Source organism: Mercenaria mercenaria, chromosome 3 (assembly GCF_021730395.1).
Source record: "Mercenaria mercenaria strain notata chromosome 3, MADL_Memer_1, whole genome shotgun sequence".
Taxonomy (NCBI): domain Eukaryota; kingdom Metazoa; phylum Mollusca; class Bivalvia; order Venerida; family Veneridae; genus Mercenaria; species Mercenaria mercenaria.
Genome location: NC_069363.1, coordinates 42225453 through 42286400, shown reverse-complemented (window position 1 = coordinate 42286400; position 60948 = coordinate 42225453). Strand labels below are relative to the sequence as shown.

General features: G+C 34.1%; 3 protein-coding genes and 4 long non-coding RNA genes across 8 annotated transcripts; 2 read left to right on the top strand and 5 right to left on the bottom strand.

The window, feature by feature from the left end:
- Positions 1-15063: 15063 nt before the first annotated feature.
- LOC128555575 (uncharacterized) lies at positions 15064-42090 on the bottom strand. 2 transcript variants are annotated; one of them, XR_008370179.1, is made up of 3 exons: positions 41916-42090; positions 15690-16008; positions 15064-15412 (listed from the first exon to the last, which is right to left on the bottom strand). It is a non-coding gene; the product is annotated as an uncharacterized LOC128555575 (long non-coding RNA). The 2 variants fall into 2 exon arrangements; XR_008370178.1 differs by lacking the exon at positions 41916-42090 and adding an exon at positions 16317-16563.
- Positions 25374-26362, bottom strand: LOC123523539 (uncharacterized). The gene is made up of 3 exons (XR_006681131.2): positions 26252-26362; positions 25846-26130; positions 25374-25539 (listed from the first exon to the last, which is right to left on the bottom strand). It is a non-coding gene; the product is annotated as an uncharacterized LOC123523539 (long non-coding RNA).
- Positions 27713-31943, top strand: LOC123523540 (uncharacterized). Its single transcript, XM_045301206.2, has 3 exons — positions 27713-27835; positions 28066-28418; positions 31796-31943. The coding sequence occupies exons 2-3, from the start codon at positions 28073-28075 to the stop codon at positions 31807-31809; spliced, it is 360 nt and encodes a 119-aa protein (XP_045157141.2). The 5' UTR covers positions 27713-27835; positions 28066-28072; the 3' UTR covers positions 31810-31943.
- Positions 40409-41395, bottom strand: LOC128555574 (uncharacterized). The gene is made up of 2 exons (XM_053538287.1): positions 41080-41395; positions 40409-40801 (listed from the first exon to the last, which is right to left on the bottom strand). The coding sequence occupies exons 1-2, from the start codon at positions 41384-41386 to the stop codon at positions 40764-40766; spliced, it is 345 nt and encodes a 114-aa protein (XP_053394262.1). The 5' UTR covers positions 41387-41395; the 3' UTR covers positions 40409-40763.
- A 7445-nt stretch (positions 42091-49535) lies between the features above and the next one.
- LOC128556025 (uncharacterized) lies at positions 49536-50479 on the bottom strand. The gene is made up of 3 exons (XR_008370399.1): positions 50416-50479; positions 50009-50293; positions 49536-49702 (listed from the first exon to the last, which is right to left on the bottom strand). It is a non-coding gene; the product is annotated as an uncharacterized LOC128556025 (long non-coding RNA).
- Positions 50480-51926: 1447 nt separating this feature from the next.
- LOC128556024 (uncharacterized) lies at positions 51927-54038 on the top strand. The gene is made up of 3 exons (XM_053539921.1): positions 51927-51990; positions 52185-52537; positions 53891-54038. The coding sequence occupies exons 2-3, from the start codon at positions 52192-52194 to the stop codon at positions 53902-53904; spliced, it is 360 nt and encodes a 119-aa protein (XP_053395896.1). The 5' UTR covers positions 51927-51990; positions 52185-52191; the 3' UTR covers positions 53905-54038.
- Positions 54039-58804: 4766 nt separating this feature from the next.
- LOC123523541 (uncharacterized) lies at positions 58805-60131 on the bottom strand. Its single transcript, XR_006681132.2, has 3 exons — positions 59982-60131; positions 59350-59633; positions 58805-58973 (listed from the first exon to the last, which is right to left on the bottom strand). It is a non-coding gene; the product is annotated as an uncharacterized LOC123523541 (long non-coding RNA).
- Positions 60132-60948: the final 817 nt, after the last annotated feature.

Below are 60948 nucleotides of genomic sequence, written 5' to 3'. Positions count from 1 at the left end.
GGGGGTTCGTTTTGGGGAGGCTGCGCTTTTTGTGCGTGGCATTCCCTGTTTGATATTTTTCTTTGTTTCTAAACAATAGTAGGCAAGTAGCTCCTGTTACACTAAATACACTGTTATTTTGTGATTCCTCAATTACAAGCACACTGAATAATTCAATATTTCTACATGTACAGAAGTATATACAGAAAACAAAGAGATTTGATACGTAGTTGTTTTATTTTTGAGCAATTATAGCTGTGATAATAGCTTTGTATCCCAGGTTCTTTGCCATTTTAGCCCTTCTACATAGTTTTAACGAAAGACCTAAAACTCCATGTGCCTAAAGTGACATTTCTGACCTATTAACCTCATTTCGTCAATTTCGCTTCCTTATTTCCTATCATTAATACATAAAAAATAAGGTTGTTACAGTCCAAAATAAAGTATTTTTTAAACCTTTTTAAAATTACAAATCGAAAAATTCATGTCATATACCATAAATTTTGTATAAACGAAGAAGCAGAACATGTACGATGGATTATTTATTTTGTTACCGTTGAAATTACATTATGGAGAGAGTTTTCAAAAAAGCCTACTACCTTCCTTCTCAATTCTCTATGTTTTTATGTGTAATAATAAATACTGTTTAAACCAAATAGCCGGAATTTTGAGATAAGCGATTTCGGGGTATTCGGTTTTCATTGTATGTTGAACTCAGTATGTAGAAGCGTTTACAATCTTTTATAATACTACGCACTTTGCAAGTTATTTCAGAAAAAGTTACTTCCCTATATATGCCAATTCCATTTGTAATTCAATTTAGCAGACAAAGTTTCTTTTGTGATTGTGCACAGTAGATTCCATATTTTTTGCCCCACGTGGCGGGAATTCCAAAAATAGCGCAAATGACACTAAAAGCATGAAACTTTAGGAAATAATAACTAGACCAAAAGGAACTTTAAAAGTTTAAATGGGCCCTTAATTATCTCTGCTCAATCAAGATGCCAAAATGGCCGCCTAAAAATTAGTCTACAAAAATACATAACCCCTGTTACAGTATGAAATACTTTTGAAGAACGGGGTTAAACCCAAAACAAACAAACAAACAAAATACATGAGATTGAAATAAAGCTAACCCGGGAGGGGGTGGAGGGGGGGGGGGTGCTTGTTGCATTTATATTTATCTAATATTGCTGTAATTCTTTGAGAACCCCCCAATAGTAAATATTTGAACTATTCAGGTAATGTAAAACAAGATGGTGACCATTTCAAAATGGCCATCAGTGCATAACTGAAATAACATATGGGAAAAGAACAGGTGTCAAAATATTAATAATCAACGAGCATTGACTGAAGTATACGTATGTTGTTAACTTACAACAATACATACATTTGTAATTAATTTATTTAACAAATAATCAAGGCCTCCGAGGGTTTACGTCTTATTTACCACGTTCAGAGTTTTTGATGCGTAGGAATTGAACCACAAGGGCGTTAACCCGAGTGGTTAAATACTGAAGCATCTGAATGAGAACCGTGGTAAATTAGAGGTAAATCACAAAGGGATTGATTGTTTCATTGTGACATGCTCATTGACATATTTTTTAAAAAATATTATGTTGGACTTTATTTACCCAATAAGTAATTATCGAACGTCATGTGTCATTTTGACGTCAAATTGTTTCAAATGTTCTCTTACCATCAGCCGAGGTTTATCTCAGAGTATACAGAGCTTGATTTCATTTCCTCTTTTGTTTAACGGAAACCAAACCGAGTCATATTAGAATTGATAATAATGATGTTAAATTTGTAATGATGACGCTGTTTTCAAAATGGCTGACCTAAATAAGTCCAAATCATAAGTAAAATTTTCATTTAATCTTCATTAATCTATTTATCAAAGGTTTGTCAATACATTTCACATTAATTATTGGTAATATCAATATCATAAGCAGTTTACACAAACGGGTAATATTTATATATGCAAAATATGTACATATCACTGATATCTACATATATCTGAATGTATTTTTTTGTGTATATTGAAAGAGGTCAATATATTTTTATATATTTTGATTAGAAGATACCGATTTGTGTCCATGAAATTGTCAAATCTTGAAAATTGTTACTAATGAAGACTTCAACATGTAATTCTACTATTCTGAAACATTTTACCATTTAATCGTTGAATTAACCTAGCAGTTACACGTGCATAGCAAAGTACAAGTTAAATTCACCCTGAAGCAGCTACAGTCTAGAGTCTCATGCTTTTTTTCTGACAGCCACACTTCTGAAGTTTTTGACAAATGCTGAAACTAAATGTAGAATGGTTTTATTTTGTTTTATCTAGACATTCCCGACTCCATTCCACAACATCTGCAGAACTGGTAAGCTGACATTTATTGTGCCCATATATGTCCCCGCCTGATTTGCAGCACGCTTTGAATGTTGATGCAACGCATCTTGAGTTGGTGAAATCCTATCATATGGGCCTTTTTTTCTTGGCAAAAAAAGATCAAGTCTAGCCTGAAATTTAAAATTAACACATGAACTAGATCTGTCATATAAAAGTACTACAACTGCTTAAAATGTCTATATCTTCAAAGGTAATGGCTTTAAGAACGTCCATATCTTCAATGATTATGCCCTGGTCTGTTGGATAACCCTAAAAAAATGTGTTTTTAGCGTCTTAATACACCACCACGTGTTTTCCAAAGCTGACAAATTTTCCTTTACCAGGTATTGCAGGTTATACAACAGACCAAAAGGCCATAATCATTGAAGATAAGGACTATTAAGTAGTGCTGCCATTAAAACTGGACATATATGGGCATAATAAATGTCGCTATATCAGTTCTGCCAGATGTTGTGGAATGAGGTTGGAAAGTCTAATAACAAACAAATAAAACCGTTCTGGTTTCAATGTCAGTTATTTTAGCATCTGGGCAAGAACTTCAGAAGTGTGGCTGTCACAAAAAAGACATAAGACTCTAGATTCGTATCTGCTTCAGGGTGAACTTGCAAATTTTGCTATGCCCCGTGTAACTGCTAGGGTTTAAATTTAATGATTAAAGTAAAATGTTTCAGAATAGCAGAATTACATGTTCAAGTCTTCATTAAATAAAAATGTCAAGATTGTGACAATTTACATGGACACAAATCAGGTATCTTCTAATACAAGATATATATAAATATATTGCACCTCTTCATAATATAACATCAAATAAAATACATTCAGATATATGCAGATACAGATAATAAATTTGCATAACATGTATAAATAAATTTTCCATTTGTGTAAACTGCTTATGATATTGATATTACCAATAAATTTAAGTGAAATTTATTGATAGCCTTTAACAAACAGATTAATGAAGATTAGATGAAAAAATTTTCTTATGATTTGGACTTCATTTGGTCGGTCATTTTGAAAAATGCCATCATCATTACAAATAATATATTTATTACCAAATAATATTAATTACAAAATGTTATATTGTTGTAAGTATAACAACATACGTATACTTTATCAATGCGCGATGATTTTTAATATTTTCACATTTGTTCATTAACCATATTATAAATTTTAAGTTATAGCACTGGCGGCCATTTTGAAAATGGTCAGCACTTTTTTTACATTACCTGAAATAATTTAAATATTTACTTTTGGGAGTTCTCAAAGAATAAGCCATATTTGGCAACTATAAAAACAACAAGGCCCCCCCGTTAGCTTTAATTCAATCTTATGTATTCTTGTACACTAATTTAGGGGCCATTTGAAAAAGGCGGCCATCTTGATTGAGCAAAAGATAATTAAGGGCCCACTTCACTTTCGAAGTTCCTATGGCTAGTTATTATTTTCCCGAAAGTTTCAAGCTTGTATCATCACTTGCACTTTTTTTGAAATTCCCGCCCCACTAAATGGGATTGAACACCTAGCCACACGTTGATAAATATGGAATTAATAATCTAACCCCTCAGCACTTATTTTAGCTTAACCAGTCATGTAACGGCGGGCAGGTAACCTAACCAGTGTTCCTGGATTCTGTACCAGTAAAAACCTGTCCTCTGTAAGTAACTGCCAACTTCACCAGATGAATCAGAGGTGGAGGACTAATGATTTCAGACACAATTTTGTTTATCAAATAGTCACGGAAAACATACGCCCTGCCCGAGGATCGAACTCGCGACCCCGCGATCCGTAGACCGACGCTTTACCTACTGATCTAAGCGGGCGGGATGCAGCTAGTTAAGTGATTATTACTTTTCGATGCACATGCAATGAAAATAAATCAGTCCCAATGTTAAAAAATCCTTCGTGAACTAGCACTTTGAACATAAATTTGGTTATTTTGCATAACATTTTGCAAGAATTTGACGGAGATATCAAAACATTTTATTTTCATTTTTTTTTAAATAAAAATAAGTCGTAATTCTCATTGGAGAGCAGCACGTTTTTCATGAAAAGCAGTTGATTTCCTTATCACTTTGGCCTTGAAAAATATCTCAAGATACTCAATATACCATATATTCAAAACGTCTAGCATTTTCTAAATCCGGTAACAATTATTCATAACAATCATAAAAATCAGGATTACACAATTTCAAATAAATCTTTACCGGGGTCAATGATATGACTGGTCTGAAATTTGTTAGGGATATTGCCAAACGATTACTGAAAGAGTGATGGCATTCCTGATGGAGTCAGAAGACCTGCTGATGAAATCAGATTATTAAATTAAAGAAAGATCATTGCCTTACTATTCGCATCCTGCGGATGATATAGCCTTCCGCCAGAACCATATGCAAAATGTTAATGGAGAGTTATGGGCTTTACAGCTTAAATAATATTATCATAATTAATGAAGCTATGAGAATAAGAACATTAACAACAACAACAGCAGCAACAACAATAATAGTACAAGCATGAAATAATTACCGTAGTTTTATGCAGCCATTGCTTCCAACGAAAACGGCAGAATTCCAAAGCTAATACAAAACTACCGACATTTTGCTTAATTTTTTTAAATAATACAAAGGTATCGGATCACGACGTGAAAATATTTTACAAGAAAACAAGGTATATCACAGTATATTAACATAAACTAAAACGTTATTTACATTTTCACATAATTTTTGGATGACGTCTATTTGATTATGTAGCATGCCGTCCTATTTTCCTGCGTAAAACAATTTTGTATGACGCCAGTTATGTCAACAATCGAGTAAATTTAGGTAAGCGTAGCATAAATTATGACCAGTGGTAGAAAATTTGTCAACAAGACAAGAATCAGTTCTGGCGTGTCGTCTTAATAATTTTCGAGATGCCACGATATTACACGATATGTCGAGATAATCTATCCTGACATGTCCGTCATTTTCACGTCAACTCGGGGGTCAATTAACGCTTCCATAAGTAGGCGAATGTCGTCCGAGAAGCTTTGAAAACGAGTTAGTATTTCATGGCCACGATATAAACACCTCGGGATACAATAACTATAAGAAAGAACGAACCGTACGAAATACTGAAACAATTAGTTATATAATTTCTCTGCCATGTAAGATACTATAATCATAAAATGTATGTGTGCCGGGATTTAGGTGGGGTTGGTATGGGGAGGGGTTGGTGGTGCCGGATGCGCCCCCTGGATTCTCTTTTGAAATAGAAATGACAGACTGTCAGCATTATTGATAGAAGTAGTAAGAATATCTTAGAGTTAAAAGTCTCTCACTAGATATTTACATCTAATAAATCTTTGGGGGGTTCGTTCTGAGGAGGCTGCGCTTTTGGTGCGTGGCATTCCCTGTTTGATATTTTTCTTTCTTTTTTTGTCATTACTTCCTTACTATCATAACAGTATATGTAAGACGTATGTACTGTCAAGGCAGCCATCAATCCACAAGTCTTTAATCAACAAGTTCACGTAGGTAATTGCTCAACCACCAACCGACATCAATTATGGATACTTAATATAGATAATATCTGTTTATTAATATACGTAATTGGCCATATTTTTTTATCTTATTAGGTCAACGTATGGTTTGACCGACGTTATTTTTATATAGAAAAAGTATACGTCATGTGTCACGTTACATGAAGAGAGTCTCACACAATATATTTACAGGTGCTTGTTTAAGGGATGTTAAAACGTGTTCCCTATAATAATGATTTATATATGTAGTATTTTCATCCCTGGAACGTTAGGCTGATTTACAAAATATAATTGAAATTTATAATCGACCACCATTAACTCGCAAATATTTATTTCTTAGGATATACAGTATTTGTAATAATTATTTGTATCGTAAGGTTTTTAAATAGCAAAATTAGAAATTGCATGTTTCAATCATATTACTCCATGTAAGAATTATTTCTCGCTGTATTACAACATTGAAACAGCCCGTAAACATGTCATGTATAATATTGCAGTTTCCGGTGAAATAATTAGAAAATCAGTTATTATACTGGAAAACAAAGTCCTTAATTATACCGTTACTGAGGCATTTTTCTGGACATATTGAAATGAAAATAATAAATCAAATAACCTCTCATTTTGAAAGTTAGTTGAAATAGACTGTCAACTTTCGCATTCAGACTGTAAAATATTACCTTTTCTGCCTAAATAAATATCAAAATTGTTAAAAGAAATAAATTAATTGTTAATTAAATGGTTCCATGATTTTTAATTTAAAGAAAATAAATTAACTGAGAAAGGGAAAGTATTGCACTAGCCGTCTGAAAAATTACTAAAAAGACATTCTAAACATACTGTTATTTTTTAACTAGCTCGTATGATTTGAACGCTATTGATATCTTGAAAACCTTTGGAAAAATATTCTTAATTTTAAAGTGACCGGTAGCCGCTTACAATTGCATTTCTAATGATTCGAAGAAGAAATCAAAGCATTGAGATGTCTGGTGGGGTTGGGCTTTGTTAGATTTATTTTCTTTCTATGTATCCTGTACCTCAATTTCATTAAAGCAGAGAATGCCTAAACTTTGTCTATCAAAAAATGACATGTTACTTGTATAAAATGTACGTTTATAAAACAAAGTTTGCATGCAAATCAAAAACAAAACTTCACCGAGAAATATTAACATTCGCTACCTTTAATATATAAATATCTCACATATAAATTGTGCTATTATTAATATATAACACTCCCATTCGTAACAAAACGAATGCAAAACTGTTAAATACATGTATGGGAAATAAACACAGATGTGCCTAAAATCTAATATGAACCCCACGTTACCCCCCCTGAATCAGGAATTAAAATTATCTAAATTGTCAACTGGAATGCAGTGATGTAACCATGGGCTTGAATACCTTTTCTTCAGTAGATCTTATATAATCTAAATGGTCAGTGTGTAAGGCTAACTTAGGACTGCTTGATCATTGATAAATCATCCGCGACATTCATAAATGGAACTAATTTTTGTAGGGCTTAAACATCTTTTCTGATGTGATTAGGAATAAAAATAAAGATTCTATGATTCTAAGAAGTACACTTATAATAACTCTGGTAGCGGATAACACCTCCCCCGCAATATAGGTTACTATAACTTACGTTTCATTTGATGAATGTAGTGTTTTGCCACAATAGTTTGTAAATTCTTTGTCCTAACTTTTCTTTAAAACTTTTTTATTGACTGTAATGTTTTTATCTGGGGATGAGTGAATGTACTAAGTGATATACTCAAGTATGTGAGACCTTCATGTCATAATTACCTACGATTTTGTTTTTTGGTGTTTTTCTTCCAATAGTGATGACTTTCTGAAATGTTTCCACAGAAAAGAGGAAGATGACTGTGTGTACCACGAAAAGATGGGCAGTAATTGGACAGTTCGTGCTTACACTTCCGTTTTCTGTGGGATATGAATCTGTATAAGTATGCTCAAAGTGTTTCCATGCAACATAGGCAAATCCTTTCCTCTACATCAACGACACGCCAGCCGCTCAAAAAGGTAATGTTATAATTAATTTCATGTTATTTCTTAACATATTTTATTGTGTTGTTTTATTTTCTGCTGGTCCTTTGGGATCATGGATAAGAATTCCGCTTAAGCCGGGGTCGTGAGAAGTGTTTCACATTTCATTAACCTCTGAACAGGCTCAAAGAAACCTAGTCTGCTATTATTTCGCTTAGTTGCATTCTATGCTTCAAGAAGGAAAGGGTTTTCTTGTAGATTTTTTATTGATACTTGCTGTTTTGTGAGTAATGAATCCTTTTGGATTAAGGATTGATGTTATAACTGCATCATTACTAAATATTTATCCACTTTTCATTACTGGTTAAGCAATGACTGATATATTAAATGTAATAAGTAGTCCATGACATGAAAACGTATCTCAGAAAAAGAGTAAGATTATGTTGTCTAATTTATCAACTTTGATCAACTTCTTCTATTATATGATATTTCGTCAATCTTTCTTACATGATATTTATATAACGCATCATTGTGAAAGAAGACAAAAGGAAATTATAGTTATATTTGCTTTGCTTCATTTTTATTGTCAATGCAACAAATGTACAGTTTTTATTATCAGTGGTCTAGTTTTATTGTGTACGTGTTGTCAGTTTTGTTTTGTTTTGTATCAAAGTCAATTGTAGGTTGTTAGGATACATTTGCTAGCATTTTTAATGCAAAACGTCTCAATAACGATGTCTATAATTGACTGGAATCATATTTTTTTCTACAATAAATTATCAGATAAATGCCTTGCCGATTGAACATTCATCCCTTCCTTTTCGTATAATAAAACAAGTATCACATTGCTTTTCGGCGTGACTGTCATACAAATGTATTTATATTATATATTTCTTTTTAATGTCAAACCATTTGGACAGGCTATTTTCCCATGTAAACTTTAGCCATTTTTCTCTGCAATTTTGACTCAGACTCTTTAACAGTACAAAGATATCTTATTTTATTATTAAATTTTCATGCCCCTCTTCCATCTTTATGTATCGCTAGGTATCTTTAGTCCTGGACACCATTAAAATGACGGATAAGCTATATATAACCAAACTGGGGAATAACACTAGGAACATGTAAACGGTAATTGTACCCTAACACTTTTAGCATTAGTGCATCTGAATTTATTCATGTTTTGTTATAACAACTGGCAGCAATTGATTTAAATGTGGGGTTTTGCAGTAAATAATTCTTTCGTTTTTCGAAATTTACTCTTATAAGATTAATTAAAACATTGCCTTTTGCATTTGTAAACATTATCTTTACAGACTTAAAATATGAAGTACCTCAGTGTTTTACTGTTAGCTGTAGCTGGCATCGCTACTGTCGCTGCTCATGGTAAATACTACGGTCGTCTCGGTGGCTACAGGGGGTATGGTTCAGGATTTGGCGGTATAGGCTATGGAAGTTATGGCTATGGTCCGATGTACGGTGGCTACGGGTATGGTTCATTATATGGTGGATATGGAGGAATTGGCTATGGATATGGCAGATACGGTTATCCATCTTATAGAATTGGCTATGGATCTCTTTATGGTGGTCTCGGCTACGGTCTCTCTATGGCGGACACGGTTCCTTGTATGGGGGATTGGGTTATGGTTCACTGTATGGTGGACGCGGTTATGGTTCTCTCTACGGAGGTTATGGGCACAGATATGGTGGATACGGGTACAAGCACGGAAAGTATCCACACTATTATTCCAGTACGTTTTTATGTTCCTAATGAGAACCTTATTGAAATGTAATCCGTGAAATAAACCAACCTTTAAAGATGCTTATTTTAAATGCTATGTTGTAACATGAAATACATAAAACGATGATTTGGAAAATTACTCAGCTTAGTCTATAAACTATCAATCCATGTGAAACTTTACAAAGTCAGTAACCATGACAAACGCTGCTTGTAATTTATGGAATTTTATATAAATCTTAATAATTTCTATGTAGCAAACATTCTTAAATGAAAATATACTTTAAGCAAAATGCTAATGCACAGACTTAACGTACGCTATACGTTGGTAGTGATAGTGCCTTTATTGACAATTCTAAAAGTATGTCAATTCTTTTCAGATAAGAAGTACGGATACGGATATTGAGCTCCGTCGAGTATTGTTCCATCAACAGTATCCAGCTGAACATCCATTTGATCTTTGAAACCTTTTTCCAAATGTGTGACTGTTTCTCAGTATTTATTATAGAGTTGTGTATACAGAATACCTATGTATATCTGTGCTCCTGCTGTTAGACCAAATGGGAATTCAAACTTTCTAGAGACCATTTGAGTTGAATTTTTAATTTCTTTCTCTACCGTACAACAATTTTGTCAACAACAAATCAAATCAAGTATATGACAATACTGAATTGCGAGAGTCCGTATTCTAACTTGCTCATGTATCTACAAACATTATGAATCAGACTATGTTTGTCATGAAAATAAATGTGAAAATGACATTTCTTAAAAAAACCTTTAAATAAACAAAGTATTGTGCTTTTTGTATGTAAAATAAAATGTAAAATAAATCCATTTACTTAGTTTTATTTTCCTTAGGCGACGATAGACTGTAGGGTGACCGTGCGCCCTGCTTGCCAAATGAATGGGTTTTTTTATCATTTACTGGAACATGTGACCAACGAAACAATATCCTAGCCATGAAAATATGTATCTGTTGAATACGTAATTTTGTAATGGTATTTCTTATAACAGTGTCACCAAAAATGCATTCTGTTCGGGCATCATAAGCTCGTGCGTTGTAAAAAAGTCTTACACTTCAATGCACTGGCCAAGTTCATAATGGAAAAACATAACACACCGTACGTTATACTGGTAAGTGATACAGATGCTTGGAAACAACTATTATATATTAATGATGTAAGACACATTAGTTACGTAATAAAGACTGAGGAATAGGGAGAATAACTGTAATCAGACATATTACTTTCCATTTATAATATGTCAGCCAGTCTTAAAAGATGGATTCTACCATATCTTCAAAAAATATAAGAGATTAGATCGTTAAACATTGTTCATTGGCATTAGTATATATATATATATTTATATATATATATATATATATATATATATATATATATATATATATATATATATATATATATATATATATATATATATATATATTATATATATATTGGGTATATGTATTGTTTAAAAAGACCCAGTAAATGGCAAAAAGTCCCAATAAGTGTAAAATGACCCGGCAATTACGGAATGAATCTCATTGGAGACTCAATGTAAACATATATATATATATATTAACAAAATATCGTAAAATTATAAAATGACTTCACACGCTCGCTTAGATTTTCTTAAATTTTAATAGAAAAGTCACAAACTAGTTTCGCCGTGAATGGCTCATCAGTGTGTCTAAATAAATTCAGAGTTCTGAAACCTGTACATTTTATGTTAGATAATCACAGTGAACAGGTGTGTGTGGTGTCAACTAGTGGTTACTGAGAATCTGCTTACGTACAAAAACGTAATAAAATACTCGTCACTATTCATTTAAAACGAATGACTCGGATAACCTGCACTGGTCTCAGAGGTCTGGCAATCAAATGTACTTACACCCAATGTTTTAGAAGTCGTTTTGACATATCTATCAGTATATATAATATCATATGTAACACATTATTACGCATGAGTAAATAATTAGTTACAATGTTAATTATCGGATCATTTATACACAGGTTATACCCAATTTTACCTTTAAGCTTTGATGTTTAGTTCTATGACCTTCAGATTACTTCATCCCTAGATTATATTCACGTTAGATGTGACCTTTTGTGTCGATTCGCCACTAGATTTTATGCCATCCATATAAAAGGCAACTTTTAATTGCTATCCAGGCCGTTACATCAAAATTAGTCAATTGTTACACACTTGGTACATGTGGTTAACCTTAGATCATATTTTTTCGCGAAAAAACTAAGTTTTTCAATGTGGAAACAATGCCAACATATGCAAAAATGCTTCTTCTTTCGTTTTTCTTGATACAATTGCACGAATTTTAATAACACCATTTTAAAGTTTCGTTTTCGCTTCTTGATTGCCATTAGATGCACGCACCTTTTTATCACTTAATAATTTAAACTGGAATTATTTGATCATTTAAATCTAATTATCTGTATCTAAGAATGATGAAAACGGTATGAAATTTTGTGTAAATAGTTTTGTTAAATAGAAGAAATCATCAAAACTTACACGATGCTTTTGTCTTTTTTGCTTGGGAGAGGTCTTATTGGACAGTTCCAAACACACGGCTGTATAGGTTATAAGGCGCGAAAAATAACTCATTAAACATCTATGCACTTCTAAGTTATTCCACTGGACGTGTTATTTCTCGTGTGTTGACATTGTAAAACATAGATACGCGTTCGGCCCCTATTTGATCTATTTGTTTACATAAAAGACATGTTAGAATCGAAATAATATATAGCAGAACTATGTTTAAATATGAGCGTATAACCCCATCGTATTGTTCCGGTATAATTCTGATGTTATTTCTTAATTAGAATATACGTTAAATACTCTACAAGGGGATGGACGTATTTTATCAATTGATGCTTATAAGCGGGAAAATGTTAATTGCATTTAAAATGGCGTATTGTTTGTACTTTTTGACATACCAGAGAACATATTCTTAGTGGTTAGCGTCTTTATTATATACAGAGTTTTAAATGAAAGCACCCAGCTGGCGGCCATATAAATCATCTTTGCTCGGTTTTTATTATTATCTTTGGTTTATCTTTATTTACAAAAATGTTATTGATGGTACAGTGCCAGTTCAAACTGACCAAAGAATCGTAACCGTGAATGAAAATGCTATTTCTTTATAAAACGAAAACTTTACAGGATGTTTATACTTTTGGACGAGTACATAATAATACATTGTTTTTGAAGAATTATTTGTGCTACTGTTAAAACATCCCGTTGCAAAAATATTCTACTACAAGCAATTTTTGTTGTTTTATGCTTTACATATGACATTTTTATTGTGTGATTGTTTTACTGAGGTATCATTTACAAATTAATACTCACTGGAACTTAGGACTTCTGAAAGTATTATATATAAAATACTAAATTTTGTATGGTATTTAACGATACTATTGAAGGCAGTAATATTAATATTATGGGTTTCTTTATCCTTTTCATATATTTTAATTCCTATAATTAAAGATCCAGATGATTACTTATTGTCTCCGGAGGTAGCATGACGTAAAGAAAGAGTTCACGATGTCACTCTGCCATGTGAATATGAAGAATGTCAGTTACATTTGCTTAATGCAATTTACATAAACACCGGTAGTCCGTGTCTGGGCAGGATTAATATTAAAAGGATTATAACTATAAACTTAAATTTCCTTTTTTAAATTGCAGCTTAAGCAAATAAAACTAATGGGAATGATAGATTGCAGTTGGTGTCAGTATAACAATGTATGAGCAATAAGTCATAGGTTAATAGGCTGTTTATTTTAACATATCAGTTCCATTTTCAAGTCAACCATCGTATGTGCATTATTATTTGCATTCTGCAAAGCTTTAACACTTGGTTAATAGTGTTGTTACTATCAGTAGAAATTTGTCTCTCGTAGTTTTGATTAACGTTTTACAAAACTTTTATTTCTTTTCTCGATAAATCATTTTATGCAAATACTGATACACACACGTATATGAATCGATTTCAGCTTTTTCCCCCCACAAAATGATTACTAAAATAGAGATAGAGTTACTACCCTTAGTTGCGACATTTATAGTCAAATGTTAGTTTTTGACAAAACTCTATGGACCCATTCTACAAATTGTTTGATTAAAATGTATATATTGGTCCTATTCTTAAGGAAAAATGTTATTTGATCTTATCATAAAAACATTATAAAAATTTTTTTTGTATATACAAATTAAAAATACACCAGCACAAAGATCTTTTTAAGCACAAAATTTAATTAAAGCTCATCACCTTTTATTATCAAATTAACAGGTGTAAATTGAATTTGTTTTTGGTTGGGTTTAACGTCGCACCGGCACAATTTTAGGACTTCCCAGCTTTGATGGTGGAGGAAGACCCCAGGTGCCCCTCCGTGCATTATTTCATCACGAGCGGGCACCTGGGTAGAACCACCGATCTTCCGTAAGCCAGCTGGATGGCTTCCTCACATGAAGAATTCAACGCCCCGAGTGAGGCTCGAACCCACATCGATGAGGGGCAAGTGATCTGAAGTCAGCGACCTTTACCACTCGGCCACGGAGGCCCCTGTAAATTGAAATAATCATCATAGAAGGCATAAAGTTATGAAACGTGAGGAATGGTATATCTTTTCCCCTCGTCACTTGAAGCCCATGAAACTTTCACATCATATGAAGATACGCTAGTGCTTTCGTATGAATTCATAATCAATATCATAACTTATTCCAATTACACCTTCTTCACCTTAAAAATGTCGATGTATGAATCCGAAAGTTGGATATGCCGAGAAGGTACATGTACGTGTAGTTCTTGACATTTCCTGGCTTCGTGGCAAGCAAACCTCAACTCCTGTTTTGTCGAATTGGGTCGTTTATATCTTTCCTAACGTTCTCATAAATACATATAATAATATTTTTAATTTCTATCATATTGTTATTTGGTTTTTAAGGTTGCTTTCTTTTTATATTTTATCATTTTAATAAACAGTCTTTAAGAGAGTGATTCCATCTGCAAAGGACATACTTGCCTTTTATTTCTTCTTATTGTGTTAAGAGTCACACTGACACAATTTACGTCATATAGCGACTTTGCTAACTTCTGATGATGTAAGATGACCCCAGGTGCCGCTCCTGGTATCATTTCATCATATTGGAGCACATGGGTAGAAACCATAGAACAATCGGCCTTCCATAAACCAACTGGATGGCTTCCTCACATGAGGAATTCTACATCCCTATGGAATCCACAGCGATGAAGGGCAAGTGATTCAAAGTCAGCGACCTTAACCACTAAGCCACGGAGGTCCCCGACTTACATTTGTTGTAGACCTTGAGGTGTATTTTGTTTTCATGTGTTGAAGCCACCCAGGTCGATGGTTTCTACGCAGGTGTCCACTAGTGACTGATAGACAGAGGGGTCTTCCTGTGTAAACCTGTGCGACATTAAACCAAACAAAAACTGTTGGTTTGAAGAACATACATACACGCTTTAGAACGAAGAAGCATTTTACAAAAAGAAATAAAACATCATTGTTTATCAAGTCATTTTTTTATTATTTGTTTCCTGTTTGTCTTAGTATGAAAATTGACAAAGTGAGTGATGTGAGAAACAAAACAAAACAGAACAAAAATTAAACAACAAAAACAAAAAACAATGTTCATCTGAAAACATATTTGGCACATAATATTCTTTAAATGGGGCGTAGAATTCTTCACTGTCCCGGATTTCTTAACATCGCATATGAAGTTGCTGAAAGAGAAAACAGCATTGTGTACAAAATAGTTCTTTAATTGTTTTAAACAATGAAATGGTTGGTAAATGTGTTAACTATTCATGCGCTGTATACCTTGCATTTTGTGTCTCATCAAGCTAAAGAATAAATTATAGTTATTTTTTTGTGATGTAATAAAATGGGTTGAAGATTTTGTACACTTTAGAGGAATTGTATACTATATATTGCCAGAAATGACAATATTTATTTCTTCAAACGCCCAACAGTCTAACTGATAAGATGAATCAAACTTACAATAAATTCGTCTCCTCGGGATGTAGCTTTCACTTGTATCAATATACCGTTGGCTGACTGGTCTATACCTTCTCCCTAGACCTAGTCTGGAGAGCCCACGAGTTCCTACTATCAAACGACCTCTTGCTAAACGTCTAGTTCCAATAAGTGGAAGCCTGGATAGTCCACCCGAGCGCCCAAGTCTTGACCCAGTGAGGAGTCCGATCCCATTATAGCTGTCGTATGGGTCATAACTTGACATGCCGTAAGACTGAGCGTAGATGGAGCATGGACAGGACAACAAGCGCAGTAAATGTTTTCGTAATGACTAATGTCTTGGCTGAAAAATAAATACATGTAAGTGAATTTAATGCCACATGTGAAAAAGGAACAACGAAAAACAGTGCTCTTTAAAAAATGAGTGTGTAACCGAGTGTATTTATTTGCGAGGATATAAATCTGTTGATTTTCACATTTAAAAGATAAAAACGAAAATTAATTGTGCGTTCGTTTAAATCAATTAATAGTCTCCAATAATAATAATGATTTTGCAGTAAATTAATATATTCGCACACAGATTTAAAAAGATTAGCTCTATGTTCTGGTTTGGTCACTACCAGCTGTAAACGTGTCCGACTTGTTACATACTTGCTTATGTTCTTAAATGTCGTAATTTCTACCGTACTGCCCGGCTGAGTAGTTCATTCTCAACAACTACAGATACACACTTGCATGGGATATACTCTAAACCGATCTATAGCAACTTGTTTTGTACTCGGTTAAACTAAAAAGCATTATTTCTTCTAGAAAAAAAAAACAACTGAGAAATTTTAAAAAAAAATATGATTTTACCCTCAGGTTGGTTCAGAAGTGTTCAGATGTTCTAATGCTGTGATCACAAATTCATAAAGATACCAGTATTTGTACAACGACAAAAGATGCAAAACATGTCAACGTATTTATTAGACGTATAGTAACGAAGACAAGGTATACGTCATTAGTTCGACACAGCGTTACGTTGTGCATTTTCATTAATTCACTTCCTATCGACACAATTATTATAAGTTTACTGCTACAAATGAATACTAATTATTAACATTAACATTATATGATAATTATGCTGATCGATTGTTTTGAAATCGTGGGAGTTTGCGATCATGTGAACAAATGAAAACATTGCATAATTTTGATTTCTCACGACTGAATGATTGATTCAAATTTGTCGTTAAGGACGAGCAAAACGATCAGTTAATAGAGATGTATATCGTGACGAATACTGGCACAAACCTCATTCTGTGACAGGAATGCATATCATTCAAAAACGGTCTAGCTGATACCTGTAAATACCCTAAAGGGACTAGACTACACACTTTGGCTAAATGAAAAAATATCGGAGTCGGGAATCGAACTCAGGCCTCAGAACTCAAATCTCTCCAACCTTCTTAACTAATACACTATATAAAGGAATTCGTACATAATCACTTTTAAACAAAAAACTTTATAATTAAGGCAGTTTGCCTCCGGCACCGCATAACAAACGCTTTTCAATTAAAAAAAGCAAAAACAACAACAAAAATAATTAATTATCATACGTTTCCATGACATATAATCTGTCAGTTACTAAGTTTCAAAGCCTTCTGCGGAATTATAACAATATTTTCCTAATATCCAACTAAATTCTTTTTTGTTGCAGTACTATCTTGAGCTCAGTGCCTTTAAACTATGTTGAGAGAATTAAGATGTTGCAATATTAAAATGATGTTTAAATTTAAACAAAACACACATAATGTAACTTCAAGGCAAACCAACGTAAATAAGCCTCTACACTGGAAATCTTAACAGACAGTTGGCTACTTTTGTAAGGTTGTAGAGGACAAAGTACATAATCAACGTACCTTTATTCACAAAAGATCTTAAAACCATAATATAAAGAACAAAAAAAAAAAGATGAAACAAAATGGTTGAAACGTCATAGAATGATTAGTTATTTGAGTACCGCCCTAGAATTATCAGTTATTTTGAATACTGCCCTGGAATCATCGGCAATTTAAGATACCGCTCTAAGGTGGTCAGTTAATTGAATGATCTGTTATTGGAATACAGCTCTAGAGTGTTCAGCTATCTTGGGTTCCGCTCTAGAGTGGGACACTCCCTACCGGAATATGATCAAAATTGTTGTATTTAAACGGGGTTTATAACTCGCAAAACCGCTCATTATATATAATTTTAGATGACAAGGATAAATTTGTTTTTGAGGGATAAAATGGCGGTCAAAAGAGCAGAGCAGAGCAGAGCAGATAGAGAGAGAGAGAGAGAGAGAGAGAGAGAGAGAGAGCACCAAAGTCTTCTATTTAATTGTTCTACGATTATTGGTTTTTCAACCAAATAGATCGAGTTTTTGGCATGACTTGATTTTTATTTCTAAGATATGTGATTTTATATAACCTCATTTGTTATACCAGGTAGGTTGCTAATTTAAATATAACCATGGGTGCCATGATAGATAGCGGTTAGTAGTTATTTCCTCTTTATGCGATAAATGATAACGGTATAAATATGCTAAAAAGTTGCATATTGCATAGACCACACACCTACCACTGAAAAAAGGTAATAGTAATAATCTATTTTATTAATTCGTTCTTTTGTTCTGCAATAATTCAATTACAGTTCTTATTTTCGTTTTCCTTTCTGATAGTGAAATTATTTACCTTGATATTAGGTATGTCTTGTGGGTTATTTTCTATATGAAATTGTATGAGACTAAACTTTCAGTATTTGTTAACATACAGTTAGACAAACTATAATTCAGTCTTATCTTGTTTATCGACGATTTTTATCAATGTGGCTTTTATTACAAGTACACATACGGGGTAAATTAGACAATAGTTGTTGATTGTTTTCAAACTTTTCAGTCAAACGTGTTTTTCAAGGAGAACGATGTTATTATTGTACAAAAGCAGCGTACTAGGTGGACATTAAGCCTGCATTTGCTAGTAATTTTGAAATTCTTTATCTTAGCCCTGTGATATGAAGCTCTTCGGTGTTTTATTTTTGTTACGAAACAAATGGAACCCTACTTTTTATCACATTTAAAAAGATTCTAATGACCTACCACAATGAAATATACAGAAATAATATTAAGAACAGAAGTTTGTACAATGAAAGAGACGTGTAATTGATATGCAAAGCTACATTAAAATGTCTGATACGTTTTTACAGGTTTAATTTACAACCCGACATGAAATATTTGGTACACATTCAATCATATTTCTAATGCATATGTACTTCTACCTACTTAATAAGGAATATACTATTTTTCAGATAAGAAGTACTGATACGACTATTGACCTCTACCGGGTGATATTAATCGCACCACATCGATATAAATGTTTTATTATTAAATCTATATTTATAATCCTTTCCATTGGTCTAGATGTAGTCACATGATCAATGATAAAAAGTCGTATTGACTCGATGGCGGAGCCAGAAACACATTTTGACCGCCAGCTGTGACGTCGTCACGGTTTGACGTCAAAACAATGCGACGTCATACACAATATACCACGAAAAATGACCAAAGGCTGCAGATATTTGTATTCAATGTTTATACTTATGAGTAGGCTGGATTTAATAATAAAACAATTGTTGCCTTTTAAGTTCGGTCGATATAACAGTATATCGTCCAATTCATGGAATGAAACGTTTTAGAGATGCAAACCGCAAACCAGGGGAAAAACGATGACAAGTCTTTTATATTGCACTTGATATTACAAACATACAACACCCACTCAACGACTAAACAAAATACCAGAACAAAACTTTTTTTTTCAGGTAAACCATAGAAGTCTCAGTTATATTCCTGATCAGATGCACGAAAGTGGTGTACTGGCATCATTTCATCGTATACTTCTACTGTGAAGACAGTTAAATAAACAACTGTAAAATATAGAACTTGATGAGCAACTGTCAATCCTTATTTTCCGGATATATCATGGCTCTGATTCGTACTTTTAACTAAATTAACCGAATAAGGACTATTTAAGCAACTTAAATAATAATATTTTATGTGGCTCGACTTCGTCTTATCCTGAAAACCTAAGTATAACTGTTTTGACCCTAACGCTAGAATACATCCATAAACAACTTGACCCACAAGTATTGAGAAACAGATACTATACATTTATTGCCTTTTGGTGTGGTCGATATGTGGATTTATCGGCCTGATAAAAACGATATCGACCGAGGGTGCAGCCGATATCGCTTTTATCAGATCGATAAATAGAGAATATTAGGTTACTGTCTGATAAATTTAAATTTATTAGGCGAGTTGAAGAAAATATATTAGGCGAGGCTCTGCTGAGCCTTATATTTTTTCGTAGACGAGCCTAATAAATATTTTTTTCAGACAGTAATCTAGTATTCTATTTATCCTACCTGTTCAGAAAATTGGGAAAAAGTAGTTGGAAAGAGCAACTGCGTGCAGCATATAATATGACGTTTGCTAGTGTAAATCAGTTTGTGGAAAATTGAAAAAATGCAATAACTTTTTTGTTTCTGGATAAAAAATTTTGATTTTACCACTTATTTTCTTAGTTAGAACATTTCTAATACAATGATAACAGTTTCAATGAAAAATTCGGAAAGAAAAAATGTTTTCAAAATTTCTGGCTGAAGTGCTGTAAAAGTGAAAAATGGCAATAACATTTTTATTTCAGGATAAAAACCTTTGATTTGACGGCACCGTGTAAAATATGGAGTGGAGTCATGGAGTGGAGTGGTGGAGTGGAGTCTGGAGTCGATTTAAGAGTCAATTTTGGAGTCAAATTTGGAGTCACTTTTGGAGTCAATTTTGGATTCAAATTTGGGGTGGAGTCTTTTTTGGAGTCAAATTAAGAGTCAATTTTGGAGTTTAATTTGGAGTCAGTTTTGGAGTCAAAATTTAATAAAACCTAGTATGATACTCCTCTAGAAATAACAATGACAGTTACTGATGTTTTCTCAAATGACCCTTATCAGATTGGTAAGAATAACTTGCCATTACATTGGATAGTTAATTACAACAAATCACTCTCTACTTTATGACAGATTTCTACAAAATTCTGCTGGAGAAGGTACTGGTACAGTACCTCAGCATGATATCTCATTCTTATCAGGACTTGACCCCTAGTTCCTTCATGGTTTGTTATTTATGATGTTGGGTCAGATGTTGCCTGAAGATTACTCAGAGAGAATTGATAAACATTTCTAACTTGAAATGTGAAATAATGAGAAAGTATTGTTTTAAGTTTTTAAAATGAATCCGGAAAATAAAAGCAAGAAAAAAAACTTACGTAATTAAATATTTAGTATCTGCTACAAACGGCATAATATAATAGACAATAGTACAATTCACAAAAAAATACATTTGCACTAGTCTGGTTCTTGATTCGTCTGTTCATTCCATACAAAATTTGCTTTCAATTAAAGAACTATATGAATTCTGATCAACTTCATGCCTGTGCAGGCCATTCTCGCAAACAAGAGCTCTACCACCGTTCTCGGGTACCATGTCGAACATCAGATGAATGAGAATAGTGCAGGCTGATCTAGTTCGATCAAACTTTATAAACGATACCTATATTAAATAACGAATGGCGTATTGATAGATTAACAAGGTTAGAATTTATAAATATCAAGATTGCAGGCGAGTAGCCAGGACCTTATTCATAGTACGCAGGGGTGGTTTTGGGGGTTCTGGGGTATCCTCCCCCAAGAATTTTTTAAAATGCGAACAGCAAATGGTGCATTTTGGGTATATCTGAAGTAAATACAGTGAACGTAAACCTTGTTCTTTTTTGTTTGTTTTGTTTTTAATTAATTTCATACAAAATGTATTATTTTAGTAGACAAACACACATTTGAAAGAGACATTTTCTTACAGATATTTTTCAGTACATACAATAGGATCGAGCCAATATGCACCCTAAAGCAGAGCAAATCACCTATCCCTTTTCTATACAAACTGACCGATCATTTGAACAAAGTAAATGGTCCAATCTCTAAAAACATTGGTTTAAAAATGCAGGCTTTTGTTGTGACTTTAAAATAAATCAACAAAGACATATTGAGGGGCGATATCGAAAAAAGTGTTCTTTTAGAATTATTGCTATTACGTTCCCTTTCACGTTAAGCCTTGAAATTATAATATTCAAAGTGTTTCTGGGACTTTAATACCCCTGGTAATCCATTCCTAAATTCACCACAAAAATGATGATAATGATAAATGTAGACCAAACACTTCAGTAACATTAAGCATCAATGAGCTCGAGACTCCACTCACAAAATCCCTAAACATTAAAAAAATTCCTGCTTGAGAGGCCGCATAAAATTATAGACCATTTGTCTTAAAACCCATTTTATCAATCAAGACTGTTTCAATAAGAGACAATTACATATATTTAGTGACTACAGGCCTGAGAGAAATCACCCCATGCCTCCAATCAAAAAATGGCTCCAAAAAAACACCACTCCAAATTTGACTCCAAAACTGACTCCAAAATGGACTCCAAATTTGACTCCAAAAAAGACTCCACTCCAAAATGGACTCCAAATTTGACACCAAAAAAGACTCCACTCCAAATTTGACTCCAAAATTGACTCCAATATTGACTCCAAAATCGACTCCAGACTCCTTTCCACCACTCCACTCCACGACTCCACTCCATATTTTACACGGTGCCTGATTTGACCACTCATTTTCTAAGTTCAGACATTTCCAATACAATGGTGATGATTTAAATGCAGAAGTTTGATAAAATAAGTGATTTCAAAAGTTCAATCCACTTATCCTACCCTCATACAAGATATAGCACAATATCGGCCTGCCTAATAAACTTTGCTTTATCTAGTCAGTGTCAAGATATCACTTTTGCGGGAACTTTTGAAATCACTTATTTTATCAAAATTTTGCATTAAAATCATCACCATTGTATTGGAAATGTCTGAACTTAGAAAATGAGTGTTCAAATAAAAGGTTTTTATCCTGAAACAAAAAAGTTATTGCTATTTTTCAATTTTAGAGCACTTCAGCCGGAAATTTTGAAAATAATTTTTTCCGGATTTTTCACTGAAACTGTTATCATTGTTTTGGAAATGTTCTAACTAAGAAAACTAGTGGTAAAATCAAAAGTTTTTATCCAGAAACAAAAAAGTTATTGCATTTTTTTCAATTTTCCACAAACTGATTTACACTAGCAAACGTCATATTATATGACGTCAATTCTGCACGCTGTTGCTCTTTCCAAAGACTTTTTCCCAATTTTCTGAACAGGTAGGAAAAATAGAATATTAGATTACTGTCTGAAAAAGTTGAAATTTATTCGGCTCGTTTACGAAAAATTATGAGGCTCGGCAGAGCCTCACCTAATATATTTTCTTCAACTCGCCTAATAAATTTAAATCGCAGAAGTAGACAAAAATATTTTTCGTTTTGCGATTAACGCCGTTTTTCAACAGAATTTCAGTTATGCAACGACGGTCAGTAAACCTAACCAGTATGCTTGGATTCTGTACTGGTACGAACCTGTTTTCCACAAGTAACTTGCAGTTTGTCCGCATGAATCAGAGGTAGAGGTCACAATTACTTCAGGAACAATTCCTTATTTTTCAAATCTTCACGGATAACATACGCGTCGCCCGGGAATCAAATTTCAGTAGTTCTGCGCTTTCCCTATTGAACTTTGCTGGTGGGCTTAGGTAGACAAAAACATGGGCTACAATGCCCAGGAAATTGAATCTGGTTTCTGATGAATGAGCGGAAAACAGTTTCTTTTCTAATAAGTAATTACTTTACTTATGGTAGCATGTAACGTTTTAAGATATTACTATCACTGAAATGTTCAATGGTTTCTATGGTGGCATATTTCTGCATACGATAATCATAAAGTTTTCATGAAAAGGTTATGAACTTTCGCGAAAAAAAATACTTTTCGCGAAATATTGAATAAACTTTCGTTAAAGTAGAAGAATATTTTCGTGAAAATATTATCTGGTTAACCAGACAATATGTTAAAATAGTGCCCTGAACTGCATACAGATAACCCAATAGTCCCCTCTACGGAATGAAGTGTGTTATATCCACCTCAATGCCCGACCACCACCCCTAAGAGAGTTTTAAACTTATACATATTTAATTATAACATTCAGATGGGTTACAAAATCAACGTATTTTTTAACTCCCTTTATTATTTCTGTTCATTGCGTATCTGTTTTTGTATGCAGTAGTTGGCACTATCGTGAATTTTTTCCACTTAGAACAAGAGATTCTTTTCGTGAATTTTTTTTAAATTTTCACGAAAACTGTACGAATTTTCGCGAAAACTATCTGCTTAAGTGAATGCAGAAATATGCCACCATAGGTTTCTGTCTCTTATTGTACTATAAACCTATAATCTTCGGAAAGGTAGTTAAGTCATCTCTAAACAGATACAACAAGCAAGAGGAAACAAAGATAAATATCCAGTAGTTGTAGATATGTATTCTTATGGTTTCGCGACATGTGGCATTTTCTTGATGAATATGTATTCCTGATTTTTTTCATGGCATGTATTATTAAATGCAAAACTGGCACTCCTTAGTGAAATTGGACAAAACTAAGCTACATGATATAAAATTGCATCTTTTGTCATGTGTCAATAAATGACAAAAAATGTCCCAAAAAAATATCCCCGAAATTACTTTCAATGTGACTTTTTGGCTAATAGTAGAAAGGAATTATGAACCTTCTCGACCCATTTTATTACGCAAAAAACAACAGCAAAATCTGCTAAATGTACTGAGCTTCTTAGTTTTAAGGAATGGAAAAGGTAACGAAAGAGGTCGAACTTCTTTGTGTCTCACATTACATGAACCAACTGTATTTTGCTGACAATGGCCTACATAGCAATACTATGGGTAATTCGCGGATACTTTTCACAACATTGTAAGCCCTGCATGGGTTATAGTTATCGCTATCGGAAAGGTAAGGATGAATTTAATATCCAGTAAACTTCCTTTGCTCTTTTTTGGAATATTAGTTTTTAGCGCTTTTAATTTTGTGACATTTTGGGCAAAGTCCTTTGCTGATTTTGATATATGCCCAAACTACATATTCACGGACATAAAAACGCATAAAAACATTAAACTGTTATAGACATGTCGTACTTTTCTAACTGCATTTAAACAGAAACAGAAACCAGGTTGAAAATAGGACATAAATTGTGTGACGCAATTTTCTTCTCACATGCATATGGTCGCATTCGAAATGTGGACACTATAAGACTATTCTTCTACATATTTCTGGCAATTTACTTTACGAATTCAGAACGTTCGACTAAAGCTGATGTGAATCATTTTTACATTAACGCTATTTAAACCCAGTACCAGAGGGATTTGTTTTGTTTTTGGTAACCTTCTTTGCCGGAGTAACACGCGGCGAGAATTTTGGCCTGTATCCTAACTAATTTATTAGACAGCAGTGTTTCTTCCCTTGGTGTGTGAGCGGGCCACAAAGGTACGAGTTTTAGGACATGATTAATCGCTCCCTATTATTTGGAGTTGTATATGTTTATTAAAATGATGTGAACTTATGCATTTTTACACGAGATCATTCGTATCCTTTTGTCTTGAAAATCTAAATGACGGCTTATAACTGTTGCAGGGAGCACCATTAATATCAAACAATCAGAAAACAATTGACTTTTTTTATTATTTTCTAGTACATCTGTTAACAAAATTGTAACAAGATATTTCAATAATTAAGTAACATGTATTAAAGAATTTGGCACATCGTTGTCTATTGAAATATAGAAGAAATCCCTCTGCATTGGATTTGGTAACGTCTAATAGGTAGTAGCTGAAAATACATACGAAATACATATATAAATTTGCGACTTCACCTTTGCTTCATTCATATACAATACAATACAATCTTACGGATTACGTTTCTGTCTTCAATGCTTTGAACGTGTTGTATTTCTATAACACGGAAAGAATGTTATTTAAATATGGTAAAATAATATACATGTCTACATTTATTGTTTAATACGTTTTAAGTTATCTATTTTGTTATTAAGATGTTTCAACATCAATATATGTTTGAAATAAAATCACATTGAATTTTTCAACAATGTACGTGTTTAGACAGAAAGCGTACACTTACGATAGATCGGCCTCCTCCTAGAGTAACTTGCACCTGTATTTATGTATTGTGATCTGCTTGGTCTATACACGGTTCCATGTCCAAGTCTGGAGAGTCTTCGAGTTTCACCTAGCAAGCGTCCAGTTGTCAATCGCCCAGATCTGATACGTGGTAGCCTTGATCCAGTAAGGAGTCCGAGCCCATTATAGTTGTCATATGGGTCATAACTTGACCTGTAAGACTGGGCATACACACAGCATACAACTGCCAGGATGGCGGTAAAGGCAATAAGCGATTTCATCTTGGCTGAAAAATTGTACACAGTTTTAAAATATATCATAAAAATATAAAAAGTATTTCAAAGGTACACGAACAAATGAGAAAGAAAGAGAATAGTTGCAGTTAAGTTGCTCCATATAAAACATACCTCAAGACTGATCTTCTACTGACGAGCGTCGTTCTGTTGGTCGGCTGCAAGGATTCCATCTGAATACCTATATATAGTCTCAAAGAAAGTTAAATCGTGTGTACATCAATCAATATATTAACATGAATGACGTACAACAACGTAGCCACTACATGCGGGAGATTTACAAAACAATAAATAATAATTAATTCACTTCCTTTCGCCTGAGGGATCACAATTGGGTTTAAATATTCTGTATGTCAAATGTTAATACCGACTGGTAGGTTTGCAATGTTTGATTACAAAATGAAGTGATTTGATAGAGTGAACAAGTACAATGTCATCAACCTTTCATTTTACTGATAAAGTTAAACATTCTCTGACCGTAAAAACATGGTACTGAAGCAAGACAAGTTTGTAAGATCTGGTTAGAGTCTTTAATGTCTCTCTGAATAAATTGTCCAGTACCATTGTAGTTTTGAACATCTCTTGGATCTGATGGAATCATTGTAAGCGGAGAAATATCTTGTCAGCGGGTCTACCCAGTTGGAAGCAATAAAGTCCGAATGGGCGTCTTGGATATTTTGCAACCGTTCAAGAGAGAAAATCACCATTTGACTGGTGTCAGTGTGATTTATGTTCTCCCATTTCCCCCAAAACTATACGTACAGACACATATACAAAGTGGGTTGGAAACCAGGGTTATACCTGAACAATCGTAACATGCAAACTTTGTCGTCCTTAACACGAACATTTACGAAAACACGCATTTTCGGTAGTAAATTCACTTCACCTACATCACCATACAATATAGATGTTTTTGAGAACAGTTACAAAGTTTCAATACGGATCTAGGGAATGCAAGAAAGGTTCGAATATCTTCAAAGTTAAGAAAGTTGTAGGTACAAGCCTATGAGCTAGTAGAACAACAGAGTGTAAATGTAACTTCTTTATTAATGTTCATTGGCTCTTTTGACCGCTTTTATACGTTACACACCGAAAACTTTTCAGTTAGTTTATACTAATTTATTTTAGCTCGATTTTGATGAAAGCTTTAAGCGTATATGAACAACTTTCGAGTCCGCTTCCTGGAAAGTCCAGTACTGGTGTTATATTACAAGTCATGGCCGTGACCCTAGTAGGGCTTGAACCCACGACCACGGCTGAGCAGCCAACACCTTAACCACTAGATCACCGCTCCCCAATTCAGTTGCCATAGTAAGTAAAATACAACTGGATTTTCTGTCATATACAAATTGATCAGCTGTACAAAATAAATTAATATTCGTTTGAGCCAAACATGTTCCTTTTTGTATCGAAAAAATGCTTAAATATTTGTAAGTAATTAATAACATGTCAATCTTTAAATGTATCTTAATATGAACAAGGAAGAATATCTCAACAATTTAGGATGAAGTACGTCATTATGCTAATTTACAAAAATGCGTTCGTGCTTAATTAAAATCATTTACTGCGGTATATTTTGACATCAACAATGATTTGGTGAATTAGTGACATTTCTGGTAGGTATATAAGTTATACTGAAAACACTTGCACTACTCACTGGTATACCGACGTCCATTCAGTTCCAAGCTGTATCTTTAGGTAAGCGTTAACAAAAACAAAAATAATACGCAAATTTTATATTTCTTTTTCCTATTGGAAATTATTCAGTTTTTATCTGAATATAGAAAATATACTTTATATTTCATTTCTACACTTAAGCTATAAATTGCATTGTGATGAAAACATTTTTATATTTTTAAACTCACATGACGGACATCACTATTATTTACATATATTATGAGTTATGCAAGCTTTCACGTTTTTTTCAGGATCAAAATGAAAACATTCATCGTAATTATCGCCGTATCCATGGTATGCTGCGTGTACGCCCAGACATACGGAATTTCCAGTTATGTCCCCTATGACAACTACGATGGGATCGGAAACCTCGCTGGTTCAAGACGGATCATTGGATCTGGACGCTTAACCAGGGGTTCTTTGTTGGGAGGAACTCGTAGAATTTCCAGACTTCCACTTATTGACTCAAGACGTTTAGCAAGAGGACGTTCGACAGGAGGGACACTTGGACTGGCCAGACTTGGTCGTGGTAGGGTGCACCGACCAATAGGCACACGATATATAGATACACAAGACAGTTATATTCCTAGGAGACCAACTTATCGTGAGTTACTCATTTTTTTACAGTTGTTGAATACTTTATTGATATATTTTACTGTTGTAAAAGTACAGTCTATCCTTATTTAAAGGTCACCTCTATATATATGACACTGCTTAGATCGGTCACCTTCAATCCGATCATCGACCTATGTAATATGACCGTATATATAGCGTGACAATGTCTTGCGCGGTCAGCTTTAAGTAAAATAGTCAGCAAAATGCACTATTACGACCACTAAAATCTTTTATGAGATAAAGTAACAATGTGCTATTTTCTCTACTGCACTGCTGTAAACAAGGTCCCAGGTAGTTTTAATGTCGAAACTTGGATCAAGACGTGAGATAAAAATTACATTTTTTGTTTGCGTTAATCTTTTGTATGCAACATGCCTAAATTGTAGAAATAAAATTGCAATATTTGAGCATTTATGACAATAATAGAAGGATGTCAAAATTAGAAATTAAAGTTTTCATCGTCATTTACGAGACAATAACCATTTCTGGAAGCAATCACGTACTTTGGACGAAAAGCAGCTCCGAATTATGTTTACTTATATATTGTAATATCAGAAAACATTTTTTACAAAGCTTCTGTGTGTGACGTAATACAAGAACTTTTATGATATTACAAACAATATGCCTTATGTACAGATAATAAGCAATGTCTATGTCCTACATCGAAAACCTTGATATTGTGGTCACGTACATTGTATTTATCATAGTCACTTTCAGCCAGTCTCTTCAATTGCCGCTATAAACAGGTTAGAGTGTATTAGTTAATGGATATAAAAGAGCACATTTTCATATATATATCATGGTCATGTTGAAAACCAAATACATAATATCATAATTATTATGGCCAAGTTTAAAAGATTTGCACATGGAATGTGTGACAGGAAAGGCCGTACCGGCGACAGTAACCGTCAGAACAAATCAACACCCTTTACAATATTTACAAATTTATTTACATAAGATGATTATTAACAATGAATAGATATGAAAAGAAAAAAAAACTGATTATAAGAAAGAAAAAAAAATGTTCAGTATCTCTAGATACAAAAGTTCTTATAGTCCATTCTAATCTGACGTGACACAGGTCTTTAATGTAATTGTGAACTTTAAGTAGCACAAACAAAACATAGCTTCTAAATTCAAAATACAGTCCCTTTAAACCGTGAATACGTTGATTCCGTGTTGGCTCCCTATGGTGGTAGGTGATTGCATCCCTGAGCTGACTTCAGAGGATAACAAAAATCATCGTCTTTGCGGTTTACGGCACAACCATGGGACGAAAGCTCTGCGCTGGGAATATCACATCCAGGCGAGTGAAGACAAGTGAACCTCGGGCATTGTACTTCCGGGTTATGACATCACCAGGTAAAATCGTCTGGCGGAAGAAGCTAAAATATATAACATATGGTAAGCACCATAGCAAAACAAATAAGTCAGGGCATAAAACTGCTCCTTTGGGTACACCATACCTCCGTAGGCTCCCATAAATAATACGTGCTACTTATACAAAACATATGTGCTACTAAGTTCAAACGTCACATGATTAAAATACGTCACTTATTACTTCCATTATTACCAAAATTAATTACTTACTTAAAAGACTAAAGTTAAACTATGAAAAGATATGAAAAGTATATGATGAAACATTATAGATACGGACATGATAAACTGCAGCTATTATTTACAACTACAAATTAACAAAATTCAATATAAATCAAGCGTTATATCATAGTTGGCATCCATATAATATCAAATGCCATACACTACAACGGACATTAATTAGATGTGCTATAGACTGGCACACAATTACAAATTACAATAATATATTACATACATGGTGCTAGACTTGCCATATAGGTTTATTACATAACAATACAATGCAGTAATGGCGTTCCATAATAACGAAATGTTTGACATAAGTTTTTGAAACAAAGTACTTTATAAATATCATGTTACAAATTTCAGTACAAATTTTACATCTTATATAAATGGAACATTTTAGATTCCTCTTTCCAAATAATTTACAAAAGTCTGAAAAATTTAATAAATTATCCTGACATACCGAAACTAGCCAAAATCATATGCCGAAAAGTAAATGTTACAGAATTCTGTAGAATGAACAAAAATTTACCAAATAAAAATCGTAATGCAAAAGTCATACAAAAATCTAACAAATAAATTTCTTACCTCGATCGAGCATAAATTTCTAGCAAGAAAATAATTCAGACATAGATTCGTCTATAAAGTCGTAAGGTGGTGTGCCCAAGGCATATCTAGTCCAGTCTATTTAAAGGATAATGTCCCGCCAAATACTAAATTTCATGGGATTCACGGCTAAGCCGTGGACTCTTACTATTTCTATTTTCACGGGATTCACGATATAGCCGGGGAATCTAACTACTTTGGCGCGAATTTAAATTGACAATTTGAGGCCCATTATAGTGGTTTTGGGGATAAAAACATAAATTACTGAAGTTTATAAAATATCAACTTTCTTATTACTGAACAGAATTTAATGAAATTTACATGGAAATTTAAGTTATGAAATACAGAAAAATATGAGAGGTATTTCATGCGTGAAATCTGACATTTACCTCCATAACTCAAAAATTTACAAAAAGATGATGCAATACCTGCATATACACTACAGATAAAATAAGGCCCGTATGTCAATTTGTGACAGAATGATATTTGAGATATTTTATGTTGTTGAAACTCCAAAATGTTATCCATTGCACATAAAATATAATAATATTATTATTATACGAGTGTCTAATTTATAACTGTTTATTTTCACATGAAAACATATGAAATGAAAATGAGATATTTGTGTCCTAAAACAATAAGATATTGGTTGACATCCATGTTAAGGATACTTCAGGCCTACAAGTGTTTTGGCCAAAGCACAAAAAGTATAGAGTAATATCTTCAAAATCAAGAGGACATCGTTACAACAATTCCAGTCGGAATTCATACGTATTTTGCTGTTCATATCTTTCAAAACATTTATTTTATTTACTGTTAAAGAAACACAAAATTATATAAAAGTAATGAGGATACACATATTTTTCAAGAAGAGACGGAGACCTTTAACTAAGTGAGCTGATATATAGCTGAAACAGGTTTGGCGTATATTTGCGCAGTTTTCAGGTAATTCAATGTGTAACCTTGTTTATAATACTGTAAAGATCAAAGGAAAATCACATCACAATGGATAGAATACTTTGATCATCTTCAAACAATTTTATGAAGATATAGCCAAGAGCATATTTCACACACTACATTTATCATCTTACCGATTGATACTTTTGTTGGCTGTACGTTACATCTCATCTCTTTTGCTTACAATATTTGCTTTTTTCTTTTCAGCAACTACATATTAGATGCCAGCAAATCCACAACACTGAAGATTTCTGTAATTCTCCAGAAATGAAGTGCCAAATATATACAATTTATTTTATTTCATTCATTTGTCAAAATGAAAAAGTAACTGAAAATAAAACTGTTATGCTACACACATCTGCTTTGTGTTTATATATATATAAGCTTTGTATACAAAAATCTCTCCTCAGCTTTAAGAGATACAAGATCTCCAGCAATACGTATGTTGTGATACCCGTAACACAAAACTCCCACACTTCAAGTGAACGTTGTGAAACTGAACAAAACGAATGAAAATGGACGCACTCCCCCACCCCCTTACATCGTAGACATTTAATGTTTGAGAATTCTCATGGCACTACTGAAAAATGGGTTAATAGTATTTCTAGAGAAGAGAACAAAGTTCGTCACCTGCGTTATTTGTTTACGTACAGCCGAAGATTGCTTACTCTTTTATCTTTTTATGTTCTAATGATTTTCAGAATGAAGAATTAAAGTATACTTTCAACATAAGACATAGAATGCAACTAGTCGGAATAATAGCGCTCAGTTTGTCTGTTTATGTTTGATAATGGAATGTTCAACATTCCTTACGCCATGTAGCACCGGCATAAGTGGAACCCTAGTAGGAAGTAACATTGAATTATAACAAAGGACCGGAAATGACAGAAATACTAGACTTACCAGTAAATTTAGGCTTATGGACTGCAGAGAAATGATATAAATAGCAGAGTTATTTCACACAGGGAAATCAGTAGAAATGCAGAATACAGTTTTATTCAAATGAGAAGTCAAGTACGTATAAACCGCCTCCGTGACCGAGTTATTAAATTCGCTGACTTTATATAACTTGTGGACTCGAGCCTCTCTTGGTGCGTATACTTTTTCATGTGAAGAAGCCGTCCGAAGTGCAGACGGAATGCCGATAGTCCTATCCATGTGGCCACAAGTGATGAGCACCTTGGGTTTTTTCATCATAAAAGCTGGAGAAAAATCACCATATAAACAATAAATGTGTCGTTTTGATTTAAATCCAAAAAATATGTATATGTTGGAGTCAGTAGAAACAAATATATGTGTACATCCTTATCAAATATATGGATGCAGAACAACACAGACGTCTCTAAACAGGCAATAATCAATGCGATATATTAACGACAATTCTGTTACCCGTTGATTTATCTGTATATTTAAATAGCATTTTTATAATGATAGATAAAATGTTTACATATATAAAACAGGATGTTTTGAGGAATGTACATACAGGAATCATATTTTCTTTAACAATGTAAAACATGACTGGATCGAAGTGGTGTATAAGAGGACCGCTTCATATCATTTGGGATAATCTTGGAAAACTGAAATAGAAAGTAACTTTTCTTAATTCAGGTGTTAGGTTATTACGATTTATATATTTACATCTATCTGTTGTAAAAGTATAGCAATTGCATAGTTATGATTTTTATAAAGTGAAAGTACTCAATTTTGAATGTGTATTTCCTTATTAGTTTCATATTTATTCTAAGAAAAGTTTCAAACCTTGAATCAAGTCATGCCCTACAAACCTCGTCGGTTCCAGTTTTACCAAATATTTCCGTGTTCAATGACTATAATGAACATTATAGATTTGTTTCCACATATAGGTTGGGCCACTGGCGTACGCTATGAATAAAAATATGAAATGCGCCGAAAGTTATTATCAAGGTGGTGGTGTACGTATACTAATGGTTGTTTATAACATATTTGTTCCATTTTTCAAATAGCTGTCAAATTAAATCTTGATATGAGCCGCACCATGAGAAAACCAACATAGTGCGTTTGCGACCAGCATGGATTCAGACCAGCCTGCGCATCCGCGCAGCCTGCTTAGGATCCATGCTGTTCGCTAACGGTTTCTCTAATTGCAATAGGCTTTGAAAGCGAACAGTATGGGTCCATGCTGGTCGCAAACGCACTATGTTGGTTTTCTCATGGCGCGGCTCATATGCAGATTTCTATCCCAACATTTCACAATAGCATAGACCTGCAATCACATACATGCAAATCGACGCGCGAAGTAAAATCCTCATTTATGGTTTGATAAAGTTGTAGATTTTATGCAATTGTGCGAACATTCTCTAGAAGAGATATTTACAGCAAAGGAATGAAAATCCACGACAGACTTCGTTAAACTTATGTGTGAACAAATGTGTAAAAAATATCTACCGGAAGATCATTTGGCTGCGGAGTCGATTTAATACATGACACGACTAAGAAAAGTTCTTGAAATCGCCCGTTGCACCAGCTTTAAAATTTAATTGATCCGTGATCCCAAAGGACTGCTTAGTTCCATAGGCACGAGTATCGAACCTGGGACAAAAATATGACCAGACTGATAAAAATGATAAAATCCCTGTTTTCATCCTAAATGAGTCCAAAATGTAAAATATGTAGTGAAATATGAGCACCCTTCAATTCATATATACGATCTACTGAAGGCCGGAATCCAGAGATTCGAGCCTGCGAGCAATGAGTTTGCTTCCAATACCATTGTGAAAAAAATGTTCCAGAAAGTTATATAAACTATCTATCACTATTTAACATATGTATTTAGTAACAAAATGGGACCGACCACAAGTCTCTAGCCCTTCCCGTTCATGAAATATATATCGTTTCATATATCAGGAAACGAGCGTTTTACTGCTGCAAGTCCAAGGTAGAAACGGTACGAAAACATCGACTAAAATGTAGTTGTCAGCCGAGCAAGGGTCAGATTTACTAGCCATTAGTAAAACGTATAGCTAAATATGTAAATTAAGGACACATACGACCGTCAACAGCATCTGCTACACACCGTACTTACTTTTTTATGTTTTCGCCGGTCTTTCGATTGCATTCTCCGCCATTGAACAGAATTCCTTCCGTATTTTGGAACGTGATTTCTGACTGGCCAATAGCGACACACCTCCGACAGAATCGCGACGTTTCGCACAAGATTATTCGGATATAATGATATCGCTTTCAATGGCGGAGAATGCAATAAAAACCCAAGGGGAAAGTAAAAAAGTAAATATCGCGTGTAGCAGATGCTACTGACGGTCGTGAGTGGCCTTAATTTACATATTTAGTTATACTTGTTAGTAATGGCTAGTGAATCTGAGCATAGAACAGCGAAGAGAATGCCAAATATGTTTGATTGACTGTGCTTATAGAATGAGATTGAAATAACAACATCTATACGTCACCATCATTGTCAGAAACGGAGCTCTATTATACTTCATCGCCAAGAACTAATCACAGTATTAAAGTCATGTCAGTTAAAAGTTATTATAAACAGCCAACACATTTCTTATAGTATTATATCAGCACAAAACGATCAACCTGTAAAATGAGGAAGTACACAATATATTGATCACTTTTCTTAAAGGATCATGGTATATTCAGGGCCACTATACATAAGGGATCGCTATAGCTACATGTGCAGGATCTCTATACATATAGACTGACTGTATATGCAGGATCACTGTAGAGAGTCACTGTACATACTCGCTCACTGTACATACAGGATTACCATACGTACAGGATCACTATATACTGAACTTACAGGGTCATTGTACATACAAGATAACTGTACGTACAGGATTTCTGTACATACAGGCTCATTGTACATACAGAATCACTATACGTACAAAATCAAAACTTGTTTTAACTTATGCTGAAAATGATTATCTGCTTGACTTACACCATAAATATCCTCACTGAATTTGCACACACCAAATACTTCAATGGAATGAGGTATAGCTGTGCGGACGGAGTAAGTGTTATAATAGTAACGCATTCAAAAAAGGTAAGGGTAGATTTCACGGAAGTACAGAGCTCCCCAGACACAGTCGTAGAGCCTAACTTATTGACTTCGTACAGAAACGTTTGTTGCGATTTTAACACATATTCTTTATATCAATTGCTTATATATATAATGAGTTGATATATATTCAACATTGTTTAATTATAACACTGTCTTTTTTACAAGTTGTTTTCGGTTTATATTGACCTTAATTCTAGCGTAGGAACTGTAACGTTTTAGTGGTAGGTCTATATTTTATAATGTCCATCTTACTTATGTTAAATTCACATATTATATCATATATGTAATCATGTTGTCCGTCAATTACTTAGATAATTCGTTGTCTAGTTCATTATTCCGTCTGAAACCTAAAGTTCAACATAATGGGAAGTTATGCGCAGAAATGAGCTCCGCACTTCCCAGGTGAAGGTTGAAGGTACTCAGCAGGGAGAGCGCAGATCTTAAGAGGTTACAATACAGCGAGGGATAATAATCAATCCAAAATTCAGTTTTATGTTTCCTATAGCGAATAACGTACCGGTGACTTATTCCTTTATTATTTTACTTTTATGAAAATCGTATTGTATCAGTATTGTATCACCAACACATCTTTAGAAAATCCTAGCTGCCTGCACTGTCGATGTTTTCGGAGTAATAGACCAGTATCTTATTACGATGCACGCTAACTTTCACACATTTCCTATCAGGCGTTGACTGTATGTTGCGGTTTACATAAAAATTCAGTAAATAATAAGTTATGAAACTACCGGTCGATGAGGATCAAGACTGTGGATATGCTGCAATTCGTAAAGTTACGGTTTTTATTTTACAAATACAAAGTTTGTTTCGAAATACACATTTTTATTTTTTAAAATGACTGCTTTTACGTACAAAGAAAATATAAACGAGGAATTAAACAACATATATATGTATCAACGTATTTGGCACTGTCTATTGAAAAGAAGATAGAATGTAGGAAGACACCATTGTATCGGATTTCAAACGTTCTAATATGTTGTAGCTGAAATAGGAAAAGAGTATTTGTTACAATCAAAGGAAACGTTGTGTTTCCAAGACTGACCTATACGTTTAAAGTGTCGGATATTTTCTGAAAAATCGGCTTTTCTGAAACATATCGCGAATTGGCAACTGGCTCTCCTGGTGTATTTTGAGACTGTTGAATGCATTTAAAAGAATAAAAACTAACATAAAACAACAACAAAACAAGGGTTAGAATGAATTTTGTATCGTGTTCTACCAAAACAATGACTGACAGTAAAATGTTGAATAACCAACTGCCTACCAGGTAGTTTGTTATTCGCACGCGAATTGGCAACTGGCTCTCCTGAGTGTTTCCAAGACTGATCTATACGTTGAAAGTGTCGGATATTGGTACGAAAGAACAAAATATATGTAAAATTGAATTATTTTATTTATATGTGTCTGAAAAATCCGCTTTTCTGAAACATATCGCGAATTGGCAACTGGCTCTCCTGGTGTATTTTGAGACTGTTGAATGCATTTAAAAGAATAAATACTAACATAAAACAACAACAAAACAAGGGTTAGAATGAATTTTATATCGTGTTCTACCAAAACAATGACTGACAGTAAAATGTTGAATAACCAACTGCCTACCAGTAGGCAGTTGGTTATTCGCACGCGAATTGGCAACTGGGTCTCCTGAGTGTTTCCAAGACTGATCTATACGTTGAAAGTGCCGGATATTGATATGAAAGAACAAAATATATGTAAAATTGAATTATTTTATGTATATGTGTCTGAAAAATCGGTTTTTCTGAAACATATCGCGAATTGGCAACTGGCTCTCCTGGTGCATTTTGAGACTGTTGAATGCATTGAAAGGAATAAATATTAACATTAAAGAACGAAACAAAGACTAGATTGATATTTTTATCATTTTCGACCAAAACTATGACTGTCTGTAGAATGCCGAATAACCAGCTGCCTAGCAGTAGGCAGTTGGTTATTCGCACGCGAATTGGCAACTGGCTCTCCTGAGTGTTTCCAAGACGGACCTATACGTTGAAAGTGTCGGATATTGATATGAAAGTACAAAATATATGTAAAATTGAATTATTTTATTCATATGTATCTGAAAAATCCGCTTTTCTGAAACATATCGCGAATTGGCAACTGACTCTCCTGGTGCATTTTAAGACTCTTGAATGCATTTAAAAGAATAAATACTAACATAAAACAACACCAAAACAAGGGTTAGAATAATTTTTTTATCATGTTCTACCAAAACACATTTTACTTTGTCAGTAAAATGTCGAATAACCAACTGTCTACCAGTAGGCAGTTGGTTATTCGCACGCGAATTGGCAACTGGCTCTCCTTAGTGTTTCCAAGACTGATCTTTATGATGAAAGTGTCAGATATTTATATGAAAAACAATATAAAATATCATATTGAATGATTTTATCCATTTGTGACTGAAAAAAGCTTTTCTGAAACATATCGCGATTTAGCAACTGGCTCTCAAGGTACTTTTAGAGACTGCTGAATGCATTTTAAGAAATGAAGATTAATATTAAAGAACAAAACATGGATTAGAATGATTTTTTATCATTATGTTTTAAAAGGTAATCAGACTTGCTTATACATTTTGAATAACCAACTGGCAACTAGTAAGTAGTTGGTTATTCGAATGTTCAACTACCAACTACCAACTGCCTACCAACTTTACTGTCATCATTTTTATTGTGTGATTGTTTTACTGAGGTATCATTTACAAATTAATACTCACTGGAACTTAGGACTTCTGAAAGTATTATATATAAAATACTAAATTTTGTATGGTATTTAACGATACTATTGAAGGCAGTAGTATTAATATTATGTGTTTCTTTATCCTTTTCATATATTTTAATTCCTATAATTAAAGATCCAGATGATTACTTATTGTCTCCGGAGGTAGCATGACGTAAAGAAAGAGTTCACGATGTCACTCTGCCATGTGAATATGAAGAATGTCAGTTACATTTGCTTAATGCAATTTACATAAACACCGGTAGTCCGTGTCTGGGCAGGATTAATATTAAAAGGATTATAACTATAAACTTAAATTTCCTTTTTTAAATTGCAGCTTAAGCAAATAAAACTAATGGGAATGATAGATTGCAGTTGGTGTCAGTATAACAAACAATGTATGAGCAATAAGTCATAGGTTAATAGGCTGTTTATTTTAACATATCAGTTCCATTTTCAAGTCAACCATCGTATGTGCATTATTATTTGCATTCTGCAAAGCTTTAACACTTGGTTAATAGTGTTGTTACTATCAGTAGAAATTTGTCTCTCGTAGTTTTGATTAACGTTTTACAAAACTTTTATTTCTTTTCTCGATAAATCATTTTATGCAAATACTGATACACACACGTATATGAATCGATTTCAGCTTTTCCCCCCCACAAAATGATTACTAAAATAGAGATAGAGTTACTACCCTTAGTTGCGACATTTATTGTCAAATGTTAGTTTTTGACAAAACTCTATGGACCCATTTTACAAATTGTTTGATTAAAATGTATATATTGGTCCTATTCTTAAGGAAAAATGTTATTTGATCTTATCATAAAAACATTAAAAAAATTTTTTTTGTATATACAAATTAAAAATACACCAGCACAAAGATCTTTTTAAGCACAAAATTTAATTAAAGCTCATCACCTTTTATTATCAAATTAACAGGTGTAAATTGAATTTGTTTTTGGTTGGGTTTAACGTCGCACCGGCACAATTTTAGGACTTCCCAGCTTTGATGGTGGAGGAAGACCCCAGGTGCCCCTCCGTGCATTATTTCATCACGAGCGGGCACCTGGGTAGAACCACCGATCTTCCGTAAGCCAGCTGGATGGCTTCCTCACATGAAGAATTCAACGCCCCGAGTGAGGCTCGAACCCACATCGATGAGGGGCAAGTGATCTGAAGTCAGCGACCTTTACCACTCGGCCACGGAGGCCCCTGTAAATTGAAATAATCATCATAGAAGGCATAAAGTTATGAAACGTGAGGAATGGTATATCTTTTCCCCTCGTCACTTGAAGCCCGTGAAACTTTCACATCATATGAAGATACGCTTATGCTTTCGTATGAATTCATAATCAATATCATAACTTATTCCAATTACACCTTCTTCACCTTAAAAATGTCGATGTATGAATCCGAAAGTTGGATATGCCGAGAAGGTACATGTACGTGTAGTTCTTGACATTTCCTGGCTTCGTGGCAAGCAAACCTCAACTCCTGTTTTGTCGAATTGGGTCGTTTATATCTTTCCTAACGTTCTCATAAATACATATAATAATATTTTTAATTTCTATCATATTGTTATTTGGTTTTTAAGGTTGCTTTCTTTTTATATTTTATCATTTTAATAAACAGTCTTTAAGAGAGTGATTCCATCTGCAAAGGACATACTTGCCTTTTATTTCTTCTTATTGTGTTAAGAGTCACACTGACACAATTTACGTCATACAGCGACTTTGCTAACTTCTGATGATGTAAGATGACCCCAGGTGCCGCTCCTGGTATCATTTCATCATATTGGAGCACATGGGTAGAAACCATAGAACAATCGGCCTTCCATAAACCAACTGGATGGCTTCCTCACATGAGGAATTCTACATCCCTATGGAATCCACAGCGATGAAGGGCAAGTGATTCAAAGTCAGCGACCTTAACCACTAAGCCACGGAGGTCCCCGACTTACATTTGTTGTAGACCTTGAGGTGTATTTTGTTTTCATGTGTTGAAGCCACCCAGGTCGATGGTTCTACGCAGGTGTCCACTAGTGACTGATAGACAGAGGGGTCTTCCTGTGTAAACCTGTGCGACATTAAACCAAACAAAAACTGTTGGTTTGAAGAACATACATACACGCTTTAGAACGAAGAAGCATTTTACAAAAAGAAATAAAACATCATTGTTTATCAAGTCATTTTTTTATTATTTGTTTCCTGTTTGTCTTAGTATGAAAATTGACAAAGTGAGTGATGTGAGAAACAAAACAAAACAGAACAAAAATTAAACAACAAAAACAAAAAACAATGTTCATCTGAAAACATATTTGGCACATAATATTCTTTAAATGGGGCGTAGAATTCTTCACTGTCCCGGATTTCTTAACATCGCATATGAAGTTGCTGAAAGAGAAAACAGCATTGTGTACAAAATAGTTCTTTAATTGTTTTAAACAATGAAATGGTTGGTAAATGTGTTAACTATTCATGCGCTGTATACCTTGCATTTTGTGTCTCATCAAGCTAAAGAATAAACTATAGTTATTTTTTTTGTGATGTAATAAAATGGGTTGAAGATTTTGTACACTTTAGAGGAATTGTATACTATATATTGCCAGAAATGACAATATTTATTTCTTCAAACGCCCAACAGTCTAACTGATAAGATGAATCAAACTTACAATAAATTCGTCTCCTCGGGATGTAGCTTTCACTTGTATCAATATACCGTTGGCTGACTGGTCTATACCTTCTCCCTAGACCTAGTCTGGAGAGCCCACGAGTTCCTACTATCAAACGACCTCTTGCTAAACGTCTAGTTCCAATAAGTGGAAGCCTGGATAGTCCACCCGAGCGCCCAAGTCTTGACCCAGTGAGGAGTCCGATCCCATTATAGCTGCCGTATGGGTCATAACTTGACATGCCGTAAGACTGAGCGTAGATGGGGCATACCATGGACAGGACAACTAGCGCAGTAAATGTTTTCATATTGACTAATGTCTTGGCTGAAAAATAAATACATGTAAGTGAATTTAATGCCACATGTGAAAAAGGAACAACGAAAAACAGTGCTCTTTAAAGAATGAGTGTGTAACCGAGTGTATTTATTTGCGAGGATATAAATCTGTTGATTTTCACATTTAAAAGATAAAAACGAAAATTAATTGTGCGTTCGTTTAAATCAATTAATAGTCTCCAATAATAATAATGATTTTGCAGTAAATTAATATATTCGCACACAGATTTAAAAAGATTAGCTCTATGTTCTGGTTTGGTCACTACCAGCTGTAAACGTGTTCGACTTGTTACATACTTGCAGATGTTCTTAAATGTCGTAATTTCTACCGTACTGCCCGGCTTAGTAGTTCATTCTCAACAACTACAGATACACACTTGCATGGGATATACTCTAAACCGATCTATAGCAACTTGTTTTGTACTCGGTTAAACTAAAAAGCATTATTTCTTCTAGAAAAAAAAAACAACTGAGAAATTTTTTAAAAAAATATGATTTTACAGGTTGGTTCAGAAGTGTTCAGATGTTCTAATGCTGTGATCACAAATTCATAAAGGTACCAGTATTTATACAACGACAAACAATGCAAAACATGTCAACGCATTTATTAGACGTATAGTAACGAAGACAAGGTATACGTCATTAGCTCGACACAGCGTTACGTTGTGCATTTTCATTAATTGAGCCGCGCCATGTGAAAACCAACATAGTGGGTTTGCGACCAGCATGGATCCAGACCAGCCTGCGCATCCGCGCAGTCTGGTCAGGATCCATGCTGTTCGCTAACAGTTTCTCTAATTGCAATAGGCTTTGAAAGCGAACAGCATGGATCCTGACCAGACTGCGCGGATGCGCAGGCTGGTCTGGATCCATGCTGGTCGCACACCCACTATGTTGGTTTTCCCATTGCACGGCTCAATTCACTTCCTATCGACACAACTATTATAAGTTTACTGCTACAAATGAATACTAATTATTAACATTAACATTATATGATAATTATGCTGATCGATTGTTTTGAAATCGTGGGAGTTTGCGATCATGTGAACAAATGAAAACATTGCATAATTTTGATTTCTCACGACTGAATGATTGATTCAAATTTGTCGTTAAGGACGAGCAAAACGATCAGTTAGTAGAGATGAATATCGTGTCGGATACTGGCAAAAATCTCATCCTGTGACAGGAATGCATATCATTCTAAAACGGTCTAGCTGATACCTGTAAATACCCTAAAGGGACTAGACTACACACTTTGGCTAAATGAAAAAATATCGGAGTCGGGAATCGAACTCAGGCCTCAGAAATCAAATCTCTCCAACCTTCTTAACAAATACACTATATAAAGGAATTCGTACATAATCACTTTTAAACATAAAACTTTATAACTAAGGTAGTTTGCCTCCGGCACCGCATCACAAACGCTGTTCAATTAAAAAAACAAAAACAACAACAAAAACAACCAATTATCATACGTTTCCATGACATATAATCTGTCAGTTACTAAGTATCAAAGCCTTCTGCCGAAATATAACAATATTTTCCTAATATCCAAATAAATTCTTTTTTGTTGCAGTACTATCTTGAGCTCAGCGCCTTTAAACTATGTTGAGAGAATTAAAATGTTGCAATATTAAAATGATGTTTAAATTTAAACAAAACACACATGATGTAACTTCAAGGCAAACCAGCGTAAATAAGCCTCTACACCAGAAATCTTAACCGACAGTTGGCTACTTTTGTAAGGTTGTAGAGGACAAAGTACATAATCAACGTACCTTTATTCACAAAAGATCTTAAAACCATAATATAAAGAACAAAAAAAAAAAAAGATGAAACAAAATGGTTGAAACGTCATAGAATGATTAGTTATTTGAGTACCGCCCTAGAATTATCAGTTATTTTGAATACTGCCCTGGAATCATCAGCAATTTAAGATTCCGCTCTAAGGTGGTCAGTTATTTGAATGATCTGTTATTGGAATACAGCTCTAGAGTGTTCAGCTATCTTGGGTTCCGCTCTAGAGTGGGACACTCCCTACCGGAATATGAACAAAATTGTTGTATTTAAACGGAGTTTATGACTCGCAAAACCGCTCATTATATATAATTTTAGGTGACAAGGATAAATTTGTTTTTGAGGGATAAAATGGCGGTCAAAAGAGCAGAGCAGAGAGAGAGAGAGAGAGAGAGAGAGAGAGAGAGAGAGAGAGAGAGCATCAAAGTCTTCTATTTAATTGTTCTACGATTATTGTTTTTTCAACCAATTAGATCGAGTTTTTGGCATGACTTGATTTTTATTTCTAAGATATGTGATTTTATATAACCTCAGTTGTTATACCAGGTAGGTTGCTAATTTAAATATAACCATGGGTGCCATGATAGATAGCAGTTAGTAGTTATTTCCTCTTTATGCGGTAAATGATAACGGTATAAATATGCTAAAAAAGTTGCATATGGCATAGACCACACACCTACCACTGAAAAAAGGTTATAGTAATAATCTATTTTATTAATTCGTTCTTTTGTTCTGCAATAATTCAATTACAGTTCTTATTTTCGTTTTCCTTTCTGACAGCGAAATTATTTACCTTGATATTAGGTATGTCTTGTGGGTTATTTTCTATATGAGATTGTATAAGACTAAACTTTCAGTATTTGTTAACATACAGTTAGACAAACTATAATTGAGTCTTATCTTGTTTATCGACGATTTTTATCAATGCGGCTTTTATAACAAGTACACATACGGGGTAAATTAGACAATAGTTGTTGCTTGTTTTCAAACTTTTTCAGTCAAACGTGTTTTTCAAGGAGAACGATGTTATTATTGTACAAAAGCAGCGTACTAGGTGGACATTAAGCCTGCATTTGCTAATAATTTTGAAATTCTTTATTTTAGCCCTGTGATATGAAGCTCTTCGGTGTTTTATTTTTGTTACGAAACAAATGGAACCCTACTTTTTATCACATTTAAAAAGATTTTAATGATCTACCACAATGAAATATACAGAAATAATATTAAAAACAGAAGTTTGTACAATGAAAGAGACGTGTAATTGATATACAAAGCTACAGTAAAATGTCTGATACGTTTTTACAGGTTTAATTTACAACCTGACATGAAATATTTGGTACACATTCAATCATATTTCTAATGCATTTGTACTTCTACCTACTTAATAAGGAATATACTATTTTTCAGATAAGAAGTACTGATACGACTATTGACCTCTACCGGGTGATATAAATCGCACCACATCGATATAAATGTTTTATTATTAAATCTATATTTATAGTCCTTTCCATTGGTCTAGATGTAGTCACATGATCAATGATAAAAAGTCGTATTGACTAGATGGCGGAGCCAGAAACACATATTGACCGCCAGCTGTGACGTCTTACGGTTTGACGTCAAAACAATGCGACGTCATACACAATTTACCACGAAAAATGACCAAAGGCTGCAGATATTTGTATTCAATGTTTATACTTATGAGTAGGCTGGATTTAATAATAAAACAATTGTTGCCTTTTAAGTTCAGTCGATATAGCAGTATATCGTCCAGTTCATGGAGTGAAACGTTTTAGAGATGCAAACCGCAAACCAGGGGAAAAACGATGACAAATCTTTTATATTGCACTTGATATAACAAACATACAACACCCACTCAACGACTAAACAAAATACCAGAACAAAACTTTTTTTTCAGGTAAACCATAGAAGTCTCAGTTATATTCCTGATCAAATGCACGAAAGTGGTGTACTGGCATCATTTCATCGTATACTTCTACTGTGAAGACAGTTAAATAAACAACTGTAAAATATAGAACTTGATAAGCAACTTTCAATCCTGATTTTCCGGATATATCATGGCTCTGATTCGTACTTTTAACTAAATTAACCGAATAAGGACTATTTAAGCAACTTAAATAATAATATTTTATGTGGCTCGACTTCGTCTAATCCTGAAAACCTAAGTATAACTGTTTTGACCCTAACGCTAGAATACATCCATAAACAACTTGACCCGCAAGTATTGAGAAACAGATACTATACAATTATTGCCTTTTGGTGTGGTCGATATGTGGATTTATCGGCCTGATAAAAGCGATATCGACCGAGGGTGCAGCCGATATCGCTTTTATCAGATCGATAAATAGAGAATATTAGGTTACTGTCTGATAAATTTAAATTTATTAGGCGAGTTGAAGAAAATATATTAGGCGAGGCTCTGCTGAGCCTTATAGTTTTTCGTAGACGAGCCTAATAAATTTTTTTATCCTACCTTCATGCAAAATAAAGGCAAAAATCAAGGGGTCAGATAAATTTTGCTTTATCTGGTCAGTGACTAAATAAAGCTTGGCGGACTACTTTTTGGATTTTTTTTAAAACGACGCCATCTTGTTTTTGAGAATAACTGCTAAAAGACATATTTATGCAATTATTTTCATAAACGCGCTTTTATTAGGTATGTGAGACCATCACAAATGTATAGTGTATGCATACCGTACTTGCAATTACTTAAAAAAGTTTTTATAACGGAAACGCTCGGAGAAACGGAAAGTGACTCATGTATAGCGTTTGTTCAGAATTTTAGCTTTCTACTCGCCAATCTAGGAATATATTGCATCTGTAATGGAGTGTTATTGAATAAAATCATCGAGGAAACGGTTTGCCTATTCGTTTTGTCAAGCGGCGATATGGCGTGTATATAAGTCTCGTCAATCGTTTGCTTGGTGAGGATGGGCAATCCGACATTCAAATGAACTTCGGACAAAACTTCACTTGGCAGCAAATTAAAATTATTCTTTAATGTTCAGCAGAACAGAGAAGTCAGACACAAAGCAGAACAAGGTTAGCCTTTGTTTTTCGGCTCTAATTTTATAATATTTTTATTTTAAAGACCTGTTTGTGTAATGGTGGGGCGTATTAATTTCTGTGCAAGACAGACTCAGATCTAGTTGGTGGTAAATTTTGAATTTTAATTAAAGAATGATTTTAGATCAGAAGGTAGGATAAATAGAACATTAGGTTACTGTCTTATAAATTTAAATTTATTAAGTTCGTCTACGAAAAAATAAAAGTCTCGGCAGAGCCTCGACTTTTATATTTTCTCCAACTCACTTAATAAATTTAAATTTATAAGACAGTAACCCAATATTCTCTATTTTTTTCAGACAGTAATCTAATATTCTATTTATCCTACCTGTTCAGAAAATTGGGAAAAAGTCGTTGGAAAGAGCAACTGCGTGCAGCATATAATATGTCGTTTGCTAGTGTAATTCAGTTTGTGGAAAATTGAAAAAATACAATAACTTTTTTGTTTCTGGATAAAAACTTTTGATTTTACCACTTATTTTCTTAGTTAGAACATTTCTAATACAATGATAACAGTTTCAATGAAAAATTCGGAAAGAAAAAAAATCATCACCATTGTATTGGAAATGTCTGAACTTAGAAAATGAGTGGTCAAATCAAAGGTTTTTATCCTGAAACAAAAAAGTTATTGCTATTTTTCAATTTTAGAGCACTTCAGCCGGAAATTTTGAAAACAATTTTTTTCCGAATTTTTCATTGAAACTGTTATCATTGTATTGGAAATGTTCTAACTAAGAAAATAAGTGTAAAATCAAAAGTTTTTATCCAGAAACAAAAAAGTTATTGCATTTTTTTCAATTTTCCACAAACTGAATTACACTAGCAAATGTCATATTATATGACGTCAATTCTGCACGCTGTTGCTCTTTCCAACGACTTTTTCCCAATTTTCTGAACAGGTAGGATAAATAGAATATTAGATTACTGTCTGAAAAAGTTTAAATTTATTCGGCTCGTCTACGAAAAATTATAAGGCTCGGCAGAGCCTCACCTAATATATTTTCTTCAACTCGCCTAATAAATCTAAATCGCAGAAGTAGACAAAAATATTTTTCGTTTTGCGATTAACGCCGTTTTTCAACAGTATTTCAGTTATGTAACGACGGTCAGTAAACCTTACCAGTATGCTTGGATTCTGTACTGGTACGAACCTGTTCTCCACAAGTAACTAACAGTTTTTCCGCATGAACCAGAGGTAGAGGTCACAATTACTTCAGGAACAATTCCTTATTTTTCAAATCTTCACGGATAACATACGCTTCGCCCGGGATTCAAATTTCAGTAGTTCTGCGCTTTCCCTATTGAACTTTGCTGGTGGGCTTAGGTAGACAAAAACATGGGCTACAATGCCCAGGAAATTGAATCTGGTTTCCGATGAATGAGCGGAAAACAGCTTCTTTTCTAATAAGGAATTACTTTACTTATGGTAGCATGTAACGTTTTAAGAAATTACTATCACTGAAATGTTCAATGGTTTCTATGGTGGCATATTTCTGCATACGAGAATCATAAAGTTTTCATGAACATGTTATGAACTTTCGCGAAAAAATAATACTTTTCGCGAAATATTGAATAAACTTTCGTTAAAGTAGGAGAATATTTTCGTGAAAATATTATCTGGTTAACCAGACAATATGTCAAAATAGTGCCCTGAACTACATAAAGATAACCCAATAGTCCCCTCTACGGAATGAAGTGTGTTATATCCACCTCAATGCCCGACCACCACCCCTAAGAGAGTTTTAAACTTATAGATATTTAATTATAACATTCAGATGGGTTACAAAATCAACTTATTTTTTAACTCTGTTATCGTATGCAGTAGTTGGCACTATCGTGAATTTTTTCCACTTAGAACAAGAGATTCTTTTCGTGAAAAGTTTTTGAATTTTCACGAAAACTGTACGAATTTTCGCGAAAACTATCTGCTTAAGTGAATGCAGAAATATGCCACCATAGGTTTCTGTCTCTTATTGTATTATAAACCTATAATCTTCGGAAAGGTATTTAAGTCATCTCTAAACAGATACAACAAGCAAGAGGAAACAAAGACATGTGGCATTTTCATGATGAATATGTATTCCTGTTTTTTTTTCATGACATGTATTATTAAATGCAAAACTGTGGCACTCCTTAGTGAAATTGGACAAAACTAAGCTACATGATATAAAAATTTTCATCTTTTGTCTTGTGTCAATAAATGACAAAAAAAATGTCCCAAAGAAAAAAATATCCCCGAAATTACTTTCAATGTGACTTTTTGGCTAATAGTAGAAAGGCATTATGAACATTCTCGACCCATTTTATTACGCTAAAAACCCCAACAAAATCTGCTAAATGTACTGAGCTTCTTAGTTTTAAGGAATGCAAAAGGTAACGAAAGAGGTCGGACTTCCTTGTGCCTCACATTACATGAACCAACTGTATTTTGCTGACAATGGCCTACATAGCAATACTATGGGTAATTCGCGGATATTTTTCACAACATTGTAAGCCCTGCATGGGTTATAGTTATCGTTATCGCTATCGGAAAGGTAAGGATGAATTTAATATCCAGTAAACTTCCTTTGCTCTTTTTTGGAATATTAGTTTTTAGCGCTTTTAATTTTGTGACATTTTGGGCAAAGTCCTTTGCTGACTTTGATATATACCCAAACTACATATTCACGGACATAAAAACGCATAAAAACATTAAACTGTTGTAGACATGTCGTACTTTTCTAACTGCATTTAAACAGAAACAGGAACCAGGTTGAAAATAGGACATAAATTGTGTGACGCAATTTTCTTCTCACATGCATATGATTGCATTCGAAATGTTGACAGCTATAAGAGTATTCTTCTACATATTTTGGCAATTAACTTTACGAATTCAGAACGTTCGACTACATCTGATGTGAATCATTTTTACATTAACGCTATTCAAACCTAGTACCAGAGGGATTTGTTTTGTTTTGGTAACATTCTTTGCCGGAGTAACACGCGGCGAAACTTTTGGCCTCTATCCTAACTAATTTATTAGACAGCAGTGTTTCTTCCCTTGGTGTGTGAGCGGGCCACAAAGTTACGAGTTTTAGGACATGATTAATCGCCCCCGATTATTTGGAGTTGTATATGTTTATTAAAATGATGTGAACTTATGCATCTTTACACGAGATCATTCGTATCCTTTTGTCTTGAAAATCTAAATGGCGGCTTATAACTGTTGCAGGGAGCACCATTAATATCAAACAATCAGAAAACAATTTACTTTTTTTTATTATTTTCTAGTACATCTGTTAACAAAATTGTAACAAGATATTTCAATAATTAAGTAACATGTATTAAAGAATTTGGCACATCGTTGTCTATTGAAATATAGAAGAAATCCCTCTGCATTGGATTTGGTAACGTCTAATAGGTAGTAGCTGAAAATACATACGAAATACATATATAAATTTGCGACTTCACCTTTGCTTCATTCATATACAATACAATACAATCTTACTGATTACGTTTCTGTCTTCAATGCTTTGAACGTGTTGTGTTTCTATAACACGGAAAGAATGTTATTTAAATGTGGTAAAATAATATACATGTCTACATTTATTGTTTAATACGTTTTAAGTTATCTATTTTGTTATTAAGATGTTTCAACATCAATATATGTTTGAAATCAAATCACATTGAATTTTTCAATAATGTACGTGTTTAGACAGAAAGCGTACACTTACGATAGATCGGCCTCCTCCTAGAGTAACTTGCACCTGTATTTATGTATCGTGATCTGCTTGGTCTATACACGGTTCCATGTCCAAGTCTGGAGAGTCTTCGAGTTCCACCTAGCAAGCGTCCTGTTGTCAATCGCCCAGATCTGATACGTGGTAGTCTTGATCCAGTAAGGAGTCCGAGCCCATTATAGTTGTCATATGGGTCATAACTTGACCTGTAAGACTGGGCATACACACAGCATACAACTGCCAGGATGGCGGTAAAGGCAAGAAGCGATTTCATCTTGGCTGAAAAATAGTACATAGTCTTAATATATATCATAAAAATATAAAAAAGTATTTCAAAGGTACACGAGCAAATGAGAAAGAAAGAAAACAGTTGCAGTCAAGTTGCTCCATACAAAACATACCTCAAGACTGATCTTCTACTGACGAGCTTCGTTCTGTTGGTCGACTGCAAGGATTCCATCTGAATACCTATATATAGTCTCAAAGAAAGTTAAATCGTGTTTGCATCAATCAATATATTAACATGAATGACGTACAACAACGTAGCCACTACATCTGGGAGATTTACAAAACAATAAATAAATTAATAAGTAATTCACTTCCTTTCGCCCGAGGGATCACAACAATTTTTAAATATTCTGTATGTCAAACGTTAATACAGACTGGTAGGTTCGCAACGTTTGATTACAAAATGAAGTGATTTGATGAAGTGAACAAGTACAATGTCAACTGATAAAGTTAGACATTCTCTGGCCGTAAAATCATGGTACTGAAACAAGACAAGTTTGTAAAATCTGGTTAGAGTCTTTAATGTCTCTTTGAATAAATTGTCCAGTACCATTGTAGTTTTGAGCATCTCTTGGATCTGATGGAATTATTGTAAGCGAAGAAATATCCAGTTAGCGGTTCTACCCAGTTGCAAGCAATAAAGTCCGAATGGGCGACTTGGATATTTTGCAACCATTCAAGAGAGAAAATCACCATTTGACTGGTGTCAGTGTGATCTACGTTCTCCCATTTCCCCCAAAACTATACGTACAGACATATATACAAAGTGGGATGGTAACCAGGGTTATACATGAACAATTGTAACATGTAAACTTTATCGTTCTTAACACGAACATTTTCGAAAATACACATTTTCGCTAGTAAATTCACGTCACCTACGTCACCATACAATATAGATGTTTTTGAGAACAGTTACAAAGTACCAATACAGATCTAGGGAATGTAAGAAAGGGGCGAATGTCTTCAAAGTTAAGATGTCATAGGTACAAGCCTATAAGCTAGTAGAACAACAGAGTGTAAATGTAACTTTTTTTTATTAATGTTCATTGGCTCTTTTGACCGTTTTTATACATTACACACCGAAAACTATTCAGTTAGTTTACACTAATTTATTTGAGCTCGATTGTGATGAAAGCTTTAAGCTTAGATGAACCACTTTCGAGTCCGCTTCCTAGAAAGCCCAGTACTGTGTTAAATTAGAAGTCATGGCCGTGACCCTAGTAGGGCTCGAACCCACGACCCCCTGGTTGAGCGACCAACACCTTAACCACTAGATCACCGCTCCCCAATTCAGTTGCCATAGTAAGTAAAATACAACTGGATTTTCTGTCATATACAAATTGAACAGCGGTACAAAATAAATTAATATTCGTTTGAGCCAAACATGTTCCTGTTTGTATCGAAAAATGCTTAAATATTAGTAAGTTATTAATAACATGTCAATCTTTTAATGTATCTTAATATGAACAAGGAAGAATAGCTCAACGACTTAGGATGAAGTACGTCATTATGCTAATTTACAAAAATACGTTCGTGCTTAATTAAAATCATTTACTGCGGTATATTTTGACATCAACAATGATTTGGTGAATTAGTGACATTTCTGGTAGGTATATAAGTAATGCTGTAAACACTTACACTACTCACTGGTATACCGACGTCCATTCAGTTCCAAACTGTATCTTTAGGTAAGCGTTAACAAAAACAAAAATGATACACACATTTCATATTTCTTTTTCCTATTTGAAATTATTTTGTTTTTATCTGAATATAGAAAATATACTTTATTATTTCATTTCTACACTTAAACTATAAATTGTATTGTGATGAAAACATTTTTATACTTTTAAACTCGGACATCACTATTATTTATATTTTTTAGGATCAAAATGAAAACATTCATCGTAATTATCGCCGTATCCATGGTATGCTGCGTGTACGCCCAGACATACGGAATTTCCAGTTATGACCCGTATGACAACTACGATGGGATCGGACACCTCGCTGGTTCAAGGCGGACCATTGGATCTGGACGCTTAACCAGGGGTTCTTTGTTTGGAGGAACTCGTAGAATTTCCAGACTTCCACATATTGGCTCAAGACGTTTAGCAAGAGGACGTTCGACAGGAGGGACACTTGGACTGGCCAGACTTGGTCGTGGTAGGATGCACCGACCAATAGGCACACGATATATAGATACACAAGATAGTTACATTCCTAGGAGACCAATTTATCGTGAGTTACGCATTGTTGTTGAATACTTTATTGATATATTTTCCTGTTGTAAAAGTACAGTCTATCCTTATTTAAAGGTCACCTCTATATATATGACCCTGCTTTGATCGGTCACCTTCAATCCGATCATCGACCTATGTAATATGACCGTATAGCGTGACAATGTCTTGCGCGGTCAGCTTCCAGCAAAATAGTCAGCAAAATGCACTTTTACGACCACTAAAATCTTTTATGAGATAAAGTAACAATGTACTATTTTCTCTACTGCACTGCTGTAAACAAGGTCCCAGGTAGTTTTATAGTCGAAACATGGATCAAGACGTGAGATAAAATTTAATTTTTTTGTTTGCGTTAATCTTTTGTATGCAACATGCCTAAATTGTAGAAATAAAATTGCAATATTTGAGCATTTATGACAATAATAGAAGGATGTCAAAATTAGAAATTAAAGTTATCATCGTCATTTACGAGACAATAACCATTTCTGGAAGCAATCACGTACTTTGGACTAAAAGCAGCTCCGAATTATGTTTACTTATATATTGTAATATCAGAAAACATTTTTTTTACAAAGCTTCTGCGCGTGACGTAATACAAGAAGTTTTATGATATTACAAACAATATGCCTTATGTACAGATAATAAGCAATGTTTATGTCCTACATCGAAAACCTTGATATTGTGGTCACATATTTATCATGGTCACTTTCAGCCAGTCTCTTCAATTGCCGCTATAAACAGGTTAGGGTGTATTAGTTATTGAATATAAAAGAGCACATTTTCATATATATCATGGACATGTTGAAAACCAAAAACATTTTATCACCATTATTATGGCCAAGTTTAAAACTAAAGGATTTGCACATGGAATGATATTTGAGATATTTTATGTTGTTCAAAATCCAAAATGTTATCCAAAGCACATAAAATATAATAATATTATTATTCTAGTCAGAATTCATACGTATTTCAATACATATATTTTACTGTTAAAGAAAAACAAAATTATATAAAAATAATGAAGATACACATATTTTTCAAGAAGAGACGGAGACCTTTAACTAAGTGAGCTGATATATAGCTGAAACAGGTTTGGCGTATATTTGCGCAGTTTTCAGGTAATTCAGTGTGTAACATTGTTTATACTATTGTAAAGATCAAAGGAAAATTACATCACAATGGGATAAAATACTTTGATCATCTTCAGACAATTTTATGAAGATATAACCAAGAGCGTATTTCACACACACTACATTTATCATCTTTCTGAACAATTAATCAAAATTGATACTTTTGTTGGTTGTACGTTATATCTCATCTCTTTTGCTTACAATATTTGCTTTTTTCTTTTCAGCAACTACATATTAGATGCCAGCAAATCCACAACACTGAAGATTTCTGTAATTCTCCAGAGACGAAGTGCCAAATATATACAATTTATTTTATTTCATTCATTTGTCAAAATGGAAAAGTAATTGAAAATAAAACTGTTTTGCTTCACACATCTGCTTTGTGTTTTTATATATATATATATAAGCTTTGTATACAAAAATCTCTCCCAAGATAGAAGATCTCCAGCAATACGTATGTTGTGAAACCCGTAACACAAAACTCCCACACTCCAAGTGAACGTTGTGAAACTGAACAAAACGATTGAAAACAAACGATTGGAAATGGACCCACTCCCCCACCCCCTTACATCGTAGACATTTGATGTTTGTGCCTTCTCATGGTACTGCTGAAAAATGGGTTAATAGTATTACTAGAGAAGAGAACAAAGTTCATCACCTGCGTTATTTGTTTACGTACAGCCGGAGGATTGCTTACTCTTTTATCTTTTTATGTCCTAATGATTTTCAGAATGAAGAATTAAAGTATACTTTCAACATAAGATATAGAATGCAACCAGTCGGAATAATAGCACTCAGTTTGTCTGTTTATGTTTGATAATGGAATGTTCAACATTCCTTACGCCAGGTAGCACCGGCATAAGTGTAACCCTAGTAGGAAGAAACATTGAATGATAACAAAGGACCGGAAATGACAGAAATACTTAGACTTACCAGTAAATTTAGGCTTATTACCTCCAGAGAAATGATATAAATAGCTAATAGAGTTATTTCACACAGGGAAATAAGTAGAAAGCTTTATCTAAAATGAGAAGTCAAGTACGTATAAGGGGTCTCCGTGACCGAGTTATTAAAGTCGCTGACTTTAATTCACTTGTGGACTCGAGCCTCGCTTTGTGCGTATACTTTTTCATGTGAAGAAGCCATCCGACGTGCAGATGGAAAGCCGATAGTTCTATCCATGTGCCAACACGTGATGAAATAATGCTCGAAGGGGCACCTTTTCATCATCAAAGCTGGAGGAAAATCACCATATGAACAATAAATGTGTCGTTTTGAGTTAGATCCAACATATATGTGTATGTTGGAGTCAGTAGAAACAAATATATGTGTACATCCTTATGAAATATACGGGTACAAAACAACCCGGACGTCTCTTAACAGGCAATAATCAATGCGATATATTAACGACAATTCTGTTACCCGTATAGTTATCTGTATATTTATATAGACCTTTTATAATGATAGATAAAATGTTTACATATATAAAACAGGATGTTTTGAGGAATGTACATACAGGAATCATATTTTCTTTAACAATGTAAAACATGACTGGATCGAAGTGGTGTATAAGAGGACCGCTTCATATCATTTAGGATAATCTTGGAAAACTTAAGTAGAAAATAACTTTTCTTAATTCAGGTGTTACGTTATTACGATTTATATATTAACATCTATCTGTTGTAATAGTACAGCAATTAAATAGTCATGATTTTTATAAAGTGAAAGAACTCAATTTTGAATGTGTATTTCCTTATTTGTTTCATATTTATTCTAAGAAAAGTTTCAAACCTTGAATCAAGTCATGCCCCAAAAACCTCGTCGGTTCCAGTATTACCAAATATTTCCGTGTTCAATGACTATAATGACCATTATAGATTTGTTTCCACATATAGTCTGGGCCACTGGCGTACGCTATGAATAAAGATATGAAATGCGCCGAAAGTTATTGTCAAGGTGGTGGTGTACGTATACTAATGGCTGTTTATAACATTTTTGTTCCATTGTTCAAGTAGCTGTTCAATTAAATCTTGATATGAGCCGCACCATGAGAAAACCAACAAAGTGCGTTTGCGACATGAAATGTGAAATGTTGGGAAAGAAATCTGCATATGAGCCGCGCCATGAGAAAACCAACATAGCGCGTTTGCGACCAGTATGCATCCAGACCAGACTGCGCATTCGCGCAGTCTGGTCAGGATCCATGCTGTTCGCTTACGGTTTCTCTAATTGCAATAGGCTTTGAAAGCGAACAGTATGGATCCTGACAAGACTGCGAGGATGCGCAGGCTGGTCTGGATCCATACTGGTCGCAAAAGCGCTATGTTGGTTTTCTCATGGCGCGGCTCATATGCAGATTTTTATCCAAACATTTCACAATAGCATAGACCTGCAATCATATACATGCAAATCGACAGGCGAAGTAAAATCCTCATTTATGGTTTGATAAAGTTGTAGATTTTATGCAATTGTGCGAACATTCTCTAGAAGGAAATTTACAGCAAAGGAATGAAAATCCACGACAGACTTCGCCGGGATAAACTTATGTGTGAACAATATGTGTAATTAAAATCTACCAGAAGATCATTTGGCTGCGGAGTCGATTTAATACGTGACACGAATAAGAAAAGTTCTTGAAATCGCCCGTTGCACCAGCTTTAACATTTAATTGATCCTTGATCCCTAAGGACTGGATAGTTCCATAGGCACGAGTATCTGAACTGGGACAAAAAATATGACCAGACTGGTAAAAATCCCTGTTTTCATCCTAAATGAGTCCAAAATGAAAAATATGTAGTGAAATATGAGCACCCTTCAATTCATATATACGATCTACTGAAGGCCGGAATCCAGAGATTCGAGCCTGCGAGCAATGAGCTTGCTCCAATGCCATTGTGAAATAAATTTTCCAGAAAGTTATATAAACTATCTATCACTATTTAACGTATGTATTTAGTAACAATATGAGACCGACCACAAGTCTCTAGCCCTTCCCGTTCATGAAATATATACCGTTTCATATATCACGAAACGAGTGCTTTCCTGCTGCAAGTCCCAGGTAGACAACGAAACGGTACGAAAACATCGACTAAAATGTGGTTGTCAGCCGAGCACGGGTCAGATTCACTAGCCATTAGTAAAACGTAAAGATAAATATGTAAATTAAGGACACATATGACCGTCAGTAGTATCTGCTACACACCATACTTACTTTTTTATGTTTCCGCCGGTCTTTCGATTGCATTCTCCGCCATTGAACAGAATTCCTTCCGTATTTAGGAACGTGATTTCTGATTGGCCAATAGCGACACACCTCCGACAGAATCGCGACGTTTCGCACAAGATTATTCGGATATAATCATATCGCTTTCAATGGTGGAGAATGCAATAAAAACCCAAGGGGAAAGTAAAAAAGTAAATATCGTGTGTAGCAGGATAGTGGCCTTAATTTACATATTTAGTTATAATTGTTAGTAATGGCTAGTGAATCTGAGCATAGAACAGCCAAGAAAATACCAAGCTATGTTTGATTGACTGTGTTTATAGAATGAAATTGAAATAACAACACTTTCATGTTACCATCATTGTCAGAAACGGAGCTCTATTATATTACATCGCCAAGAACTAATAACAGTATTAAAGTTATGTCATTAAAAAGTTATTATAAACAGCCAACAAATTTCTTTTCGTAATTATATCAGCACAAAACGATCAACCTATAAAATGAGGAAATACACAATATATTGATCACTTTTCTTAAAGGATCACTATATATTCAGGGCCACTATACATAAGGGATCGCTATAGCTACATGTGCAATTTTTCTATACATATAGACTGACTGTATATGCAGGATCACTGTACATAGAGAGTCACTGTACATACTCGCTCACTGTACATACAGGATTACTATACGTACAGGATCACTATACACTAAGGCTCACTGTACATACAGGATCACTGTGCATACAAGGTAACTGTACATACAGAATCACTATACACAATACAGCCTCACTGTACACACAGTCACACTGTACATACAGGCTCACTGAATTTACAGGGTCATTGTACATACAAGATAACTGTACGTACATGATTTCTGTACATACAGGCTCATTGTACATACAGAATCACTATACCTACAAAATCAAAACTTGTTTTAACTTATGCTGAAAATGATTATCTGCTTGACGCACACCATAAATATCCTCACTGAATTTGCACACACCAATGAGGTGTAGCTGTGCGGACGGAGTAAATGTTATAATAATAATGCATTCAAAAAGGTAAGGGTAGATTTCACGGAAGTACAGAGCTCCCCAGACTCAGTCGTAGAGCCTAACTTATTAACTTCATACAGAAACATTTGTTGCGATTTTAACACATCTTCTTTATATCAGATGCTTATAATGAGTTGATGTATATTCAACATTGTTTAATTATAGTAACACTCTTTTTTTTTCAAGTTGTTTTTGGTTTATGTTTACCTTAATTCTAGCGTAGGAACGGTAGGTCTATATTTTATAATGCCCATCTTGCTTATGTTAAATTCACATTATTATATCATGTATGTAATCGTGTTGTCCGTCAGTTACTTAGCTAATTCGTTATCTAGTTCATTATTTCGTCTGAAACCTAATGTTCAACATAATGGGAAGTTACGCGCAGAAATGAGCTCTCCACCTCCCAGGTCAATGTTGTAGGTACTCAGATCGCTTAGCTCAGCAGGGAGAGCGCAGATCTTAAGAGGGTTTACAATCTCATGAGGGTTTACAATCCGGCGAGGAATAATAATCAAACCAAAATTCAGTCTTATGTTTCATATAGCGAATAAAGTAGCGGGACTTATTCCTTAAATTATTTTACTGTTATGAAAATCGTATTGTATCAATATTAAATCACCAACACATCTTTAGAAGATATTAGTTGCCTGCACTGCCGATGTTTTCGGAATAATAGACCAGTACAGGCTAACTTTCAGACATTTCCTATCAGGCGTTGACTGTATGTTGCGGTTTAAATAAAAAATCAGTAAATAATAAGTCATGAAACTACCGGTCGATGAGGATCAAGACTGTGGGTATGTTGCAATTCGTAAATTTACGGGTTTTAATTTACAAATACAAGTTTGTTTCGAAATACACATTTTTATTTTTCAAATGACTGCTTTTGCGTACAAAGGAAATATAAACAAGGAATTAAACAACATATATATGCATCAACGTATTTGGCACTGTCTCTTGAAAAGAAGGTAGAATGTAGGAAGACACCATTGTATTGGATTTCAAAACGTCTAATATGTTGTAGCTGAAATAGGAAAAGAGTATATTGTTACAATCAAAGGAAAACGTTTATGAATTCCTTAGGTATACAAAAGATTATAGAGTTGGACATTTCGCTAATTAAGAATTGGATGAGTTGATGATACGTGATTGAATAGAATTTAATGAATAAGATCGAAAGTTTTTTTCTCAAATCTGTATTAAAATCATTTCCAATTAAAATATATATCCTCCATGAAGTTTAGCTGAAGGTCCTAATTTTCCCTTCTTTATAGCAAAAAGTATCAACTAAACTTACATCAATCCGTACTCTCTTCTCAATTTACCACGAGTTCTTTAAAATAGTTTTGTACATAATATTCTGAAAGAAATTATATGTATTGAATAAATATCGAACTTACAATAAACTCGTCTCCTTCTAGGAAAATAACTTGAACTTGTATCTATATATGAGCTTCTTGGTCTATATACTCTTCCACGGCCTAGTCTGGTCAGCCCACGAGTCCTTCCCAGTAAGGAACCTCCTGTTAAACGTCTGGAGCCTATATGTCGTCTTGCTCCAGTAAGTAAACCGACCCCGCCATAGTTATCATAAGGATCATAACTCGACACACCGTATGTCTGAGAGTACACACTGCACACTACTGACAGGGCGACAAAGGCAATGAGTATCTTCATGTTGATTCTGAAATGCAGAGAGTATTTGTAATTTACATGTTTAGAAATAATGCGCTTCACAATATCATAAAACCTCCGGTGTGAAATCTATCATCGCAATATAAAAGTATCTTGGACTGAAAAATGTAGACAAAACTGCTTGTATCTTAATGGTAGAATGTTTTAACATGAAAGTTTAAAAAAGATAATTTCAGTATTACATGATATGTGTTATCTTTCTGAGACATTAAGAGGCAGTTTCAGTGCAATTTAAACTATCGTAACGTATGTCGTCACCTTCTATAGAAACATAAATACATATTAACGTCTAGTTTAAAACTTCAAGTACAAAGTAAATTTATTGAAATAGACTTACCAGTGGATTCGAACAAGCTCGTCTAGTTGTATAATTTATACTGCATCAACTGTAACTAATCTGATCCTCAGCTCAACACGGTATTTATATACCCTTGTAGAGCTTTAGTCTTAAGAATAACCATGATAACGAAACCGCAATGACGACAATGTTTTAATACCAACGAGTTAATGCAAATGATATTTAATATTTAGAGACATACATCATGGCTACTGCATCTTAATTTGATTATTTCCTTCCTCGATCAAGTCACGATTTAACATATGGTTTTCAACAGAAATGTTTACGTTTACAAATTGCATTTTTACAAGTGATTAGCTTTCACTTTTATTACAAGAGCAATTTGAAATGAACACTTTTATTTTGCTGTATACTTGAAAGTCATGCAATGACGTCCGAACAAATGGATGTCAGATGTGAGGGAACAAATGCCTGCTTTAGAAGAAACACGACACTATTCAATTTATTCTTATTTTCATTACTAATATAATAATAATGATAATAATAATACTAGTAATAATAATAAGATAACAATTATTGTTATTTTATCACATTTATATAGCGGAGCATCCGCGGCCACCGAGTTGTGAAGGTCGATATTTTCATACATATGTGTCACTTGTATCTCATCGCATCTGTTGCTTAATATAAGAGTATCCGCTTTTTGTGCGGGAGGCCGGTGGTTAGATCCCGGGCCGCGTCATACCAAAGACGTGAAAAATGGTATTGGTAGCTCCCTTGCTTGGCACTAAATGTTGAACTTTGAGGTAAAATAAGCACAGGATACCTAGTTTGTTACACAATAGCTTTGTGTCTTATGTTGTCAGCTAAATACTAGTATATGCGACAATAAATAAAGTTTTACTTTTATATCGCCTCGCTGCTGGTTTGAAACATCGCTTTGAATGAGAGAGCCATTCCGCTGGCTTGCTCTATCCAGATACAAAGCCGTGCCTGATATAATGCC

Excerpts from the sequence above, each read along its gene's own strand:
- LOC123523540 (XM_045301206.2), top strand. The coding sequence starts at position 28,073 with ATGAAAACATTCATCGTAATTATCGCCGTATCCATGGTATGCTGCGTG.
- LOC128555574 (XM_053538287.1), bottom strand. The coding sequence starts at position 41,386 with ATGAAAACATTTACTGCGCTAGTTGTCCTGTCCATGGTATGCCCCATC. Across the intron at positions 40,802-41,079 it reads CCCGAGGAGACGAATTTATT|CAACTTCATATGCGATGTTA; the intron begins GTAAGTTTGATT and ends TTTCTCTTTCAG.
- LOC128556024 (XM_053539921.1), top strand. The coding sequence starts at position 52,192 with ATGAAAACATTCATCGTAATTATCGCCGTATCCATGGTATGCTGCGTG.